Source organism: Artemia franciscana, unplaced genomic scaffold (genome assembly GCF_032884065.1).
Source record: "Artemia franciscana unplaced genomic scaffold, ASM3288406v1 Scaffold_592, whole genome shotgun sequence".
Lineage (NCBI taxonomy): Eukaryota > Metazoa > Arthropoda > Branchiopoda > Anostraca > Artemiidae > Artemia > Artemia franciscana.
In genome coordinates, this window is record NW_027066231.1 from 255,860 (window position 1) to 327,948 (window position 72,089).

Consider the following 72,089-nt stretch of genomic DNA (forward strand, 5'->3'; position numbering starts at 1 on the left):
AGAGTTGCTACCAGTTGTCTTTGAGCCCTGAAAAGGATTTATCTCTGGAACTTCGTGACTCTCTCAAGAGGGCCGAACGTCCTCTTCTGGAATATTACACTTCAGTTCAATTTGTAATGAATTAGCCACGTGAACCTAGAGTTGAAGGGGGGGGGGCAGAGATGAGCTATAAAGATGATGCCAAACCAGGATACGATGTTGAACCATATGAGCCTAGAGTTGAAAGATTACTAAATAGGGCTACAACTATGATGTCACACTAGAACACATATGAACCTAGAGTTCATCGAACGTTTTTCTTGAATTAAAATATCCTTATATATTTTATATATTATTTTGTATTTCTTTTCTTTTCTTTTATATTTCTTCTGTAAATACTCTTTGACATCTATTATTAAAATATTCTTAAAGTAAAGTATTGCCAGCCTTACCGTATAATACTGTTTAGATTAAACGACAGAAGCTCATATCTGATAAACTATAGTTGTTTATCTGTTTATAAATTTCTTTCTTTTGTCTCTTTATCATGTTAGCGTTTTTTCCATCTTTTAATGTTATTTTCACATGTACCTTTTATCTATTTTTCCCCCTTTTCTCTTTTTTCCGTTAATACAGGTTTCCTGGTATGAAGGCGAAATATTTGGACTTTTTTAGTATATGTGTAATTTTTATTTTCTTTCAAATTATTTTTTTCCAGCTTTCATTATATTCATTAAAAATTTTATCTGTTATAATATTTCCATTCCATTTCTGTCGTAAATGGAAAAGAAATATGACTTAAGAATTATTATTTTCCGTATCTCCTTCCCCTCCCTTCTTCTTAAAAATACGCCCTTGAGTAGTTGAAGATCTTAAGTACATGGAATGTGTTTTGGTTGCGACTCCAATGATATTTTTTATGAAACATGACTTGTGAATTTAAAATTATAGATAATGGTTAAGTTGACATTTTTATTTTCCAGATGATTGGGATTCAATATTTGGGGATCCAACTAAATTTGGTCTCGGAGCAGTGTCAGTACTGTTTGATATACTTTTTATACTCCAGCATTACGTTTGGTATAGGTTAGTATTTTACAATTTTCTTTGTTTTTAGCATAAATGATTCTTTTTGTTTTAACGGGTACCTGTACGTAGGGACGATTTGATTAATTTTGGAGCATTTAAGGTTTTTAGTGTTTTTGTGGTTTCCCTTCTGAAAAATATTTCATAATTCTCTTCTCTTCTAAATATACTTCTATGGTTTTTAAAGGGTGATATGAGAGTTGATCAACCATGTAACCGTTTCTCCATTTTAAGATATATATAGCTTAGTATGCAATGTTTCAATAGTATGAGAGAGAGACATATTTAGTGATAAAACACAATAGTCAAAAAATTATTGCTACCTCTACTGAAAAGTGAAGCTTGTCTATTGGTTTTGGTAGAGAAAACAAAAAAATCCTTAAAGTAAAAGGAACCGACGCCATTAATGCCAGATTTGGTTCTCACTCAATTGGACTATCTGTCTTGGCTTTCCCTACAATTAGCCATGGCTTGATGCCCACAACTATTCGATTTTAATTCAAATTTTACTCAACTTTAAGCATTAAAAATCATTACTTTACTTTTCTTCCAGGTCAGGGGCAGATCTAGAACAAATTCTTAGGGAAGGGGGGTAATGTGACAAGGGCGCTAATCAGGAAAATCTTGGGGGGAGGGTTGATGTGACAAGGGCGCCAGTAATTAACCAAATTAATTTATTTAAGAGTTAAAAACATAAAAAAATAAAAAAAGGAATGAGGGTGCCAGAAAAAATATTGGAGGGCCCCCCCTGGATCCACCTGTAACCTAGATACATCATTTATGCATTTTATGCTTGTATTTTTTCCTTCAATTGTTTTGTGTGCTGGAAACTTTTTTATTTATATTTCTCCTTTATATTCTAACAACGTTTTGACAGAAATTATCTTAGCCTGTACGAAGTTGTAAACCTCGCTTGTTCTTCTTTTCAGTTTAAAGGGATTTCTGACGACTATTTTTAATTTACCTTGCTCATTGGACCTCTAGTTTCTCATGATTTTCTTTGATTTTTTTTTTTTGCATTACTTTTGCCTGCGTCCTTAAGGAAGAGATGTGAATTTGTCAAACTTTGGCAACATTACGGGGTAAAATTTTTCAAACATCAGAAAAATTACTACTGCTACTATTAGCAACTCATCGCAGCACAAAGCCGCCTGAGGCCAACACAGTTACGCGCGTTCCTCATCCATCCCAATCTATTCAGAGCCTCCCTCTTTACACCCTCCCAAGAAGTTCCTATTTCCTTTAAATCTTTCTTTAAGACATCCTCCTACCTCAGACGAGGACGACCTGCTTTCCGTTTAGCCCTAGACGTTTGGCCGAAAAGGATAATCTTCAGCAATATGTCATTCATCATCCGCAGAACGTGCCCTAGCCATCTCAACCTTTCTTTTATTATAGCCCTAGAAAGCGGGATTGAACCTCACATTTCGTACAACCTACTGTTTGAAATACGATCAGTCAGCAGAGTACCCAGAATAATCCGTAGGCAATTTGGAACAATCCTGGTAAAATTACGAGGCAGAATCTGTCAAACTCTGACAAAACTATGTGGCAATATTTTTCAAACGCTGGCAAAATTACGAGGCAAATTTTTTCAAACTCTGAGCTCTGCTGAGTATTACCCGATCGTGGAGCCTAAAGTGATTCTAGAAGTTAGGGTAAAAAGCATAGATACAGAGCTTTAAGAGCTACTCGATCGCAGCCAAATTTGATGCTCCTATTTATGAGACCTGGTCAGAGTGTGTGGCTTATTTAAGCAATCAGATTCCACTGCCGTCGCCACAGAGGAGACGACGCTCCACAGTGTTATGGAGACTCCATAACACTGTGGTGGTATGTATAACACTACCTTGAGGTGGTATGTAGAGTTAAATCCATGTGTCATTGATGACAAACATTCTCAAGTTACCAGAGCACAGTGTTGTCGATGAGACTCCCCTTAAATAATAGATAATCTTAAGTCAAACTAGGAGCGGCCTGCAAGGAGAGTTTTCTGAGGGGAATACTTTCCATGGAGAGAAAAGTTTTCAGGGAAAATTCCCCAAGGAAAGTTACGGTGGTTGGGGGGGGGGGGGCTTTCTTGCATGACTTGAAAAACAGTCAAAAATTATCTAAAAAATAAGTTTTTCAACTGAAAGTAAATCAGAACTATTTTAAAGAACTTCAAGACTATTTCCAGATACAACCGGCGTATAAATTGCACATAAATTTGAACTATAAATCTGAGATAATGCAGGTATGTCATTTTGATAATTTGACCTTGAATATATTTTTCAAATCGATCTTCGAACTATTACAGAGATATTCTGTGAGGTATATTTTCTTAACTTGGCTACATAAAATCTCTGTCGATTTACGTCGTTACTTCACGGTAAATAATCTCACAAAGACTGAAATCCCCAAAATTTAAGACAGCTTTCCGCTTATTAAACGTGGGAAGCGATTGCTTTCTTGGCGCTTTGTAGTACAGATCAGATTGGACTTACGGTTGCATCGGTAAATGACGTTGTCTTATTTCGCAAAAAGTTAGAAACGACTATCAAGGGTAATAAAACCTGGGGGAACATTAAAAAGAAACCTTTGAATATTCAAATTTGTTTATCGTGCATGGAAAAGTTGAACGACGAAAATTAATCTTAAGTTTTGACGTAATTTCATTGAGCTTGTAAGGTTCCACTCAAGATTTTTCCTTTTCCGTTCGATAAAGGTTCTGGGAGTGCGCACGCGCCACGATTTATTAGTCTCGAGAGTTTTTCATCTTGTTTGTTTTGTTCCATAATTCAGACTAGTCATTAAATTGTTTGTCAAGAATTGTTGAATTGGAAAGTCGTTTTACTGTTAAAGCGTTGGAGCTGAGAATTATGCTATAATAATGGGTATTAGAAGGGAAAGTACTGAGGTTTACGTAAATCTTTTTCCCATCCTTTTCTGTGGCTTGCTTTACGAGTTTTAGTAAATATCAAAGAAAATGGGGCTTGAAAGGGATTATTTGCCCTTTGTCCAGTAATATTGATTTCAACTTGCATTAGTTCTCAAATTGATTTCAGTTAGTTTCAATTTATTAGTTTTCGCAGTTTTCCTTGATTAGTTGTTTAAAAATCACTAGTTAATTAGAATTTTCATGATTAGAATCAATTGTTAATGATAAGTTTTCAATTTCAATTTTTTTTACAGCTGATTGATTGATTGCAATGACCATTGAAATTTACGAAAACACATCTTCAGTAACAATAAATGAATGAGATACACACTGTGATAAAGATAGTGATTTCTATGTGAATGGGCAGTTGCTACGGTGGGGTATTTTATAGAAAAGAAATCTAAGTTCAAGTTACTCTGGAATAATTGACAAGAATTTTAATATTAAATAAAAATAAAGAGATGTATCTGTTGACAATGAAAAGAAATAAAATGGGAAAGAATGGTTGTTTGACATACTGCTTTGAAGAAATTTCAATTTAAAATATTGGGTATATTTTTGCAGTTTTTTGTCCTTCTTTTGTGCTTTTTTGTCATAAAGTGGTATTTTTTTTCTCTAATCTAGCCAAACTTTTTAAGTTTTTTTTCAATACTCTGTTTTGCCACCCCTACCAGTAACTCGGAGACTAACTCAGCCAGCTAGTCTTCGTGACTGGCGGAAAAAATTCAGCCTGTCACTTCCTGAACACATATTACTAATCATTATCCAAATTAGTTATTTGTCAAGAATAAAAGCTATTAAACGTTCCTGATTGAATGAAGACTTCTCATGAACAGCTTAAGAGTTTTGGACAAAAAAATCCAGCTTCTATCTGCATACCAAAATTTCAGTTCTGCAAAAAGATCAAGCAACAAGGAATTCACTTTAATAGAGGGAGCCTAAACTATTTTTTTGCACTATAATTTTGTTGTTATTCTTTAATGATTGTCAACTTTTTGAGACTTTATGCTTTTCATCTAGCGTTTTTCCCTTTTTCATATTTTGCTTTATCTGTGTTCAAAGTAATTTTTCTAGTTTAATGATATTTTAGTGACTAAAATAATCTAGATTGTGTCCTAAAATTAGAACTGAAAATCTGACTTGCATCAGTTAGAACTAGAAGAATAGTTACAAAGTAGTAAATTGTAAACACAGAACTAATTATTTAAAAAATTATTTAGCTCCCATCAGCTATACTTGGACTGGTGACCCTGTGTGATGGATCTGGGAGTTGTGGGTTCTGGAATTTACCAACTCTAGAAAGGCTGGTGCGCAAGTTTTTTTGTGAGGCGATGTCCATTGTAGAAACAAAACTGGGGAATTATAGTAAAATATACCGATGAAGATCTAGGGAGTGGTTGTAGAGGTACGTACATCCCCCAGATAGTTGAAACTTGCATTGATTAAAGGGGTTGAGGGGATGAAATAACAATGGGGAGCCCAAGCTTATTTGGTACCCCTTTTAGAATTGAATCTAAGTCTGCCCTTGAAAATAAAGGAAATTATCTGAAAAAGTAAGATCTGAAGATATCGGAGGGCTCGGGTCCGAATTCCTCCTCATCCTCTGCGTGAATATCTTACCGTATACTTCTTTTAGGGTACCATTAGCTTTGCTTGGGATAAGCTAAGAGTGGTCGACCGTTCCTTGTCTATTAAAATGATGTCGCTTGTGGAGAATAGATCGAACAATTGATAATAGTATAATAAAAGAATCAAAATCAGAGTTGCCAATGACTACCCGTTTCTTTTTTAAGTTATAATCTTGGAGAATAATTTCAGGAGGGACAATGACTATGAGCCAGTAGGACAACCTGTTCAAGAAGATGAAGAAGAAGAATCGAATGAAATAGAAACATAGATGGCATTGAAAATTGGTGTGCATTGATTGCAGTGGTAATATTGTATTTGTAGTTCCTGTGCCCGTATTTAGATAGGACATTTTAATGTTTTAATCCTTAGTGGGGTTGGAACTTCCATAAAAAGCATACGTATCTCCTTCTGAACAAGACGTTGATTAAACTCAACGCTCGAATCGTTCATAACCACTTGATGTAAAGACCCTCGCGTCGCTCTTGTTGTTTGCCGGGTAAATTGCGGCTCTCATATTATTCCAGGTCATTTACGTATCTCATTATGTCCATTTAACTTTAATGCCATTCAGTAAGTTGAATTAAGCACAAGGTACAGTAGAAATCACGTTTTCATTGGGTGTCATTCAATAAGATAACGTAAAATCTACCCGTTCGTAACGTTGCCATACAAATTCCTGTTTGTAACTTATTACCTGCGTGAACGGCGCTGTTGATATTTACCTAGGCTTTATGAAGTTTTCCTGTTTGAGATGAAAATATAACAAGTTATAAATTTTTCCTATTCTAAAAAGCACTGCTCATATTTTCACATATGAAAAAAAGAAATTCTGTATCTTATCTTTTTTTGCATTTAAGCCAAATGTTTAAATCCGAAGAGTATGGGAAGTGTGTTGAATCTTGAGAACCCCCTGGCTGATCGTGAGTTGAAAGAGGTACAATTTGTCTATACGTACGTATTTCAGGAGAAAAAAAGAGCCTAGGGGCCCAGTTCTGACCCAACTTTGGATATTACAGATCTTGCGAGACTGTAATTTAAATTAGTGTCATATGTCCTTTTATCTATAAGAATGTTCCTGTTTTGAATTAAGCTATTTGTATTGGTGCTCTTGCCAATGGTACCGCCGCCATGTCGTCCCTGGAGGTATATCTTTTGGGTTGGACTATTCACGGAGTATAGATTTTGTTTAGAAATTCAATTTTAGCTCTCTTTTTCAATAATGAGCATATTTATTTGAGCATATCAGCGCTGATTACATTCCTTCCTGGAAGAAAACTTCTACATGATTCTATAAAGCATTAGAATGCAGCCTTGAAATTTCTAAATAGAAAATTCTTTTATTTTGATCTATTTTCCTATTGATTTGCTTAGGCTATTTATTTTAGAATGCATGACAGGGCTAGTATCCAGGGTATTGGCTAATCAATCATCCTTTTGGCAAGTCATTCTTTATCTTACGCCCAATAGAAAACAAAAAAAAAAGTATTAAAAGACAGATGTGTGGATACTTTATAGGATACTATAAAAATGTACCTTTATAGTATAGTTTGCCATTTAACGGGGTAAAACCAGATGGGACTAGCTTTTTCTCTCTGGATATGCAAATTTCATCTCGTATTAGTTGCCCATACACGTTGGTTTGAACTCCTTTGTCCCACCAAAGACTTCGACTTCTTTAAGAGTTGAAAAGGAGTTCAAATGCGTTTGAACTTCTTTTCAGACCACACAGGGCCGGATTTAAATCTTTGGTGCCCCTAGGCCCAAGCCTTTTTGCGGCTCCGTATTCATACCATAAGAAGGTGAGTTAATATTCTTTAAGAAAATAATCTTTGTGATGACGATTTTTATTTTATAGCAAAATAACGTCTCTATGATAATAATTTTAAAATCAAATATTTGCATCATAGAGGTATTAAGTAAATTAAATAAACCAACAATTATACACTATTTTTTAAGTAGAACTGTTTATCCTCAAAACCAATTGACAAATTCCTCCTTCCTCCTTGCTTCTCCAGAATCAGCCTCCCCTCAGTAATGAGCTTTAATAATGATGTCAACCTTTCGTTGCTGATTGAAGACCTTAATTAGTTCTTCGCCCGATGAAGTATGGAGAAGGATCTTTCTCTTGTGCAGGTAGTTTAGGGCAGAAACACTAAGAATCGTTCTTAAGGGAATGTTAATGGTTGGATAGATGTCAACAGCATGAAAATGACCCAAACCTTGCTAAAGTCAATTATAGTCATGCTGGTTTTTTTTCATCTTTTTGTACCCAGAAGGGTACATCTGGGTTTTGTACCCAGAAGGATTTCAAATGTAAGTATTCATCAACAATCATAGCTTATAGATCGTCGGGATAATCTCAATAGCTCATTTTTATGATTTGTGATTTCTGCTACTTCCAGTACTTTAATCATAGGCAGCACAATAGCGCTGCCTAAGTAAAGCCCGATATGGGCACAATGTATTATTTATTTATTTTTTTTGTTTGTCTCAAACCAGGGCAATTCGTATCGAAGAAGTTGTCGTAGACACTTTGAAAAGGACTCATTCGATTAGAAATTGAAAGGTTTGGAGCATTTTTAATAGTCGAAAGTGCTTGGAGGGCAACCTCCCACGCCCACTGTTTCCCCAAACGCATCCATTCAAAATTTTGAAACAGCCATTTTGTTCAGCGTAGTTAAAAGGCCTGGAAATTATTTCTTTGAGGATGACAACCCCCACAGCCCTTAGATTATGCCCAGTGGGCATATAAGGTTGTTATAGAAAGGGTGGTCGTAAGAACTTCAGAGGGGGCTCATTGGACTGCAATTCAGAAGATTTAGTACCCCTTTTAAGATACAAAGTGTCCGGAGGGCAGATGACTTCCCTCCCCACACACGCACACACTTCGTATCCCGAAATGTATCTGATACAAATTTTGTGATGACCATTTTTTGTCGTAGAAACTTCGAATAGAGCTCATTCGACTGAAAATTAAAAGAATTAGTGCCCTTTTTAATAGTCGAATGTGATTGGAGGGCAACCAGCCCCCCTCCTACGTCCACCATTTCCCCAAACACATCAAATCAAGATTTTTATATAGCTTTTTTCAGCATATTTATAAGGTCCAAAAATTATATCTTTGAGGATGACAGCCCCCCCCCCATAGTCCTTAGGGCAAGGGTTGTAAGTTATGCCCTCGAGGTATGTCAGGTTTTATAGAAAGGGTGGTCGTCTGAACTTCGGAGGGGGTTCATTGGATTTATTATCAGAAGTTCTAGTACCTGTTTTAAGATTCAAAGTGATCAGAGGGTGGATACTCCCCCCCCCTCACTTACACCTTGTATTTTCCCAAAATGCAGCTGATAGAAATTGCTATTTGTTGTCGTAGAAAGTTCGAAAAGGACTCATTCGAATGGAAAGGGAAAGGGCAAGTGTCCTTTTGAATAGTCAAGAGCGATTGGAGAAAACAAGCCCCCCCCTTTCCCTCTCGCCCGTCAATTCCCAGAACACATCCAATCGAAATTCTGAGATGGTCATTTTGTTCAGCGTAGTTGAAAGGTCTGGAAATTTTGTCTCTGAGGATGCTAACCCCCCCCCCCCCTTCAGACACCGTCCTCAGCGCAAGGGTTATAAGTTATGCCCAAAGGGCATATAAAGTTTGTATGGAAAGGATAGTCGTCTAAACTCCGGATTGGGCTCGTTGGGCTAGAGATCAGATGTTCTAGGGCCCAATTTTAAGCATCAAAGTGATTGGGTGGCAAATACCCCCCCTGTCGCATTTTCCCCTAAATGCCTCCGATAGGAATTTTGGAATAGGAATGTGTTCAAAAATACTCCAAAGATCACACAACAGGGTCTTTGGGGCTGACAGAATCCCCCAGAGGCTGGGGGTAAGGGTTGTAATTTATGCCCCAGGGGGTATATAAGGTTTTTATGGTAGGGGTGGTCTTGTAACTTACAAAGAGACTCATTTGATTGGAAATACATAGTTCTAGTTCCATTTTGAGAGTCAAATATTATTAAGAGCAACTAGCCCCCCCCCCCGCTCTGCAGTTTTCTTACCAGTATTCCAAAAATCATATAACAATGTCTTTAGGGTGCAAACAATCCCCCAGATCCCATGGGCAAGGGTTGTAAGCTATACCCCCGGGCATAAAAATTTTTTATAGAACGGGTGTTGTATAAACTTTGAATCGAATCGAGCTCATTTGATTGGAAGTCGGAAGTTTTAGTATCATTTTTAAGAGTCAAAAATGGATGGAGGGCAATCAGCTCCCCTAAGCCTGTCATTCCAAGAAGCACATACAATCAAAATATTAAGAGAGCTTTTTTGCTCAGCATGGTTGAAAGATCAAGTAACTATGTCTTTCGGGATATCAAGCTCCCCACAATCCTCAGGATAAGGGCATAAAGTTGTGCAGTTCGTTCATTGTTTATACGTAGTACTTGTTATTGAGAAAGTTATGCATGTTTGAGTTTTATTTTACAAAAAGAAGAAAGGCATTAAGTTGAGCCTCTCAGAGAATGTTGAGGAGAGTGTTGAGCTAAACCAGAACATGTTATGTGTATACGGCCTGTCAAAAGGGTGTAACACAGGAATAACTGAGTATATTAATTTGGAAAATTCAGGAAATGATGAGGGAAATCGTCAAAGAGGCAGTATATGTGTGCTACCAATACTACTAGAGCTACCACCACTACTATTACTACACTACTTAATTTACAGTATTGAGGGGAAATTTGAACAACGATTTATGTGCATGCACATTGTCAAAATAGCATCTCTTAAGAATTGACTTGGGTATTAAGTCGGAAATTTCAGAGAATGTGTAAAGGTAATATGATTTCAACAAAAGTTGAAATCAAAAGCTTTCATCTGTTGAGATGATTGATTATCTCAACAAAAAGTAATATGTGTAAATATTGTGACTTATTGTGATATACTATGACCGCTATTACAACTATGCCTAAGGGTATGAAGGTGAAATTGTCAAGGAATTTTAAAGGGGAAAGTGAACTGAATCACCAGTTGCCGAGCTTATTAAGGTTGTCAAAAGGGTGTAAAAGCAATATTTTAGGAACAGTTTGGTGTGTGAATTTTGACCTAACATGACTTGTTTAGAGCGATGTTTAACTAACCAAAAGAAAATATTTGCATCCTAATGCTACTCCGTCTACTCATATTACTACTGCTGTTACTATCCTTACTACTTCTAGTGCTCCTACTGCACCTAAAGCTTAGGCTACTACTATTGATTCGACTGCTACAACTACTACTACTACTGCTATTAAAATTAAGGGTATTCAGGCGAAAAATTTTGGATATATAGAAAGTGTATGGAACTATTTCGCAGCACAGTATGCCCACACATGTTTTCAAGCAGGCGTATCAGAAATGCTTCAGCAACGGTTGATGGTATTAAGCTGAAACTTTTAGTATTTGTTGAAGGGGGTGTCGAAGAAACCAAAAGTGCTATGCCCATACTGCTATTTATGCTAATGCAACTATTGCTCCTGCGCAAGGTAAGGGTATCAAGTTGAAGCTTTTAAGGGATATTTAGGTGGATGTTGAACTAGATAAAAATAAACTATGAGCAGGTGGGCTTTGAAAAAGGTGACAAAGCCATATGTGAAGGACAACTTATATTATTAAGTTAAACCTTTAAGTGTAAGCTGTGGTGGACTTATGACTAGCAAGAAGGCAATGTGTGTATACTTTTAATACTACTACTGCAGTTACTAAGACTAATGACGCTATGGGTAATAAGGTGAAACTTTTAAGGAACGTTTAGGAGGAGTTTCAATTAAACGAAAAAACTGTGTGCATGCAGGTTTTCAAACGGGCATATAAGCAACATCATAGGCAACGCCACTCTATAATTGCCATAAAAATCTTGTTGAAACTTTTAATGGAGCTAATTCGATTCAAAATAAAATGTCTGGTGCCCTTTTAAAGAGTAAAAAGAGATTAAAGGGCAAGCAGCCCTTCTCTCAACTCCAATAATTTTCTAAACGCATCCAGTGAAAATGTTGATTCAACTATTTTGTTAAACATAGTAGAACGGTCCAGCAACTATGTCTTTATGAATATTGGGTATGTCTGCCCTCCACAATTATGCAATTAGATCATTATGTTTTGAAGCTAGATGTCGCTTTAAACAAAATCAAGAGGTATTGTGTTAATGTTTTCCAATAAAACAAAGCAATATATCGAGAACTACTGGGGGTATTAAGTTGAAACTTTTGGAGGTACTGCTATTACTACTTCTACTCTTACAATTTAAATAAATAAAAATAGTGTAAGTGTATCTAGGATGTCAAAGAGCATAGATTGATACTTTTAGGAACGATACCAAGTTTTATTTTTCCGGTCAATTTCTGGAATTGTAAAATTAAACTAAAAACAATACTGTCTGTGTCAGGATTAAAAAATGTTGAAAAAGTTTCCCCTACATACAATTAGTAACCCAAGCTATGGATTCTTATAGAACAATATCAAAAATATATAGAAATTAAAATGTGCATGGAGCTCTTTACCTTTCTTTGAAAAACTTTTTTTGTGGAAAAAGTTTTAGTCTTTTTCATAATTTAAATTTCTTATATATTTTAATAGTCATTATATGTCTTTATATATATATATCATTTATATCTTTTAATGAATTTTTGTGATCCAGTGGTATAATTATGGGGGGGGGTCGACATGCCCAATATCCCTTAAGACATAGTTGCCGGACCGTTATTCTATCCTGAACAAAATGTCTGTATCAAAATTTTGACTGGATGGGTTCGGAAAATGAATGGGCTTGAGAGAAGGGCTGCTTGCCCTCTAATATCTTTTTTTACTCTTCAAAAGGGCACCAGAACTTTTATTTGAATCGAATTAGCTCCATTAAAAGTTTCAAGAGATTTTTATGGCTATTATAGAGTGATGTTGCCTATGATATTGCTTATATCCTTTTGAAAACTTGCATGCATACAGTTTTTTCGTTTAACTTAAACTACTCTTAAGCGTTCCTTAGAAGTTTCACCTTATTACCCATAGCGTCATTAGTCGTAGTAGCTGCAGTGGCAGCATTAAAAGTATACACATAGTACTTTTTAACTTCGTACAAAAATACGTCTTAAATGTTTTCACTGTTTTTACTTTCAAACAAAAATTTATCAAAACTTTAAGGAATAAATATCAGTATATGTCAATTAAACTGAAATTCTACTATCGCTTGTGTTTTTTTTTTTTTTTTTTTTTTTTTTTTTTTTTTTTTTTTTTTTTTTTTTTTTTTTTTTTTTTTTTTTTTTTTTTTTTCTCAGTAAAGCGCAAATTATGTTCTGGTTTTGAGAAGGCATGGGGGTTATCAGTCCAATCGTTAATTTTTGCTCGTTTGGAGTTTGACTTGAATATTTATTGTAAATTCTGTTCGTTTTCAGTTTCATTTACTTATTGATTTGTGATAGTTTTGCGCTTGGAAGATTATTTGACTCTATTTCTGCTCATTTTTGGCTTAATGGAGCTCTTTACTTTTCTTTGAAATACTTGTTTCCTGCAAAAAGTTTTTTTTTAAATTAATAACCTTGAAAAATCCAAACCTGTAGCTGAGTAACCTTCCTCTCTATACCGTGTTACATAAAAAAAAACTAGTTTTTTTAACTGAAAGTAAGGAGCGACATTAAAACTTAAAACGAACAGAAATTACTCCGTATATGCAATAGATTGTTCCCTCCGCAGTCCCTCGCTCTTTACGCTAAAGCTTCTAATTGTTTTAAAAAGCAGAATTGTGGCAAAGAGTCAAACTTTAGCGTAAAGAGCGAGGGATTGCGGAGGGAACAATCTATTTCATATACGGAGTAATTTCTGTTCGTTTTAAGTTTTAATGTCGCTCCTTACTTTCAGTTAAAAAAACTAGTTTTTTTTAATGTAATTTCTGAACGTTTTTGAATTAATGCATGTTTGATTTTGACTCTCCACACGTAAACTATTCAAATAAAATTTGCATATTAATTCCTTTTTTGGCTAAATGGCTTTCTCTTAGTTTTGATCATGCGATTTTGAGAAATATGGGATGGGGAAGGAGGCCTAGTTGCCATGCAATTTTTCCGTTACATAAAAAGGCAACTATTAATTTTAGTTTTAACGAATTTTTTTATTAGCAAAAAATATACGTAACTTTAGAATTAACTTACGTAACAAACTTTTATATTCTTTAATTATTATTATGTATATGAGGGGGTTTGTACCCTCGTTAATACCTCGTTCTTTACACTAAATCGTAAGTTTTTTCCCAATTCTTTAAGAATGACCCCTGAATCAGAAAGGCCGTAGAATAAATAGTTGAAATTACTAAAAATACTTTAGCATAAAGAGCGAGGTATTTATCTCCTCCTAAATACCTCGCTCTTTATGCTAAAGTATTTTTAGAACCCCTCATATGCGTAATAATCTCTGTTCGTTTTAAGTTTCAATGCTGCTTCTTCCTTTCATTTGAAAAAACGTTTGCATGTTTATTTTTCATTGTTTTCTTATAGTAATGCTAGAGAATCCTGCGCCCTTTTCATTGAATTTTTCTTCTCCCATGACAGATTCCTCCAAGGAAAGATCCTCCAACATAGCCCCCTCTCTTCAGCCCCACCCCCAGACAAAATAAAATCCCCCTGAAAACGTCTGTACACTTCCCAATAACCATTACTATATGTAAACACTGGTCAAAGTTTGTAACTTACAGCCCCTCCCCCAGGGATTGCTGGGGAGTAAGTCATCCCCAAAGACATAGTTATTATGGTTTTCAACTATGCTGAACAAAATGGCTATCTCAAAATTTTGATCCGTTGACTTTGGGAAAAAAATGAGCGTGGGAGGGGGCCTAGATGCCCTCCAATTTTTTCGGTCACTTAAAAAGGGCACTAGAACTTTTCATTTCCGTTAGAATGAGCCCTCTTGCGACATTCTAGGACCACTTGGTCGATACGATGACCCCTGGGAAAAAAAAAAAAAAAAAAAAAAAAAAAAAAAAAAAAAAAAAAAAAAAAAAAAAAAACAAATAAACACGCACCCGTGATTTGTCTTCTGGCAAAAAATACAAAATTCCACATTTTTGTAGATAGGAGCTTGAAACTTCTACAGTAGGGTTCTCTGATGCGCTGTATCTGATGGTGTCATTTTCGCTAAGATCCTACGACTTTTAGGGGGTGTTTCCCCCTATTTTCCTAAATAGGGCAAATTTTCTCAAGCTCGTAACTTTTGATGGGTAAGACTAAACTTGATGAAACTTATATATTTAAAATCAGCATTAAAATGCGATTCTTTTGATGTAGCTATTGATATCAAAATTCAATTTTTTAGAGTTTTGGTTACTATTGAGCCGGGTCGCTCCTTACTACAGTTCGTTACCACGAACTGTCTGACTCTGTACGCTAAAGTCTTGAGTATTTTAAAAAAGCTTCTGATTCTTATTAAACGGTCATTGCGTTTCAGGAGTTACTCTTAAAGAATTGTGAGAGAAGGTTTAACATTAGTGTTAAGAGCGGGGTATTCAGGGGACAACTCTTCTTTATTTCATTTCTGAATGCTGGGAAATCCAGCTCCTCCTCCATAGAAAGTTCTTTCCCCCACAAACAGTTGCTCTATGGGACGATCCTCCGATGTACCTCCCCTCCCCCCAAATAAGTATCTGTATACCTTCCAATAGCAAATGCTATATGTAAACAATGGACAAAGTTCAAAGCTTGTGCCGCTTCCGCCAGGAGCTGTGGGGGGTCAAATCATCCTTAAAGACATATTTTTTAAGATTCTTTGACTATGCTAAACAAAATGGCTATCTAAAAATTTTGATCAAACGACTTCAGAAAAAAAATGAGAGTGAGTGAGGCGCTAGCTGCCTTCCAATATTTTTGGGCACTTAAAAAGGGCACTATAACCTTTAATTTCTTATCAAATGAACCCCCTCCCATTCTTTTAGGGTAATTGATTCGATACGATTACCCCAAGGGAAAAACTAATCAAAAATAACAAAAAACCAGGAATCCGTGATCTTGCTTCTGGCAAAAAATGCAAAATTCCTCTTTTTTGTATATAGGATTTTGAAACATCTACAGTATGGTTCTCTGATACGCTGAATCTGATGGTGTGCTTTTCAATTAAGATGACTGACATGTTTGGGATTTTTACCCCTTTTTCAAAAATTAGGCAAATTTTCTCAGGCTCGTAACTTTTGACGGGAAACATTAAACTTGATGAAATTCATATTTTGAATAAGCATCAAAATTTGATTCTTTTGATGTAACCATTGTTACTAAGACTCTTTTTTCACAGTTTTGGTTATTATTGAGCCGAATCGCTCCTTACTTACAGTTAGTTGCCACGAACTGTTTGATTCTGCTGCACAAGACCTTATTAAATTCAGAGAATGTGCTTCATGTAATAAAGACGATACTTTTATCAACATATGAAGAAAGGTCTATATTCTAATTGTATCTGTCTGATTTTTATGCGTAGTGACACACGAGACGAAAACTAACAAACAAGAGAGCAGTGACAAAACTATGGCAAGTAAAATAATAATAATTCCTAGGGATGGATAGTCATTATTGATAAATCATTAAAGGTTGCAACGTGATTAGGTGATTTTGGGGGAAATTTCTGGGATTCGGGGAACCAAATTTTTGGGGGAGACACACAGATTTACAAGAAAATTCGGGGATAGTGGATGCCCTGAACAGAAGGCAACTAACGAGTGTGAGCTAAAAGTAATAAGGAGAGAGGCGACACCGAGCTCTCTGCTGCCATTCTTAGGAGACACCAGACAGTTTATGAGTGGCTGCAGAATTCCTGTGTTGTTTAAAAATCACTTTTCTGTGAATAGGCAGCGCAACGGGAGAGTACACTTAGCATTTTGACGATAAATCCACTTCTTCCAGTTTTTGTTTAAAAAATCGCTCAGTGATAATATTTTGTGCCCTCTGGCAGTGTGCAACCCTAAGCCTGGGCCTAGTGGGCCTATTGGTAAATCCAGGTATGAGTCTGCAGAGTAAACACAGATTAAGGTTCAGTTTGAAGTGAATTTAGTAATTAATTTATGTGTTTTGATAAACGAGATATAAATAGACAGTATATTATAGTAATGGAGTATGTTACTATGACAAGTATAACATTGTATAGATTAAGCTATTCTACTATAGCAAATTGTTTTCATTCATATTTTTTTGTTATAATAATATTTGACAACAATAAGGCAAGGTAAATAGTAATAAAGCTGGGAAATGGAGGAACCCGTCTCCGATCACGCACAGAATTGAAACTCATTTAGTAGCTTTCAAATGAAAGTAAGGAGTAACATTGAAAAATTTAAATAAGCATGAGTTACAATAAGTATAATAAGGACTTCCAGTCCCCCTCCCTAAAAAAATACCCAATGAGCTTAATTGACTTTAAAAATACATTGTTTTAAAAAGAAAAAACAAATTCTAAGTAAAGAGCCAAATTAAGATGATAGGTGAGCAGTCATACAATTAACTATATAACTTTATGTCATAATACTTATATGTCAATGTCTTAATAATAATAATTTATGTCATAATAACTATACGATATAATTAATCATATGCCTATTTATCATATAATTAAGTTCAAACTTAAAATGAAGCATCAATGAATAAATGAAATCCAAAGCAGAAACGAATTAAAATAGATAACCACATCAAGCCCAGAAATAGAAGATAATGCTGTGAATGGATAAATGGATCTGAAAATGAACAGAATTTAAAATATGTTATCAGTTCAAATGTATAACGCCAGAATTAACTTCTGATAGGAGTAGGGCCGACGCACTCTAAAATTCTAAACTCCAAAGCGTCATATACGCTTTACTGAAGGTAATCAAGATGATTTTATGAAAAGTAGGCGGATTGTTTAATATGTAATATTGTCAATTCCTGGAAGTTTCAAATTTTTATTTATTAATTTTATAAATTCTAAAAAATGTTTAAAGTAAGTTTTGCTTTCGGTAAAACAGAAGAGCTAGATTAGAGGGCAACCAACCTCCCTCCTGTGCCCTATGTTGCTGTCCAGCCCTTTTTATCCCCCAAAAAACACAGTCAAAATTCTGATATTGTATGTGATTCAAAATAGCAAAGGTCAGTAAATATGGCTCTGGGGATAGCATGAACCCTGCAGCTCCTGGGGCAAGTGCCATGAATAACACAAATTACCAATTGTTTGCAGATTGATTTTGCAATGACATAAGGGGGTCTTGTTTGATTTCGGGTGTGTGCTTGGCTCGGAACTTTTAGATACATGTCCTTAGATTAAAAGGGTCAAACTTTTTTATCTTGGGGGAAGGACAGGGGTGTGGAAATAAGTAATTTTTTCCATTATGTTTGAAACGTGAGCTGTAAACCTTTGTGTCATGAAAAACTTACTGCTTAAAAACGTTCAGGAGCAGAGTGGTTTGGCATAGTATACTGACGTGAAGTATGTAGCGTAATTGCAAGATGATGATTCTGGTAATGTGAGATGATGACATTGAGAAAATCACCACCACCCTTCCCGGTATAAAAAGGACAAAGGGATACGAAACTTGATTTTATCCTGTGAAGTTTGTCGTAAAGCCCCAAACTTCTGTGGAAATTCTCTTAAAATGAGTAAGCATTTCAATATTTGGTACCTAAAACTAAGCTTTTCTTAGACTTAAGAAATGAAGGGAAATGTTTGATCCCCCTAAGCTTTATCTCTGTCGACATGTTCCAACGAATGTTATCCGTGATAGAATTAAATCGGAAAACCAGCAAAATAGTTGAATTATATGAAAAATAAGAAATTGTTGGCATATACTAAATTTTCGACATATTCCCAAAACCAGTGGCCCAAAGCCCTCGATTCTACTTTGTACATACTGTATACTAAATTGGACATATAATTTAACAACAGAAATGTAAATAGATTGATTTTAGGTCGAAATGATGGAAGATAATAAATATTAAAGCCGGAATAATAAATAGCAGGTAAAACATGTAACAAAAAGAAGAAAAAAAATGGGTTGTCTTATTACGGAATTTAGTAATTCTTATTTATGAATTTTATCTCCTAGCCATGAAAAACTTTATGTTTAGGTTTATTAGTTTGTGTCCAGTTTATATGGTGAAAATAATACCTCGTTGTAATATTCATATTTTCATGCTTTATTCACTTTCCTTACATTCATCTTATAACTTATGCATCTCCTGAACAAGCCCTTCCTCATCTCTACTAAATTTGGAGCATTTTTTACTTATATTCCTAGCTAATACCTAAAATAATATTCTAAATTTCCTCTCAGAGACACCGTCTGTGACTTCACAAATATTTTCAAAATGGTTGAATTATATGGAAAAAAAGAAGAAAGAAACCATGCATATCCTAATATCTCGGGATTTTCGAGGGAACAGTGGCCAATAGCCTCCCTTATCCCTTTTTACATGCTATATGCTAATTAAGCAAATAAAGTAACAAAAGAAATGTAAATAGATTGTTTTAAAATAGAAGCTCTTAAAAAGTAAAGCTAGTAAGTAAAACATAATTATCAAGTAAAACACGTAATGAAAATTGAAAAAAATATATGGTTCTCGTATTATGAAATGTAGTATTTCTTATGAGTTAAATTGTCTCCTTTAAGCTTGTTAGTGTGTCCATTTTATGCAGTCCAAGTATTATTTCGTATGTAAAGAATTGCTATTTTGAGACTGATTCTGTGTTAATGATCTCTTTACTGAAATAAAGGCTCTTTTATGTGAATTTCTTGTTTTGTCTTATTTTGTTTCTCGGTTAGCCTCCTGTCCTATAGATTAGGTCAAAGAGTATGGGTAACCTACAATAGTGGGAATTGGCTCTAGCGTCGACAAAAAAAACTCGCGACGCCATCTAGAATTTAGCGATACTTGGCGTTTTCAGTGTGATAAAAAGAGTAATTAATTTTAACCCGTGCCCTAGGTAAAATTTGGATAGTGGTAAGTGTCTGATCTCAGTCTGTGACAAAAGAACGATTATATAGTTTGAAAAATGGTAAGTTTTTCAAGAAGCTAGATGGGGTTGATAGCTGTTTTTTTTTCGACACTAGCACCAGTTTCCACTCTTATACATTACCTACACTGTTTTGGTTAGTTATAATCAACAAGTATTACGACAAAAATTCCCATGTCCAAACTGTCACGAACTTCCAAGAAAAAGCGAAGCTGGGTTATAAAACCAGCTAGATATCCCCAAAATATTCCTAGCATATACTGTAAAACCAAGTTAATTGCAGGTCGGCCAAGCTTCAGTTGCCCTAATCAGCTCATTTCAATCAACTGGCATAAAAATAACCTTCAAAATTGCAGTAAATGTCCGGCCCTTTGCTAATGCCACCACTTATATTAATACTCCTTCCGCGACTACTACTGCTGCTATTACCACCAAGGCTCCTATCGTGACGATCATACCACAACTAGTTCTACTATTCTGAATGGTAATTATAGTTATTGGCCATAACTATAATTATGGTTGAAACCTTTTAACCAGTCATTCCAATAATTACACACATCTAACTAAAAAATTAACGAAAAGTTGCATTAAAAACAAAGTTTTTACATAACAAGATTGAGTAGAGATTACACAAAAAGATTAAGTGAAACTTATAAAGAAACAAAATGATGTAGAAAGTACAGCATAAAACGAATGAAACTAATATGCATATAGAAATAAAACCAGAATCGAAAAGAGATAACATCAAAGACGAAGTCAAAATTAAAATGAACAGAAATTACCACAAGTAAGTGTATTGTTGCAGACCCCCTTCCTCCCCCCTCCACGAAAGTTTGAGTGTTACTTCCGCTTTATTCAGACATTCTTATATTTTCTAAGAATTCAATTTTTTTATTTTGACGAGTGAAAAAATACTACTCACATTGTCAGAAACTAATTCCTTGTGGGTATGATGTTTGTGGATTAGTTTAAACTCAACTTGCCGATGATGGCACCAATTTCGCTAAAAATTTCAGGCAATCATAAGTAACCCTTAGACAAAAGCTCATATATAAGTTATACTTCGGTTATAAAACTTTTAGCGAGATAATCTAAAAACATTCATAAAAAGTTCTTACGATGTTGTTTCGTTATTGAAGGCCGTCCAGCGGTTTTCTCCGCTTTTAAACTTTTAAATAACAGTTTTTGTTAGCATGAAGGAAATTTGTAATTTATGGCCTTTTCTGCTGTCCAACAGTTAAATAATAGTTGTTTTTTTTTTAGGATGGTAGAGATAAAGTTGCTAGGTAACAGTTTACAGAAACGTAATAGTTGGGTGGGAAATTAAAAATATAAGCTCAAAAATAATGATTGAAAATTTGAGGGATTGCTTGTGGGGCCAAAAGAACCTCAAGGGAGTAAAAAATAGCGAATTCTTTGGCCAAGAAAAATACTTGCAAAATTGTTTGTCTCCAATTTGCTGAATAAGCCTGGTCTCAAAGTTCTCCAAAGGTTTTTTTTTTAAAGAAATATTAGCAGTAATGAATTCTTTCACGGTGTTTTAGGCATAGAAACTAGCCACCCTGTTTCACTGTATTATCACTAATTGCTTACTGAAGTGCCTTCCCTGGGAGAAAAAAACCAGGAGGCCAGATCAAGTCAAGGCAGAATGTCCTGAAGAAAAATATTGAACCAGTAGGTGACTTCCGGGAATCTTCCTACAAGTGGGACAAGTCGTAGGTTTAACTCACCCGACCGCAGATAAAGGACAGAAGACTTTGACAGAACCTGATCCAAAAGCTTCCTTGGTCTGAGTTGGGCTGAATGTATCAACTATTATCTGGCTTGTGAATGAACGTTTTGGTTCAAATTTTTTTTAACAGCCTATTCCCTTATTTTATTCATTTGCTTTTTGCCCTCTAAATTAGGATTGTTCCTAGATGTCGTTTATTTTGGCTATACTTTAAATAATTGAAATATGATGCTGGTGATTTTACTGTAAAACGACACAATGATACTTATACCTAGTTTACAAAGGCAGTCACGGGCTTTGATTAAGAAATACGTAAAAAGAAAGTTTTCTGCATCATTAGGTAAGTAGGCCTACCAAGAAGGATGTTACCACTGTGTATAATTTAGGCCTATATTGCAAACTATAATGGCTCATGAAAAATTCAAATACCTCGCATTACTTCAGGGATAAGTTATCATTTTAACAAAATATCAAACCTGTCTCATATTGCAAACATAAAGTATAGAATTTTTACCCTTAGTATAAGCTCTGTGCTGTGTTCTTAATATTTTCAAGACAAGTTATGCAAGCATTAGGCTAACAAATTTAGGTGATAAGTTAATCTTGATAGTCATTGCTTTTTTGATACTACTAATTTCCAAAAGCCAGCATTATAACTTTTTGACACTGCTAAATCTGATTTTGCAGTGACATTAGGGTAAAATCCTAGACCATAGTTATTTTCCTGTCTTAGAATTAGCATAGGCTATAATTGATATTAGGCTCTTTTGATGAAAATTGTACTAATAGATTTATAGCCCAAATTTTGGTTCTTATTTAGTTTTTTGTTTCTTCACAATAAAGCAGTAAAATTCTGAAAACCACTTTAGAAAATTGTAAAATAATTGTTAGCTCATAAAGTTAATAAAATCACTTTAACCTCCCCCTTCCTTATGACTAAGGTAAATTTATAGCAAACAGTATTACTGGCTTTTGTATAAAGTGAATATGCCACTTGATGCCTTTTTTTATGCTCTTCACCAATATAATAATAGCTTCTACCAGAAATTCAGATTTAAGCACATTTTGACCTCTTAAAAATGACCTAAATATGGGGTATAAAAAAGGATAAGAAAATTTGTCTCAACCCTTAAATACCTTATAAAATTGATCTTAAACTTACTGTTTTATTATAAATCTATTTTTTTTAATGTTATATAATCCACAAGCACTGATTTTCCAATATTAATTTGGATAAATTAATTTTTCCAATGCTATGACATTTTCTTCTTCATTGACATCAAATTTTAAATAAAAGCATGCGTTTTTGGTCAAAAATATGAAAGCCAGCTATTACAAATGTCAGTTATACTGTCTGCTCTAAATTTACCTATATTAAATACAGCAATGGTTAGTTTACATATTTACTATATGCTATGCTTTACCTCCACCCCCCTGATGTGCAAATATATAGCCCAAATTTTTTTCTAAACTATTACAGATTTGCAATTTCAAATATCCTATTATTTTGTAAAAACGACTGAAAACACATGCTTTAATTGAAATTTTGGTGACAAGGAAGAAGAAAACACCATAACATTGATAAAATTTATTTATACAATTTAATTGTAGAAAATCAGTGCTTGTGGATAATGTAACATTAAAAAAATGGATTTATAATGATATAGTAAGTTTGAGTCCATTGTTTTAAAGTCTGAGACCAATGTTTTAATCCTTTTTTATACCCCATAATTAGATGATTTTTAAGAGGTCAAAAAGTACTTAAATCTGAATTTCCAGTAGAAGCAATTATTATATTTATAAAGAACATAAAAATAGGCATCAAGTGGTATATTCACTTTATACAAAAGCCAGTAATACTGTTTGCTATAAATTTACCATGAGCAAACATGTACCCTGAGTTTTTGGGTAAAATTCTAGTTGATAGACTTCTTGCTATCTTAGAAAGGGTTTAGGTTAGGAAAATGAAACTTTCAGGGATGGGTCTACAGGCTAAAGTATGTCCCAGAAGGTATTTTAAAGTACCCATCTCCACTCCTCCCTCTAGAGGGCCCTGAAAATTGCCTACATGACCTATTGAAATTTTGACAAATCAACATTTTACCTTAATTTTCAGTTACTAGTTGCTTTTTCTCTGCCTTTAGTTCTGAAAATGCAATTCCTGTTATTTGAGTAGAATCTTGAGCCATATCAATGTTTTTTTTTTTCAAAATTTAGGAAATGTCTTTGCATATCTTTAAAACTTTATAAAATGGAATTGAGCAAAGTTATGAAAATGAAAACAATTTTGTTGTACTTCAATTAAGCAGAAGATCTATTTTGCAAGGTTTCACTTTTATAACACAAATATTTTTAAAGGTTATCAAGGGTCAGGGCCCTCTAGAGGGAGAAGGATTGGAGGTAGTTGCTTCAAAATACCTTCCTAGGACACACCTTAGCCTGTAGATTCATCCCTGAAAGTTTCATTTTCCTAACCTAAACTCTTTCTGAGATAGCAAGAAGTCAATTAGCTAGAATTTTACCAGTTTTTATATGTAATAAATTAGAAAATATTTATATTAACAGGCAATTCAGGTATCTAAGGAACAAACTTAGCCCTAGCATAAAAATTTCATCCTGAATCCAAATATGAAATTTTTGTCTGTTTCAAACTCTTTTCAGAAATACTTTCACTTTTGTTTCATTATTTTTTACAGAAACAATAAAAGGAGGGGACTTCAACACCCCACTCTTTATGCTAAAGTTTTTATTGTTTTAAAAAGTAGAGTTGTGAGGAATAGACAAGCTTTAGCATAAAGAGTGGTGTTGAGGAGGGGACAGCCCCTTTCATATACAGAATAATTTCTGTTTGTCTTAAGTTTTAATGTTGCTCCTTATTTTCAGTCCAAAAACTTGTTTATTTTTTATTTAATCTACTTGTAGATCTCAATAAAATGACAAAACAAAACATGAAAATTAAAAGTATTTCGATAGAAAAGTATTTTCGATTTTTTGCAATAGAAACAAACGTCATATTTTGATTCAGGGTGTAATTCTGATTGTAAAGGTAAGTTTGTTTCTTAGGTGTTGCAATTGTTTGCTAATACAAATATATACTAATGGAGTTTTCACATGATCTTTTGTATGTGACTCTTGTTGTCAAAACAGCAAACAAGCAACATCAGTGGCAACAAGCAACAAGATAATTCATGGAGAATATATAATTCGGGCTTTAGCCCATATTTAACCGTTAGGAGAGATGGGGTCCCAATAAAGTGATGTGTTTCTAGGATATGTAATATATCCTTATATCATTAAATATAATGATATAAGTAAGTGTTTTCAAAATTGTTTTATGAATTATAGTATTTAATTCTGGCAGAACCAAGTAATAAATTTATACCCTTGGCTATATTATCATTTTCAAACTCTTACCTTGGCAAAACTGAACAGCATTTTGTAATTAGTTTAAATAGGGAGGGTTATACATAGTTTTATTGACTCAAGAAGTTTTGATTGTGCACAATCATGAGAATCAACAAAACTGTTTTTTCTTAAAGATTAATTAAAAAAAAAAAAAATTCCACAAAATAAGTTTTCCAAAGAAAAGTAAAGAACTCCATTAAACCAAAAATGAGCAAAAATAAAATCAAATAATCGACCAAGCATAAAACTACCTATAAGTATCAATAAATAAATGGAACCCAAAACAAACAGAAATTACAATAAATAACCAAGTCAGACTCAAAATTTGCAGAAATTAACATGAGCAGGGCTCAAAACCCTATGCCTTCCCAAGGCCATGATGTAGTTTGCACTTCAATGAAAAAATACAAATGAGTGTGCATTGTCAATTTAATACACATGTGCTGATATTTTTCCCTTAAAATGCTAATAATTTTTGATTTATTAAAGTTATAAAAGTGAAAACATTTGAAATTTATTTTTTTCAGTAAAGTGCAAATTATGTTTGGCTTTAGGATGGCATAGGGATTTTGAGCCCTAATACACACAGGGCTTTTTTATTTGATCATAAGGCAACATTTAGTTTTTAAACATAATGGGCAAATTGCATAACTGTCAGGAATTGATGTACTCTAGTAAATATGGGAACTAGTAAATGTTGCAGTTGCAGTAGTATTAGTAGTAGTGTGCACATATTGTCTTTTGGTCAATTGATCTTCCCTTTTAAATATTCTCTTAGATTTCCAACTTAATACAAGATCAATTCTGAACATATGCTATTTTGACAATCTGAATGCACATAGTGTCTTTTGTTAGTTTGAATTTGCCATTAATATTCTCTTAAATTTCACCTTCATAGTCTTAGCCTTAATAGTACTATTATGACAGTAGTTCAGTGTTAGTAGAAATAGATGGAGTGTTGTGTTAGTAGTAGTAGCAGCAGTATTAATAGCACTAGTAGCATCTGCAAGTTGCCTTTTGGTCAGTTGAGCATTGCTTTCATGATGTTCTGGAAGTTTCCCCTTGACATGTTAAGCTGTTCCAAAAATATTGTTGATGTGTGCTTCTGATGCCCTTTTGACACCCTTTTCACCTTAATACTCTAAGCCTTACAAGTTGTTGTAATTGAGGTAGTAGTTGGAGTAGTTTAGTAGTAGTAGTAGCATAAGTAAAAGTAGCAGTGGTATTAGTGTTAGTAGTGATATACATATATTACCTTTTTGTCAATTGATCTTCCCTTTTAAGTATACTCCAAAAGTTTCAACTTAATACCCAAATCAATTCTTAAGATATGCCCTTTGGACAATCTGCATATAATTACTGTGTTTTGACTTAGTTCAGATCCCCCCCAATATTTTGTCAACTTTTCACCTTCATACATGTAGTTTTAATTCAACTATTATTTTAGTAGTAATAGTTTCTCTTGTATACTCCCATAATAATACTCCCAAAAAGAGTTGTGAAATCTGAAACCCTAAATAGTTTCAAAAATGGTCTGGATTGATTTTGGAGCAAACATTTTTACACACATGACTTGTAGATTAGGGTAAGGGAGACCCTTACCCTCAGTGTAAATTGCAAAATCCAGATAGCCATTGACTCAGAGGAACACAACTTTGATGGACCAACTGACAGCCATCTAGAGAGTGCTGATACAGGCACTTGCCCCTAATGGCACTGAGGATCCTGTAAGTTAATCCTGTAAGTAAGTTAAAACAGTAGTAGCAGTAATAATATATGATTATTAGTAGTAATGGTAGTAGTAGCTGCATTAATAACAGTAGTAGCAGGTATGTTTGACCTTTTGGTCAGCTGAACATCCCACCCATGATGTCCCTGAAGTTTCCTCTTAATATGATAAGCCATTCCAAAAATATTGCTGATATGCCCATATCAGCAATCTGTATACACATATTATGTATTGATTTAGTTCAACTTTCCTCTCAACATTTCCTTATATATTTTTTCAGTATTCTCAGCCTTATTAGTTCTTGCTACAGAAGTAGTAGTTGTGTTGACAGTAGTGGTAGTAGTGATAGTACTTATGGTAGCAGTATTTGTAGTAGTAGTAGCATGCAAATATTGCGTTTTTGGTCAATTGATCATCTCTCTTATCATTTCCAGAAAGTTCCAAATTAATATACTCATTCATTCCTGAGTTACACCCTTTTGACAACTCATATGCACATAGCATGTTATGATTTTGTTCAAGACTTTCCTCAGCATTCCCTAACAGACTCATCTTAATGCCATTTGTATTTTGGGAAAGTAGAAGTCAAACATGGTTTTCGTAAAAATCTTATATGCCTCCCCATTGCCCTTAACTCAGTGCTCTGGGAGTTTTTTGTTGTAAAATTGCTGTTGCATAATTTCAATCAGATACGTTTGATGAAAAGAGTGGTAGCTGGGGGGGGGGGGGCTAGTTGATATCCATCACTATTAACTCTTAAAAGGGCCCTAGAATTTCAATTTCAACCAAATGAGCCAACCACCTCTAAAGCTTATACAACCATCCCTTCCGTAAGAACCTTAAATTCCTCAGGGAAATAATTTAGAACCCTCACCCTCAGGCTCTTGTGGTTTGTATCAACCCCAAAATCCTTGTTGTGATCATTGGACTATTTTGAATAAAAAAACTGTCTCAAAATTTCTATTGGATGCATCTCAGGAAAACATGACGCGTTTGTGTGCGTGTGTGTGTGTGTGGGGGGGGGGAGAGGGGGCTTGCTCTAATCTCTGACTTTTAAAAAAAGACACTAAAAGTTCTAATTACCAATCCATTGAGTCCCCTCCAAAGCATATTCAACCACCCTGTCTACAAAAACCTTATATGCCCCAAGGCCATAACTTACAACCCTTGCCCTCAGAGCTATAGGGAGGTCGTCTTCCTCAAAGACATAATTTCCGGAACCTTCAACTACAATGCGCAAAATTGTTATCTCCAAATTTTGATAGGAGGTGTTAAGGAAAATGATGATTATGAAGAGGGGGGGGCTGATTGCTCTCAAATCACCTTGACTCTTACAAAGGGCACTATAAATTCCAATTTCAAATCAAATGGGCCCCATCTGCAATTTTTATGACCACAAATTCATTAAAACCTTATATGCCCCCAGGGCATGACCTACAACCCTATTCCCAGGGCACTGGTGGGTGTGTCAATGTTAGAGGCATTGTTATATCCTCTTTTGACTAATTTGAGCAAAATCGCCATCTCACAATTTTAATCAGATTTGTTTGATGAAGTGGGGCAGTTGGGGTGGGGGGGGGTGGTTTCTAGCTGCCCTCCATCACTTTCAACTCTTAAAAGGGAACTAGAAATTCCAATTTTCAACCAAATGAGCCTCCTCTAAAGTTCATGCTACCATCCCTTCCATAGAAACCTTAAATGCCCCTAGGGCATAGTTTACAACCCTTGCCCCCAGTCTCCGGGTGTTTGTTTCAACCCCAAAAACCTTGTTATATGATATTTGGACTAATTTGAATAGAATTGCTATCTCAAAATTTCTATTAGATACCTTTCAGGACAATACGACGTGTGTTGGTGCAAGGGGGGGGGGTAGCTGTCCACTGATTGCTTTGACTCTTAAAGGGGGCACTAGAGCTTCTGATTACCAATCTAATGAGCCCCCTCTGAAGTTTGTACAAACGCTCTCTATAGAAACCTTATATGCCCCCAAGGCAAAACTTGCAACCCTTGCCCTGAGGGTTCGGGAGGGGGGGGGTTGTCATCCCCAAAGATATCATTTCTAGACCTTTTAACTACGTTAAACAAAATGTAAATCTAAAATTTTTGATTTGGAGGTGTTTGGGGAAATAATGGGCATGGCAGGCATTTGCCCTCCAATCACTTGTGACTAATAAAAATAGCCTTAGTTCTCTCAATTTCCAATCGAATGAGCCCCTTTTGAAGTTTCTATGACAACGTTTTAAAAAAAGACTTAAATGCCCCAAAGGCATAAATAACAACCTTTGTCCTGAGGTCTGTGGGGGTGGTCATCCTCAAAGTGATCTGAACTTAATGGCTACCTCAAAATTGTGATTGAATGTTTGTGAAAAAGGTGGGCATGGGAGGAGGTTAGTTGCCTTCCAATCACTTTTGACTATTGAAAAGGGCACTATTCCTTTCAATTTCTAATCGAATGAGCCCTTTTCAAAGTTTCTGCGACAACTCCTTCGATACGAAGTGCCCTGGTCTAAAATGAACAAAAAAATAAATAATATATTGTGCCAACATTATTGTTTGCTTAGGCAGCGCTATTGTGCTGTCTATGACTTTAATACATCTGATTTTGAATGGGTCACAGCACCCTCCCGAAAGTAGCCTGTCATGTGACACTACAAACTTCCTTGCCAACAACCTAATAAGACAGATTTTAAGTCAACCAACACAATCTAGTTACTACCACAATTGTACTTACTTGACTGAGATGTGACAATTGACTTTGAAAAAATCTTTTTACTTCTTACAATCCTGATCTTGGAAGCAGTGTCCCTGTATTTTCTGAGATGCAGACATACAGCAAAAAAGGAAATAAAGTAAAGAAATCTTTCATAAAATATTTGTATGTAAGGCAGAACCTATCAAAGGTTAAATGGAAAGACTCAGTTGTAACGTAGTTGACAGTTGGAAAATGTTTCAAGCAACTGTCTTAAGTGCAGAAAGAATAACACATGAGGATTGTTGGTCTGTATAACCAAAAGCACGCCCATACCTATCATAACAAGAACATAGAATTATGAGGTGGAAAAAAGGGTCAATCTTCTCATTACCTGAACAATGGTTTAGGGTCATGAAACTATTGTTAATAGGCATTTTGACTTTTTGAGCATCTTTTCTCTCTTGCAAAATTACCACAAACTCTGGAGTTATTATAATAACTATGGAGTTATTACATATTTGCACATTTAGGGTGGGGGGTTAAGCATAGCATATATTAAATACAGCAATGGTTAGTTTACGTATTTAATATATGCTATGCTTTACCCCCACCCCCCTGATGCACAAATATATAGCCCAAATTTGTTTTAAACTATTACAGATTCGCGATTTCAAATATTTGATCAACGAAAACGGAAATGATTGCAATTCTATATGTGTATATACAGGATATTTGAGCCGGAATAACTCCATAATGGTGAGTTTGCGGTAGTTTTGCAAGAGAGAAAAGATGTTCCAAAAGTCAAAATGCATCTATTAACAATAGCTATGTTCAGGTAATAGGAACATTGACCGAAAAAAGAGCATGTAATGAATGGTATGTTAGGTATAAATGCAATTACTACCATAATAGGTTAAAAAATATTACAGAAGTAAGTTAATAAATTTGACTTGGAAGATTGTGAGGTACCATAAAGGGGCAATCGTGGCCCCTGAACAGTTAGCTGACATAAACTGAACTGAAACAGCTAGTGGCAACATATCTCTTCAGCCAGCCAATCCAGACATGGTATTCAAAATCTAAGGGGAGCTGATAGTACAAAAACCTCAGATGCAAAGGAAAAAGTAGACTTGCTGAACTCCAGATTTGGTATTAATTTTTCTGCATTACCCACAGCTAAAAGATAAAAAGGTAAGGTAAAGGTAAAGGATACGGCATTAGACTTTACAGTCCGTACCGGCGGTGCTGATCTCCGTTTCCTGGCCCTTCAGCCAGGAAGTGCAATGGGGAGTTGGGGGCCAGCCATCCTGTGCTTTCACACACCCTTCCTGTTTACCTTCCCCAGATTTCTCCAGGTACCCATTTAGAGCTGGGTCGACTCCGGCTAAGCTTACAGAGTCACGCCACTGACCCCCGTCCCAAACTGAAGAATTAGGTACACTGGGATTCGAACCCGCGTCCTCTCAGACAAGGGATCCCGAAACCAGCGCACCAACCCACTCGGCCAGGACGGCTAAAAGATAATCTTCTCTGCAAGTGCAACCAATACACTTGCCAGCAATCTATGAAGAAGACATCAAGAAATGGGTAAAAAGACTTGATGCTAATAAAGATGCCAAACCTATTTCTTATCGCAACTATTTCTTAGATAGCTCTCACTTAACGAGGTATAGTAAGTGACTTTCACTTAAAAAGGTCTAGTAAATGACTGGAACTTGGCCAACATACAAGACAGGGAGAAGCAACAATGCTAGTAACTATTGACCCATAAGTTTCACATTGCCTCTGGCTGTTTTAATAAATGTACAAAAAAAGGCACTTTCAATGAACATACTTCCAAAAAAGGTATTCTACAAAATCTAGGAGGTAGACATGTCAATTCATGAAATGTAAGAAGGAGGCAAAATGTATTTTTCAAAATCTTGGAGATCTTTTTTTTTTATGGAAATACCAAAAAAAGGCAAATTTAAATAAAAGTCCCTTATAAAAAGTTTTTTTTTCAGAATTTAGAGGGTGGAGTGGACAAGCACCCCCTCCCCCTATTCGATATCCCTTATTGCATACATATTGCTCTATACACGCTTAACCATTCAGTCTTAGAGTGTTCAACTAATAAATTAATTGAATAAAAACTCATGTTTTGTGTTAAAATGGCTGAATGACCCAGTAGTATTGTTTCAGGAAAAGCAAAATTTATATAATTCCAATTTTTCGGAATTTTTCAGTTCATTGTTCCATTTCTAATGTAAACATCTAAACACTAACCCCAATATCAATCAAATCTTGTACTTGATTTCACTGTATCTTTATCAAATATTGCAAATCTATTTACAGGGCTCAGTAAATTCTTTAGCTGTTGAAAACACAGTTTAGTTATACTTGTCCCTCTAATACAACTTTTCCCTGTGTTTGTTCTACTGTACCTTCTCCTGTCATTTTAAATCTTCAGGAAAGCTTTGTGTAAAATTGGTTGGGAAATAAAATGGTGCTTACTTGGTGTCATTTTACCACTCATTATCTTTTACACTTTTTAAACACCATCTTAAGCACACTGTCCACAGTTACATGTTACCTTATAAATCCTACCCTGACGCCCCAGTGGTGTAATACTTTTTTAGGAATTAAAACTGAAGAAACGTAAATTGTATTGAAAATCAGGGTCAAAATATTATCTTTCGAAAGTTCCTCTCTATCAGCATAAAAAAAAAAAAAAAAAAAAACAACGGTAAAACCCTTAATCACTGGTTAAACACTTGTTTGTTTTTTTTTTTTTTTTGGTTTCAGTCTATAGCCAAAATCTTCAGTTTTCTATTTGGGTTGGCTATTTTGATTTTTCATTGCAATTGTCTAATTTAGTAATTGTCTAAGCAAAGTCTCGGTTGACATCTGAAACCCTTTAACTTAGCTGATCATATCCCTTCGCTACTGAACAATGTTTGAATAGACCACTCTTTAGCAAGAATTGTTGTAATCTTCCTCTAATATCCTTCAGTAATTCTTCTAGTTCTGGTTAGTGACCTAGAATTTGAGATCCCTTGCAGATTGAAGTTTTTAGGTGGCTTATCAACTCTTGAATTTTGGAATACATACATTAAAAGCAACCCTCTTGGAATCCTTATTCATGTTGCTGACAAAGCCATTGCCTTAAATATTGAAGTGAATAATTCAAATCCTTATTCTCAACTTCCTGAACCCCTTTCCTCACCTCACTTCCTGTGACTGTAACTCATGCTATACCATCGATTCCTTGATGGTATTTTACTAAAGATCTTGATTGGTATAAGCATATTACAAATATTGCTATTTATGCTAATACTTTAAAAGAAACTTGATGCTAAATCCTGTGATGACAGTGACCCTGTGTATTAATTGCATTCCTAACCATATGCTATGACCTGTTATAACCCTCTTAGTCAACATATGACTTGAATACTTGAATGATTCAGCATCAGGGATCAGATATGTACGTATTCTTGCTCGAGAACGACGCCATTATTTTTAAATTTTATAACTAGAATTAATCTCCTGAAATTTTCTGGCCTAAAAAACGGTTTATGTAGGTCACTAGTTTGAGAAAATTTGTTTAGAGTCCTAATTTTGGAAGAAAAATCCTGTGAGTAATGTCATTTTTTGAGTACATGTCAAGAGCATTCGTAGCTCATATTTAGCTCAGTAATGTCTGTATTGTTTTTAGTTTTCTATGATACAGGTAAAGTTACACAAGAAACATGAAACAAGCATAAATTACCAAGTGTAATGAGTCTTTTTGCAAAAGGCGTGTTTAGCAGTTTCATAATACCTAGAGGACAAATGAATAAGTTAGATCATGAAGGCCAATTAAATATCCAGTTAGATTACTTGTGACAATTACAATGAGTCAAAATTGAAAGTGAAGAATAAAGAAATATCCAGTTAGAAGAAATATGTTATCTCTTCAACCAAGCAATTATAGTAAATTTATATGTTACCATGAATGTCCGAAATTGGTGAGTCAACATTCTCTGGTGAATGCACTAAATACCTTTTTTTTTCTCCTTGGATTTAGTCAGTGTTGCCAGTAAACTTTTTCTATTTAACTTAACTTTTACCGTCAAAGCTTGGATAAGACTGAAAAAGATGATTTGCAAAGCTAATTGAATCCAAGCAGAGAAAATTTATTTTGACAATCACTAGTGAATGTCAACATTAACCAGAAATAGGGCATTCACAGTAACAATATATATGTATATATTTTTGTATTTTTCCTTAAAATGGTTCCGTATTTCCGTCTTATTAATGAGCACATTTCAAGAAAATAAATTACATCATTTCCCCCTCCTCCCCCCAGGAGTGATCGTATGATTTTATATTTATGACGCATGCAACATTACAAAAGAGATAAATGTGACAAGATCAATCTAAGCAGCTAAGCCAAAGGGTATCAGAAATTGTCTAAGGTAATGATAAACAAAAATGAAGAACAGAAAATAAAAAATATAAAGAAAATAAACAAAAATGAAGAACAGAAAATATACAATTATAATACTTGTGTCAGCAACAACTGCGACAAGCCAAAAACAAAAGTGAAGATCAAAGAAATAATTGGTTTGAAGATAAGCAGTAGCAAGAATTAAAATTAGTCAGAAACAAAAGTGAAGAACAAAGAAATATACGGTTACAAGACATGCGAAAACGAGGAGAGTTACAAATTAAAAGTGAAAATGAAGAACAAAGAAATATGCAGTTAAAAAATATGTCACAGCAAGAACAACGAAATATGAGGTTTGAAGATAAGCGACAATAAAAAACGCAAGTGATAGCAAGAAAGCAAGGATCAGAACGCATCAGAAATGAAACAGAAGATCAAAGAAGGTGTTTTAAGCAGTTTCAGAATACCTAGAGGACAAAAGCGTAAATTAGTGATTGCTCAAAATGAACAAAAAGGACCATCAAATTAGACAAGATCAAGAGGACTACCTGAAAAATGTAAATTCACAGGTGAAAACGAACATAAGGAGAAAGTGAGTATCAGAACATGTCAAAAATGAAGTGAAGAACAAAGAATTGTGCTGCTAGAAAAAAGCAAGAGCAAAAATCCAGAAGAGTCTAAAACGAAAGTGAAGAAGAAAGAAATATTACGTTAGAAGAACAACGCCATCACAATCTTTGTCAACAACAAGAGCCGGGTCCGGGGTCTGGCCTCGAAATTGGCTAGATAAGTTTTTTTCCTTAAAGCTGTCATATTGACATTTCTGGCCACAAGTGATCCAAACAGGTCAAAACTTTAAGGAAGAATTTGTGTTTCCCCATGGTGGTGGTATTGAACCTATGGTGACGCCATGACATTAAGAAGAGGCTCACATTGTTTCTGGTTAGAACACAAGCGTCAATGAAAATCAATGTATACAAGCCTGCCGTTTAGATCTGCCAGGGCCCAACCTCGAAACCAGCTATTTTTTTCTTAAAACTTTAATATTGAGATTTCCGGCCACAAAAACGATCTAAATAGGCCACAATTTTAAGGAAGAATTTGATTTTTTTCCCCAGGGTGGTTGAGTTGAACCTATAGGGACGCAATGACATCTTTAAGAGGCTGCGGTTAGAAGACAAGCAACAATGAGAATCAATATCTACAAGCGTGACTCTGTAAGCTCATCTAGAGTTGACCTAGCTCTAAATAGGTACGTGGAGTAATCTGGGTAAGGTAAACAGTAAAAGTGTGCAAAAGCACAGGATAGCTGGCCCCCAGCCCCCATTGCGTTTCATGGGTGAAGGGTTATAAAATGAAGATCAACACTGCCAGTAAGGAGTACAGGAAAGGTAATGGGAGACCACGGAATTAAATGGGGAGGAAAAACTATTGCTATTTTAAATATTGGGTAAAAAAGATATATCTCTATTTTATTTTGTCCAAATATACCTTAAATTTGTCAGAACATAGAAGCGTTTTGACTCCACCTATTGACTCAAATGTGTGAAATATACAGGATTGATTATTTAAAGTTGCTCTGAGTATATTTGAGGCTGATTTGGGCATTCAAGTCGAAAGAAATCAGCCCAAAAATTTGTTTTTAATGCTTTCTTTATTGCTTGCTCAATTTTTTAAATTTAATTTTATGACGATGACGGAAGAATAAATGCTAATCACCCAATGAAGGAAGTTTGCAAAGTTTTTGTATGTTGGGGGTGTAGGGAATAAAATTCAAGAAAATGTATAGTCACAAAATAGAGACAGAAGGAATTAATACAGCAGCTGTTTGATAACAGGGTTGCCACTTGTAGCGCGAAAGTGCTATTTGAGCGCTATTTGATAATGTGTAACATTGTAGCATGTGGTCAGGGTTGCCACCTGTAGCACGAAAGTACTATTTTAGCACTATTATAGTAAATTCTTTGAATGTAGCACCAAAAGTCTCTGTGTGGCGTGCAAATTTGGGAATTGTAGCTCTATAGGAACTGACTGGGGTGGTAACGCTTGTTTCAATGTTCCACACTTTTAAAATAGTCAATACATCAATACAATGCATCAATATCAATAATCAATAGTCGATGTTGATACATTGTTACTGCATCGATATCAACTAACAGTCACTATTTAGAATAGTCTTTCTAACAACAGAAACTTAAATAATACAAGGATTTTTCTACATAGAGAAGTCAATAACTCGTTTGGCCAGTCGTCGTCAAAACGGTACTTTTGTATTATCCCGAACAGACTCGAGAAGTAAAGTTAGGTTAATCATAAAGGAATATACCAAAATACACTTATGGAAACTACAACAAAGAATTATAGAATGCAAGCCACCTGGGACAAATTATATTAAATACCTAACTAACCCATAAACACCTCTATATATTCAATATTTAATTAAAACATTCCTGCATTTTAGTTTTTCTCACTCAGACTAAGCTAATTATAAAATACAATAGAATATGCTTTATTCACTGCAATAGCTGGATCTAAAATGAGCATCTCGTGACACCAAAAAAGACCTAAAACAAATTAAACGACAACAACAACAAAATTAAGGCGCTGTTTCAAGGTCAATAAATTAAAATATGCCATAAAAAATCAATATAGATTAAGAATCTAATGTCACGATAAAAATAGCGACCGTTTATACAGAATATTTCAAAATAATTAAATATATAAATGGTTGTTATATTCAAAAACACTCACAGGCAAATACCTGAAATAAACTGAATCGAAAATTAAATATTTGTCAAGGTAATATCATTAAAACAACAAATAAAATAAGGGACAAATGATTTGCAATATCTCTTGGTAGTAGGAGCTGGGAAAGTCATTAACTTTGGACAATTATTTTTTATTTGTCGGAGTCTAGTGACTGGTCCTTCAGTGGGGTGGCTTTCAAGGTCGGGCAGTAGACCGCGATGAGCTGGGGAATACACAAAAATTAGTCCAAATCGATATGTCAATTCATGTCGAAGACTGTCAAGTGAATTCAAGTTCAGTTGTTTTAGTGCATCATCATATGTTGAGTAGTTATATCCAAGTATAATTTTTACAGCTCTTTTATATCATTTCAAGTTTATCAGATTGATCTTTCGGCAAACCCGGATGCCAAGCTTGACACGCATACTCAAGAGAAGATCTAACATAGCTGCAGTATACTGATTTCAAAACCTTAGTTGGCATACCAAATCTCTTCAGGTTGGTAAAAGAAGTTAAAACTGAGGTGCCTTTTTTAGTCAAGTAGTCAACGCGCGAGCTCCATCTTAAATCTACGTCCAAAAGTACTCCAAGTATTTTAATAGTTTTCTTTATCAGCAGTAGGGAAATAGAAGAGTGGTTGTCAATCTTTATAAAGGAAAAAGTCATATAAGAGCTCTTAGTTTTGCTGATCGTCAGTTTCACCCTTCCTAATTCAGCTCTTAGGTCAGTAAAAATTCTCGTCAAGTCAGACTCTTCGGTAGTCGGAGGGCTTAGTTGCATTGATAAAACAGTCAAATCATCGGCAAACTTAAAATACTCTCGAACTTTTGCTAAAATACGATTAAAAATAATTAGAAAAGGAAGTGGGCCTAATTTAGTCCCTTGTGGCGAACTGCAAAAATACCTAAAAATCCAGATGGCTCATGATAAGGGACACACTGATATTTTTAAAAAGAAAACTAGCAAGCATACGTGCTAGAAATGTACGGGCACCCTTAACCTTAGCTTTTTCCACTACCACATTATGGTTAAGACTATCCAAAGCCTTTACTATATCAGCAAATAATGCAACAACACAAGCCCCATTTTTTTCTAAGTCTTTAAGGATGGTATCCAACAAAGCAACCAAATAATAAACAGTACTATACCCGGGTCTAAATCTAAATTGCTGGTAATCTATGTTATCTTTTATGTCTTCAAATAAACAATCAAAAATAAAACTTTCAAACACTTGTGAAAGAGCCAGTGTGTTTGAAATTGGCTTCATATCAGTAATATCCTTAGGGGCCTTACATTTGGGGATATGAGTAACATTTTCCTGTTTGACAAATACTAGGGAAAGCACCATCAATAAAACATTGGTTAAAAATTGTCGTTAATGGAGTAGATAAAAGATTAGCACACTCAACAATCATTTTAATTGGTATCTCACTTGGGTAACTAGATATACGAGGATCAAGTGCCTTCAACGTCTTTACAACTGAACTAATCTCTAGGATAGGGATATTTGAAACTGAGCCATTAAGTCATAATACTGTTAGTCGTGGATGGATTTTACTGATTGAGGCAAAAAATTCATTAATCTCATTAGTTTGCTGGGGTTTACCAACATTATCTCTAACTTCAACTTTGGTCACTTTTTTGCCAATAATATTTTGAACTGTATAATGGAACTTCCTTGGATGGGATTGATATATTTTGCTGATTATTTTTGAACCATATTGCTTACGGAAACATCTTATTTTATACATTATTATTTTTATACAATTGTATTTCTTAACCTTTTGAAATCTTCCTCAGGTCCAGATAAATGCAATTCATTCCTCAGTTTTATCAGATCACGAATATCTTGAGTAATCCATGGTTTTTCGTTATATTTCACATATTTTCTTTTTTGTGGGAAAATTTCAGAGTGTTTTTTGAACAGTTTGATACAAAAATAAACGTGCCATTTTGTCACCATCAGACAATAAGAGGATATCAAGCCATTCGTGATTTTTGAGCCAATTCTTGTAGAGATTTACTAGCTCAGGTTTGTAGGGCCTGTGCACCACACTATTTTCTGTCTATTTTGGATAAAATTAGTACGTACCCAAACAAAACACAGGTGGTCACTCATACCTAGTTGGGGCAATGTAACTGGGGTATTGTAATATTCAGTATAGTTGCTAAAGATGAGATCTAACATACGGTTACCTCCTGTTGGCATATTAACAATATGCTTAAGTGACAGTGAATTGCTTATCCATTTGGGATCCAAATCATTAAAGTCGCCAGTCATTATAATGCCTGCTTTATGATACAAGGATCGTACATTGTAAGTGCAATTCAGTAAATAATTCACAAGGTCTTTACGGTAAGGGGCATGGGGCGAAAAAGAAATAACAGATATCACCGGTGATGCCACTTCCTTTGACAGTGTCTTAGGTCTGCACCACAACCATAAGACTTTGAAACCGTGTTTATTTGGTATATTATTGAAATTGAAAACTCTATTTGTTATAGATGATTGAAAAGTAATACCAACACCACCACCATGTGTTACTGTAATTTCATCGGATGTCATTCTTGGTTTAAAATAGGTATCATATCCATCAGATTCAACCTACTCTTCAGTCTTGGACCACGACTCAAAGACAAAAGCAATGTCAGTAAGTTAATTTTTCAAGCAAAGTTCGATCTCTTCCATTTTGTTCATAAGTGACTGGACATTTGACGTTAGTATTGTTGGAAATGAATAGAGATGAATTAAGGGCTTTACACTGTGGTCTCGAATTTGCTTGCCAGCACACTGAATCGGTTCCAAATTGGGAAACTCGGAAAACATGGTTTGAATGGTGGGTGAATCTTTGATTTCTTTAAAATTCCAACTCTCTTGGTTGTTAGGACCGGACGGTCCTAACAATTAACGGAGCTGGCTAATGTTGGTTCTTGCCAGTTCTTTCACGGTTTCAAGAGGGGACTAGCGTGATGGAGGACGGTTGTGCATTGGCTGATTCGAGACAGGCGGCATGTGATTCAAACTCATAAGAGGGATCGAATATGGTTGTCTTTGGCAGCCCTGCATCAACAGGGGTGCATTTTTTCGCTCCCTGTTTTTTGACTTCGTAATTCAGTCCTAAAACGTAGCTTTGTCATTCTGTGGAAAGTGAGATGCACATCAGGACAACAATTCATGAAACAAAATACGTGAGAGAACTTTTTACCCAGGTATTTGTGTGGCAGAAGACAACACTAGTCATGGCAGCTACATTTAAAAAAAATTCACGCCAATATGAAGAAACGTGCGATTCTCTGCCTTTCTGCAGCCTCTACTTATATGAAATCTGCAAACACGTCGCTCGGGGGTATGATCAGTTTTATGAGTCTCTTCATCTGTATGAATGGACTGAGGATACTCTTGTTGAGTCTGCGTGACTTGGCTGGTAACAGTGCTACTGCGTTGAACAGATACATCAGTACTGGGACATTTCGACACACTCTTATTACGCTGGTTTAAGCACTTTTCACATATCAAACAGTTCGTGGTAACGAACTGTAGTAAGGAGCGACCCGGCTCAATAGTAACCAAAACTCTAAAAAATTGAATTTTGATATCAATAGCTACATCAAAAGAATCGCATTTTAATGCTGATTTTAAATATATAAGTTTAATCAAGTTTAATCTTACCCATCAAAAGTTACGAGCCTGAGAAAATTTGCCTTATTTAAGAAAATAGGGAGAAACACCCCCTAAAAGTCGTAGGATCTTAACGAAAATGACACCATCAGATTCAGCGTATCAGAGAACCCTACTATAGAAGTTTCAAGCTCCTATCTACAAAAATGTGGAATTTTGTATTTTTTGCCAGAAGACAAATCACGGGTGCGTGTTTATTTGTTTGTTTTTTTTTTTTTTTTTTTTTTTTTTCTTTTCCCCAGGGGTCATCGTATCGACCAAGTGGTCCTAGAATGTCGCAAGAGGGCTCATTCTAACGGAAATGAAAAGTTCTAGTGCCCTTTTTAAGTGACCAAAAAAATTGGAGGGCATCTAGGCCCCCTCCCACGCTCATTTTTTTCCCAAAGTCAACGGATCAAAATTTTGAGATAGCCATTTTGTTCAGCATAGTCGAAAACCATAATAACTATGTCTTTGGGGATGACTTACTCCCCCACAATCCCTGGGGGAGGGGCTGCAAGTTACAAACTTTGACCAGTGTTTACATATAGTAATGGTTATTGGGAAGTGTACAGACGTTTTCAGGGGGATTTTATTTTGTTTGGGGGTGGGGCTGAGGAGAGGGGGCTATGTTGGAGGATCTTTCCTTGGAGGAATCTGTCATGAGGGAAGAAAAATTCAATGAAAAGGGCGCAGGGTTCTCTAGCACTACTATAAGAAAACAATGAAAAATAAACATGAAAACGTTTTTTCAAATGAGAGGAAGAAGTATCATTGAAACCTAAAACGAACAGAGATAATTACGCATATGAGGGGTTCTAAAAATACTTTAGTATAAAGAGCGAGGTATTTAGGAGGAGATAAATACCTTGCTCTTTATGCTAAAGTATTTTTAGTAATTTCAACTATTTATTCTACGGCCTTTCTGATTCAGGGGTCATTCTTAAAGAATTGGGACAAAACTTACGATTTAGTGTAAAGAGCGAGGTATTAACGAGGGTAAAAACCCCCTCGTATACATAATAAAAATATAAGGTTATGAAAGTTTGTTATGTAAGTTAATTCTTAAGCTACGTGTATTTCTTACTAATAAAAACGTTCATTAAAAATTAAAAGTTCTAGTTGCCATTTTAAGTGACCGAAAAATTGGAGGGCAACTAGGCCTCCTTCTCCACCCCTTGTTTCTCAAAATCGTCTGATCAAAACTAAGAGAAAGCCATTTAGCCAAAAAAAGAATTAATATACAAGTTTCATTTTAATAATTTATGTGCGGAGAGCCAAAACCAAACATGCATTAATTCAAAAACGTTCAGAAATTAAATAAAAAAAACTAATTTTTTTAGCTGAAAGTAAGGAGCGACATTAAAACTTAAAACGAACAGAAATTACTCCGTATATGAAATGGGTTGTCCCCTCCGCAATCCCTCGCTCTTTACGCTGAAGTTTGACTCTTTGCCACAATTCTACTTTTTAAAACAATTAAAAGCTTTAGCGTAAAGAGCGAGGGACTGCGGAGGGGACAACCCATTTCATATACGGAGTAATTTCTGTTCGTTTTAAGTTTTAATGTCGCTCCTTACTTTCAGCTAAAAAAATTAGTTATTTTTATTTAATAAAAAAAGGAATCGTCCCGAGGGTTTCTGCAGAGCAAGAACTATGTCTGCAGCAATTGCGGCGCAGGCCTTATGCGTGCGATGCAAGCATTGATGACAATCAAACGAGGGGCTGTCTTTAGTCATTTCGTCACATATGAGACAACTCAGGTCATAACCTGGACAATCTTTTCTTTCCACCGTTATATTATCTAAAGCAGCCATAAGTCTTGGTTCTATGTAAGGAGCCGCTGGTGATTTTGGCAGTATGTTTTCACTCGGGAAAACAATATTCGTTTTAAGTTGATTATGGTTCTTCTCATTGCTATTTGGCTGTCTTGGACTGTTATATTTCGACTTCAATTTAGTCAGGATACAGTTTTTCGGAGAATCTTTTTGCGCAAAAATTACGATTACAAAGGTTTCATCAAGTCATAGTTTTTCTACAGCTAAAATGAGAAATTTTTTTGCATTTAATACACTGCACGCCACCTGTTTTGCCGGTTATTCTTTTTCAGCAGATTCCGCAATGCTATAGATACTAATGCTATGCACAAAGAGTTAAGTCGAGTTCAATCCTCTAAATTAATTAAATCTCTTAGTCCAAATCTTCGCGGTTAATAAAACATTAATTCTGAGGTAATTATAATAAGTCACAAAAATGTCAATAGTAAGTAAATAAAATATTCTGATCATAAATGTCTCTGGGGAAATCACACAGGATTAACCTTACTTTATTAAAAGGTTAATATCCAAAAATAAGGTCTTCATGCAACGAACTCTTAATCAATTGCAGACTGACAAACCGGTTTGTCTCAGATAAAACAGCGCAAACTTCTCGATTGTGTTCTTGCTAATACGCAAGTACTGTCAAAACAAATCAGGTGACGAAAAATCTGCGCCAGTGAATTGTTACTAATTTTTAGCAAAATGGTGAAATTATCCGTGGAAGTAAGACGTGTTTTTCAGATGTTTTTGTCAGTATTGGAATCAGAAATTGAACTTGCGCAATTTTACAAGAATTGAAATATTGTCACATGGTTATCACAAACCATAAAAACTATATTTTAGTTAGACATTTAAGTAATGAGACGATGCTTTTTTATTCCTTTTAACTTAGTATGATTTAAATTTGATTCAGTTCGATTATGCAAATTTTATATAGACAGAACAATCGATAATGTATAGGCACATACAGGATTCAGACAAAAAAGGAAGGAAAATGAGAAAAATAGTTTTTAAACGATAACGGAATTGAAAATCCCCAGGTTTGTGCAAGTCTCCCCTTAATTTTCTGAATATGTATCATATATTTACCAGCTACATACGTTTTTTTTTAATAAATAGAGAGAGTAATATTAAAACGTATAATAAATGATTGATAAATCAACAATTAAATTGATCAGCTTTGACCTTAATTGACAATCTTTTGCTTTACATTGTCCACTAGACACTAGGAAGAGCTTAAGGATTGAAAAAATACTTAGAAAAAATATTAGTTGATTAGCAACTATGTATTTTGGCTTTTGTCCCTTGTTCCAATTAAAAAGCACAGGGTGCAACAACAAATAAAAACATGTTAGTAAACCAGAAAAGCCAAAAGAGAAATGAGTGAACATGTACGTAAATAAATGAAAATAAGAAATACTTCCAATGGTAAGAGGGGGTGGTCGAAAAGATAGTGTTTTTATTGAGGAATTCAGGAACAAATAGAGCTCCTCTGGTATCATGCAGACGCGGATTGATAAATAACTGGGAATTTGAAGGGGCTTTGAGGAGAAAGTCTGTTTCCATGGAATTGTTGATCGTTAGGAAAAATATACTCATAATGGACATGAGTTGAGATAGAATTGACCAAACAACGGCAAGTACTGTCTTCTGTCTTTAAGGAAGGTAGGTTATGCAGCTGTAAAGAGGAAGGAATAATGAATGTGTCTTTGTAGCTAATTCTGAGAGTGAGAATTGCCCTCTTTGTATCTAATTCTATGTTTTTTAACTAAATTTTTCAAAAGATGGGTAGGCGAGAGCATATAGCTCTTGCTTTGGGGAGGCAGGCTGCTTGCTGTGGCATTTAATGCTCAATTTTGTCACTAAATCTTTCAGAAGATGGGTGGCAAGAGCAGACAGGTCTTGCTTTGGGGATGCAAGCTGCTTGCTGCAGCTCTTGCTGTGGCATTTAATTCTCGATTATGTCACTAAATGTTTCAGAAGATGGGTGGCTAGAGCAGACAGCTCTTGCTTTGGGGATGCAAGCTGCTTGCTGCAGCTCTTGCTGTGGCACTTCTCGATTATGTCACTAAATCTTTCAGAAGATGGGTGGCAAGAGCAGACAGCTCTTGCTTTGGGGATGCAAGCTGCTTGCTGCAGCTCTTGCTGTGGCATTTAATGCTCGATTATGTCACTAAATCTTTCAGAAGGTGGGTGGCAACAGCAGACAGCCTTGTTTTAATGGCAGCCTGATGAAGGACAGGTATATGCAAATAAAATTTGTCCTAAGGCACTTAAGTCTATTCAATTCTTGAGGACAATTTGCAATTTATTGAAAATTGATTTTTTATGAGAACTTGATTTACACATTAGCAGGAGCGCATGTTCACGAAAATATAGGGGAGGGCATATATGTTTTTTTTTTTCACTTTGTTCCAATGACTATTCACAAAAAAAGCATTTTCTGAAATCTATGGGGGGAATTTCTTTCGATTTTCTCAATGAAATTACTAAGAAAGGTATTTTGAAAATCAGGGCGTGAAGTAGTTGCCCCCCCCCATTAGCGCTCCAGTTCACTGATCTCCTACGCATTTCTGAAAAAAAAGAAATTTTATTATGCAACAAACAGAAGAAACATCAATATGATAAAGACTTCATGCAAGACTACAAAAACATAAATTTGTCTTCAAATGACAATATCGGTATTAAATGCTATAAAAAATGAACAAAGTTAAAAGTGTGTTATATTTTTATGAACATATATATTATTCCAAAGCTAATGTGGGAATTCAGGCCTTTGAGGTGAGTTTCAGCCCCTCTTATTGAGAGTAATTTTGGTTTTCTTAGGATTAATCAAATTATCCTAGTTACATTTTTAATAATAATAATAAAAAAAATGGATGGTAAGTTGTAGATTGTGGGAATTGATTTGCCTTGCTCTTTGAATTGTTTTTTTTTTGTGTTTTTCAGCTTTACAAGGAGGAGAATATGAAATGAAAAATCCAGAATCTGAAGAAGACAAGTGAGTCTATTTTATAAATAAATGTACGTCATGTTTGTATGTTTTTTTAAATAACAATAATAAAAAAATATCAATTAATAATTTGTAATTCTTTGCTTAAAAGAAATTAAATGGGCTTGGTACGGGAAAATTGTACACAAGATGGTAATTTTTCAAATTTAAAAATATGCTCAGGTGTTGTATTTGAGGATTTAAGACAAATGTTCAGTGCTGCAAGTAAAACCCTGGCTATATCTTTACTAATTTTTAGTTAACTTTGGGACAGTAAAAAAAACAAACAATAATTTTCTTTTATGACACTTGGCCACGGTTGAGCGGATTTGACACTCTCCTTGGGATCTTAACGAAATTTGATGTTTGGAAGGATATCATGTCTCGAACCCTTATTTTAAATCCCGACCAAATCCGGTGACATCGGAGGGAGTTGGAGGGGTGGAACCTAAAATCTTGAAAAATGCTTAGAGTGGAGGGATCGGGATGAAACTTGGTGGTATAAATAAGAAGAAGTCCTAGATACGTGATTGATATAACTGGAATGGATCTGCTTTGTTTGGGGGAGCTGGGAGGGGGAGGGTTATTTCTGAAAAATTAGAAGAATGAGATATTTTTAACTTACGAAGGAGTGATCGGATCTTAATGAAATTTCATATTTAGAAAGACCTCGTAACTCAGATCTCTTACTTTAAATCCCGAAGTCATTAAGGGGGGAGCGGAGTTGGGGGGGGGAACCGGAAATCTTGGAAAACACTTAAAGTGGAGAAATCAGGATGCAACTTGGTGGGAAGAATAAAAACAAGTCCAAGATAAGTGACTGACATAACCGGAACGGATCTGCTCTGGATATGATGACATATGGGGGAGTTGGGGGGGGGAACCTAAAATCTTGGAAAACGCTTAGAATGGAGGGATCGGGATGAAACTTGGTGGGAAAAATAAGCAGAAGTCCTAGATACGTGGTTGACATAACTGGAACGGATCCGCTCTATTTGGGGGAGTTGGGGGGGAGGGTTAATTTTCAAAAATTAGAAAAAATGAGGTATTTTTAACTTACGAAGGAGTGAGTATCTTAATGAAATTTCATATTTAGAAGGACCTCGTAACTCAGATCTCTCATTTTAAATCCCGACCGGATCCAGCGTCATTGGGGGGGGGGGCGGAAATCTTGGAAAACACTTAAAGCGGAGAGATTAGGATGAAACTTGGTGAGAGGAATAAAAATATTTCGAAGTTACATGACTGAAATAACCGGACTGGTTCCGCCCTCTTTGGTGGAATTGGGGGCGGAGAGGGAGTAATTTGGAAAAAATGAGGAATTTTTAACTTACGAGCTGGTGATCGGATCTTAATGAAATTTTATATTTAGAAGGATCTTGTGCTTTAGAGCTCTTATTTTAAATCCTGACCAGATCCGGTGACATTGGGGGGAGTTGGAGGGTAAGTTGGAATTCTTGGAAAACGTGAAAATTGAGGTTACATAGTTGTGCATATGTACATGAACACATGTTTCAAACTTCTTTTCCTAGGGAAAATCTTTTACCAACCCTCATTGTTTTCAGTTTTTTCTTCTCAAAACTATAATTGCAACTCTTTATTCACATAGAACCAATACTTTGAATAATTCAGAACTAATAATAATGAAAATGAATAATTTAGAAAACTAGGAGGGTGCTTTTGCCTTTAGTGGGTGCTGTAAAACTTTAGAAGTCTTCTTCAACACGCCAGCTGTTTCTCTTCTCATTGACAGTAATAATGACAAAACTAATTATAATAACAATAATACATTGACAAAACTAATAATAATGAAAATGAACAATTTAGAAAACTAGGAGGGTGCTTTTGCCTTTAGTGGGTGCTGTAAAACTGTAGAAGTCTTCTTCAACACGCCAGCTGTTTCCCTTCTCATTGACAAGTTGATTACATCAATAAGTGTAACTGTAATTAGTTTTTAGTTATAATTGTTATTTTTCCCTTCCTTTTTTTCTTTTGTTTTGTCTACCAGAGTGAACGTGAAACATCAACGTTGCCAACACATGTTTTAAAATTTTAAAAATGGGTGCAAATATTACAAGTACATGTACCAAAAGAAGAAGAAAACGAAAAAAAAAGGGCTGTTTTATCCAGATAGTATTCCATTATTTTTCGTTGTATCAGAACACAGTATCATTTTCTGCTGTTACATCCTTTCTTGTGGTCACAAAGTTAGTATTTTCGCTGGATTTGAATTTGTGTTCAATTTGTATTGTAAATTCATTAAAATACAACAGGTATTTTATAACACAGGATTAATACAACAGGTATTAATCTTTGCTTAAAATAAGAGGTGGTGAGTGTCACCTCTACATTTGATGTGTTTATATTGTCCAAATCCCTATTAAGTTAGAATTTGAGAGGGCAAATTGGTCACAGCAATGAATTTTTTACAAGTTTTGTTCAAATTACGAAGTGGTAGATTTTGCCATTTCATTGATTTCAAACACAGTCTATACGTATCTGGACTTAAGATCTAGAATTTTTAGAGCCATTTGTCATTTAAGGAGTGGCCAGAACCCGATTATACTTGCCTAAACTTTATTTAAAAACGAAGATTTTTGGTATTTTGACTTCCCGCAAATAATTATCGTTTAGGTGATCTTTTTTTCCGGCGAAAATATGTATGAAGTCAAAATTCAAAAATTTAATCCTTCTTTTTTGTCCACTGCTCACAGTTGTACTTAAGTTTTTCTTTCTTTGAATTTTTTGTCGATGTAATGGTGTTATGTGCTAGGAAAAATTTCAATTTTTTAAAATTTAATATACAGAGTTGTGCTAATGAATTTTTCTAATTCATTTTCTCTATCGAAATATAAATATTGTGATAATTTCTTGAGCCAGTACGTATACTCTTCAACAGATCGTGCCTATTTATAGGGTGGGGTGACACTTCCCCAAAAATGATATAAGACACTCTACCTCCTAGTAAAACCTCGTCATTTTTTGTTATTTTGAGCCCCCCCCCTTTCAGGAGAAATATCATTCTCCCACCTCAAATTTTGGTTATGAGTACCTATGTCACTGTTTGCCTACTATATCCATTCCTCTTGTGAAGTCCTAGTTTCAGTTATATTATCCATAAGCTTTATATATGTATATTGTTTTGTTATCCATATATCTATATATATATAAAAATAAGTTGTCTGTCTGTGGATGGATGGATGGATCAGGTGACGTCACCTGAAAAAACTGGATTAGGTGACGTCAAAACTGAAAAAACTAAAAAAAGGCAAAAACTACAAAAAAAACTAAAAACTAATAAAAAAAATAAAAAAGCTAAAAAACTAAAAAAAAACTATAAAGGTAAAAACCAATAAAAAACTAAAAAAAAAACTGAAAAAACTAAAAAAAGGCAAAAACTACAAAAAAAAACTAAAAACTAATAAAAAAAGTAAAAAAGCTAAAAAACTAAAAAAACTAAAAAAAGGTAAAAAACTAAAAAAAATAAAAAATAAAAAAAACTAAAAAAAGGAAAAAACTGAAAAATAAGCTAAAATAAAGGTAAAAACCAATAAAAAACTAAAAAAAAAGGAAAAAACTAATAAATGACGACACTCAAAGAGAAAGCGACCAGGACAAAAGGAATGTTCGATTAGCAATCAACAAAGCACCGGGACACAGGGAGTATAAATGACGACCAGGACATAAGTAAAAAAAAAAAAAAACTATCTATATATATAAAAATAAGTTGTCTGTGGATCTGTGGATCGTGGATCAGGTGACGTCACCTGAAAAAACTGGATCAGGTGACGTCAAAACTGAAAAAACTAAAAAAAGGCAAAAACTACAAAAAAAAACTAAAAACTAATAAAAAAAATAAAAAAGCTAAAAAACTAAAAAAACTAAAAAAAGGCAAAAACTACAAAAAAAACTAAAAACTAATAAAAAAGCTAAAAAACTAAAAAAACTAAAAAAAAGGCAAAAACTACAAAAAAACTAAAAACTAATAAAAAAAATAAAAAAGCTAAAAAACTAAAAAAACTAAAAAAACTAAAAAAAGGTAAAAAACTAAAAAAACTAAAAACTAAAAAAAAACTAAAAAAGGTAAAAACTAAAAGAACTAAAAAAGAAAAAAATAAATGACGACACTCAAAGAGAAAGCGACCAGGACAAAAGGAATGTTCGATTAGCAATCAACAAAGCACCGGGACACAGGGAGTATAAATGACGACCAGGACACAAGTAAAAAAAAAATTAACAAAACTAAAAAGAAGGTAAAAACTACAAAAAAACTAAAAAGAAAAAAAAAACTAAAAACTAATAAAAAAACTAAAAAATCTAAATAAACTAAAAAAGAAAAAAAAAGGAAAAAAATAAAGGAGAAAAACAAAACTAAAAAACGAATGTATATACAGACCGGTACACCGGGATACAAATGACGACCGGGACACAGGGAATATAAATAACGACTGGGACACAGGGACACAACTACAACGGGGACACCGGGGGAAACAGGGGGATATAAATGACGACCGGGACAAAAAAACTAAAAAGAAAAAAAAAACTAAAAACTAATAAAAAAAACTAAAAAATCTAAAAATCTAAATAAGCTAAAAAAGAAAAAAAAGGAAAAAAATAAAGGAGAAAAACAAAACTAAAAAACGAATGTATATACAGACCGGGACACCGGGATACAAATGACGACCGGGACCCGGGACACAGGGAATATAAATGACGACCGGGACACAGGGACACAACTACAACGGGGACACCGGGGGAAACAGGGGGATGTAAATGACGACCGGGACACCGGGACAGGGAATGGTCGATTAGCAATCACCATCAACAAAGCTCAAGGGCAATCATTAGAATCATGAGGTATAGATCTGAATACAGATTGTTTTCCCATGGACCATTATATGTTGCATGTTCAAGAGTCGGTAAACCTGACAATCTATTTATATGCAAAGACAATGGGACAGCAAAGAATGTTGTATATTCGCAAGTTTTACGTAGTTAAAACCATATATATATATCTATCTATATTCACAGGTGGGACATAGGGACACAACTACAATGGCGCGTAACTATTATGGCGCGTAACGACTTACGCGCGCGGGGGGGCTTGGGGGGGGCGCGAAGCGCCCCCACCAACTAGGTGTTGGGGTGGCGCGAAGCGCCACCCCAACAGCTAGTTATATTATATTATTCATTCAGATTTTATTGTATTGTATTATGAATTTCTAGAGTGAATGTAACATACATCGACCGATCTGGGAAGCGAATTCCAATTTGTGGCAAAGTTGGTGATAATGCAATGTACCTGGCGCATCGATATGGCATAGAAATAGAGGGCGCATGTGAGGCGTCACTGGCTTGCTGTACTTGCCATGTGTACGTCGATGAAGAATCGTATGACAAGATACCTCCCCCAACCGATAAAGAAGAAGATATGTTAGACATGGCACCTTTATTAAAGCCCAATTCAAGGCTAAGTAGGTAGATCTATTAGTAAAACTGTATAGTAGGCTTATTAAAATTAAATTTACATATTGCCATTACCAGCTTTTTCTTTTAGCGATAGCTGAGAATCAATTCTGTCTTTTCGTTTATTGAAGAATTTGACGACCTATAAAAATAATTGTTTCTAGATTAGTTAGTATTAATCGCCGAAATCCTTTGATGTCAGAAAAGATTAGATCATGTCCCATAACTCGCGTATTATTTTATCTATGTAAAGAGCAAAGTATAGAGTACAGGACACCTTAACCTAGTTCAGTACCGCATATAAACGTTAGTTCGTATAAGCGCCCTCCACTTTCCCCACCACCATCACTGTTTTTACACTTTTCTTTGTAAAATAGGTTACCAAAGGCTGATTTTATGTGTCAAATTTTAAACTAAATCTTTATTAGATGAAGATGAGCTATTTTCTTGTATTGGAGATAATGCGTAAATCTTATTTACAAATCGCTGTCGTAAAAATTAGGGACTAATCTAAATTCATCTGTGAATGGTGCATATCTTGTCTGTGTTATTTGGATAGAGGATTTGTGCTAGTTAAGCATTCAGATGGCTCTGTGAGCAAAATAAATATCTAATATATAAAAATTGAGCCCCATTTCAGGTTATACCCTGAAATACCATTTCAGGGTATTATTACCATAGTTCATCCGGAGAACTGGACAATCCTTATTGCAGGGTGCTACGATTGCTTCTGCTGCAGAAATGCTAGCACCTTCAAGTTGAAAAACTCTTGATTTTACAGGATAGCAAAAAAAAGCTGACTTTTCTATGACGTTACAACAAAGTTATGACGTCAGCTTATAATACTATGAAGCCAGAAAGTGTTCTAGAAACTAGCCGGCTGTAGTAATTCAAAATGTAATTTGAAAATTACAGATAAATAATTAAAAACTCACTAAGCCTGGATGATATTTCTTGCACATTCTTCTATTTCTCATACGTCTAGAAAAATCTTCGAATCACCAACTCTTCACTTCTTTTTTCCAAACTGGGATTAGGGTATTAACAAAAAGCCACTAAAAATAGCTTTTAGGCTGTTTTCCCAGATAATAAAGATTGTGTAGGGCTTTAGCTATGTAGCCTAGTTTTTTTTTCTATTGATAAAGGTTTCAAGACGTGAAGACAAAGCGTTATGGCTTCTATTGGTTTCTATATTTATTTTTTTAGTGTCTTTAGTTAGGTCTTGCTCATTATTTATGTGTTGTTTTTTATTGCGGTCTAAGAAATTATTCTAAGAATTCCGGTGTTTTTAAAATGAAGGTTCTTTTAGCCCCTCGCTGTACTTTCAGCCCTTTCAAAAAGGCTGTCATCCTTGAGTACATTTGTGATAACGAAAAAAAGGAGACAAAACATGTTAAAACAAATTTGAAAAACCTAAAACGTCGAAGTGCGAGTGTTTTAAGAACCAAATAAGATATATTGAATTAATTTAAACTTAAACTAGCTGAGAAAACTTGCAGTGGCTAGGGAGGCAGGAAAAATGAAAAAAAGTGTAAAATAATCCCTGTAAAATATCGGAATTTTGTGACCTCTTTTCCTCATTTCCTGAAAGTTTTGGAAAAAAATCCTTTTTTGCTGTTTTTAAGAATTTACTGCGTCTTTTCCTGAAGTATGAGCCCCAAATTTCACAATGTAGAAAAATTGGACACATGAATAGGGTCGCGATTACGGAGAAAATGGAGAATTTGACCCCAAGGATCACCCCGTAAGGACCTGAGTATTGAGGCATACTTCTAACTTTAATAAGACAAAGATCGCGTAAAACTTTCTGATTTACCGTCCATAACCTATTAAATACACTCTTCTTTCTTTAAAACCATCAATCTCCTTCAGAATCTTAAATTTCTGTTGCAAATCATGATATGTACTTTGGCTTCCGTAGTTGTGTGAGATTGAGAGACATTTTCTTAAAGTGATACAACTTTTAAAAGTGCTTCTCTGTGCAAACTAACGATCATAATATTATCTATACTCAATGGAATTTTTCTATTATTTCAAATTTACCTCCAACTTCCCCTCCCCTTGTGAATTGTTCAGAAGACCCCCCTGCAAAATTCTGGCTTAAAAATAATTTTTTCATGCTTTAGCTCACTCCCCCTATCTCCTAGAGTAAATTCTCTAGTCCCCCCTTCCCCGTGAGTTGAGCCTGTATGCCAGGATACTAGTTTGGAAATATGGCTATTTTTATTGTTTAGTAGTGCATCCATAAGTTGACTCTAGATACTCAAAATATTTATACGATAGATTTTTTTAATAATATACCTTGCCTCAGACTCTCCGACGTCCAATTTGGATCAACTTGTATTAATTTTAGGACGATCCACCATCCAAAATAAACACAAATTGTGAACGGCTAGGCACCTCTTGTCCAAATTAGAAATTTTTTATTATTCCTCCCCCCTCGCCTTTTTATTATTGGTGCCGCTAAAAAAAAATATCAAGAATACGTGCCTGTCATCAGGGTTTGTTGAAAGAATCTTTTAGCCGTAAGAGGGAGGTCTACCTTTTTTGCATTTTTCTATTCACTAGCTTGTTTTCCTTTCAGGTTGTCAAATAATATTGAACAAAGATTTGGAAGGCATAGAAATGGTGGTGCCTAAAGTTACACGAAATTTCTATGTTGATGGACATGTTCCAAAGCCTCATTAGTGAATTCTGATCAAGTATTTTCCTTTTTAATTAGACACAATTAAATTGTTCTGTTTTTATTTCTTTTGATGTTTTCGTTATCACAATTACTGATTTAGGCGTTTGCTTAATACTGTGTTTCCCCTCGTAATACACGTACGAGGGCTAGCCCCCCCCAGTAATTCAATGACTTTTGCGACTACTATTAATTTTTTATATTCCTCCCTTTTCTGATTCGTGTTCTCCTCTCACACTCCGTAAAATCTATGCACATGTTGCTACCTTTGTGTGTCTTCCCTGGAACCTAACAAAATTATGATATTCTGCTGGACTAATTTCATTTTATTGCTTTTGCTTGGACTTGAACATAAATTGGAAATTGCTTCAGAACCACAGTAACTAATCAACGGTTACTAATTATGCCCCCCAAACATTTAATAGAGATACTATTTAGGCCTACAATTCCTCTCAGGATTTACCGAAAAATCCTGGGTTGAACTTCCATACCAGCAGTGATTCGTTAAGGCAATTATTTTTATTTGTTTTTTTCTTTAGGGAGAAAATTTGGCTCGAAAATTTTGTAGTAGTTCTTAAAGAACTTAGAAGAAAATTGAAGCCATAGCGTGTTGAGGGAGGGGCCCAAGTGTTTGGGCTGTAGTTCTTAAAAAATTGAGAAAAATTCAAGCTATTGCGTGTCGTGGGTTAAAACCCATACTATTCAAACCCATGTGTTTGAACAGTAGCTCTTAAAGAACTTAGAAGAAAATTGAAGCTATATCATGTAGAGGGAGGGGCCCATGTGTTTGGACAGTAGTTCTTAAAGAACTTAGAAGAAAATTGAAGCTATAGCGTGCTGAGGGAGGGACGCATTTGTTTGAGCAGTAGTTCTTAAGGAACTTAGAAGAAAATTGAAGCTATAGCGTGTTGAGGGAAGGACCCATGTGTTTGAGCAGAAGTTCTCAAAGAATTTAGAAGAAAATTGAAGCTATGGCGCGTTGAGGGAGGGATCCATGTGTCTGAGCTGTAGTTCTTAAAGAACTTCGAAGAAAATTGAAGCTATAGCGTGCTGAGGGAGGGATGCATTTGTTTGAGCAGTAGTTCTTAAGGAACTTAGAAGAAAATTGAAGCTATAGCGTGTTGAGGGAAGGACCCATGTGTTTGAGCAGAAGTTCTCAAAGAATTTAGAAGAAAATTGAAGCTATAGCGTGTTGAGGGAGGGATCCATGTGTCTGAGTTGTAGTTCTTAAAGAACTTTGAAGAAAATTGAAGCTATAGCGTGCTGAGGGAGGGATGCATTTGTTTGAGCAGTAGTTCTTAAGGAACTTAGAAGAAAATTGAAGCTATAGCGTGTTGAGGGAAGGACCCATGTGTTTGAGCAGAAGTTCTCAAAGAATTTAGAAGAAAATTGAAGCTATGGCGCGTTGAGGGAGGGATCCATGTGTCTGAGTTGTAGTTCTTAAAGAACTTCGAAGAAAATTGAAGCTATAGCGTGCTGAGGGAGGGATGCATTTGTTTGAGCAGTAGTTCTTAAGGAACTTAGAAGAAAATTGAAGCTATAGCGTGTTGAGGGAAGGACCCATGTGTTTGAGCAGAAGTTCTCAAAGAATTTAGAAGAAAATTGAAGCTATGGCGCGTTGAGGGAGGGATCCATGTGTCTGAGTTGTAGTTCTTAAAGAACTTCGAAGAAAATTGAAGCTATAGCGTGCTGAGGGAGGGATGCATTTGTTTGAGCAGTAGTTCTTAAGGAACTTAGAAGAAAATTGAAGCTATAGCGTGTTGAGGGAAGGACCCATGTGTTTGAGCAGAAGTTCTCAAAGAATTTAGAAGAAAATTGAAGCTATGGCGCGTTGAGGGAGGGATCCATGTGTCTGAGTTGTAGTTCTTAAAGAACTTCGAAGAAAATTGAAGCTATAGCGTGCTGAGGGAGGGATGCATTTGTTTGAGCAGTAGTTCTTAAGGAACTTAGAAGAAAATTGAAGCTATAGCGTGTGGAGGGAAGGACCCATGTGTTTGAGCAGAAGTTCTCAAAGAATTTAGAAGAAAATTGAAGCTATAGCGTGTTGAGGGAGGGGCTCATGTGTTTGAGCAGTAGTTATTAAAGAACTTCGAAGAAATTTGTAGTTATAGGATTTTGAGGGAGGGGCCCATGTGTTTGGGCAGTAGTTCTTAAAAATTTGAGAAAAATTCAAGCTATAGCTTGTTAAGGGAGGGACCCATGTGTTTGAACAGTGGCTCTTAAAGAACTTAGAAGAAAATTGTAGCTCTAGCGTGTTGAGGGAAGGACCCATGTGTTTGAGCAGAAGTTCTCAAAGAATTTAGAAGAAAATTGAAGCTATGGCGCGTTGAGGGAGGGATCCATGTGTCTGAGTTGTAGTTCTTAAAGAACTTCGAAGAAAATTGAAGCTATAGCGTGCTGAGGGAGGGATGCATTTGTTTGAGCAGTAGTTCTTAAGGAACTTAGAAGAAAATTGAAGCTATAGCGTGTTGAGGGAAGGACCCATGTGTTTGAGCAGAAGTTCTCAAAGAATTTAGAAGAAAATTGAAGCTATGGCGCGTTGAGGGAGGGATCCATGTGTCTGAGTTGTAGTTCTTAAAGAACTTCGAAGAAAATTGAAGCTATAGCGTGCTGAGGGAGGGATGCATTTGTTTGAGCAGTAGTTCTTAAGGAACTTAGAAGAAAATTGAAGCTATAGCGTGTTGAGGGAAGGACCCATGTGTTTGAGCAGAAGTTCTCAAAGAATTTAGAAGAAAATTGAAGCTATGGCGCGTTGAGGGAGGGATCCATGTGTCTGAGTTGTAGTTCTTAAAGAACTTCGAAGAAAATTGAAGCTATAGCGTGCTGAGGGAGGGATGCATTTGTTTGAGCAGTAGTTCTTAAGGAACTTAGAAGAAAATTGAAGCTATAGCGTGTGGAGGGAAGGACCCATGTGTTTGAGCAGAAGTTCTCAAAGAATTTAGAAGAAAATTGAAGCTATAGCGTGTTGAGGGAGGGGCTCATGTGTTTGAGCAGTAGTTATTAAAGAACTTCGAAGAAATTTGTAGTTATAGGATTTTGAGGGAGGGGCCCATGTGTTTGGGCAGTAGTTCTTAAAAATTTGAGAAAAATTCAAGCTATAGCTTGTTAAGGGAGGGACCCATGTGTTTGAACAGTGGCTCTTAAAGAACTTAGAAGAAAATTGTAGCTCTAGCGTGTTGAGGGAGGGACCCATGTGTTTGAGCAGTAGTCAATTTATTGAGAAATACTACCCAAACACATGTGCCCCTCCCTCAACACGCTATAACTGCAATTTCCTTCTAAGTTCTTTAAGAACTACTGCCCAAACACATGGGCCCCTCCCTCAAAACGCTATAACTACAATTTTCTTCTAAGTTCCTTAAGAACTACTGCCCAAACACATGGGCCCCTCCCTCAACACGCTATAACTAAAATTCCCTTCTAAGTTCTTTAGTTATTTGATTTTTGAACTATTTGAACTAAGTGGTTATCTCAAAACTTTGATCCAATACATTTGGGGAAAAAGGGAGTTGGAGAGGGGAATGGTTGCCCTTTGATCACTTTTGACTCTTAACCAGGGTCCTAAAGCTTTCAACTTCCAATCAAAGTTTATGCGACCAAACTTTCCATAAAAATCTTATATGTTGAGAAATAGCAGCTTGCATAAATTACACGCCTCGGGGTCAATCCCAGAAGGATAGTTATTTGACCTTTGGACTGATTTCCTAAATTTCAGTATGAAGGGGTTATAAGGCTTTACAAACTTTGGAAGGGCTATTTAGATTTCCAATCGAATGAACCCCCTCCAAAGTTAATACGCATAACGCTTCCATAAAAAATATTTTATATTAACAAAGGACACCTACCCGAACTTGTAGCCCTTGCCCCGGGGTCTGGGAGAAGTTGTAAGCCCTAGAATCCCGGTTATTTTGCCTTTAAACTATTTTGACAAAATGGCTATCTTAATATTTTGATCGGGTCTATTTTAGAGAGAACGTTGGAGAAGGGGGGGGGGCTAGTACCCTTCGATCCCTTTTGACTCTTAAAAGGGGACTAGAGCTTTAATTTCCAATCAAATGAGCTTCCTTCTAAGTTCACACGACCATTCTTTCCATAAAATCTTATATGCCCCTATGGCATAACATACAACCCTAGCCCCTGGCTCTCGGTGATAACCTTGGGAAACCCTCGGGGAATTCCAACCCCACTCCCGGACAATTCCCCAAGAGCATATCCGCTCCTAAAATGGAGTCACCAGAGAGAAAGTAATACAATTATGACGAGCTTTGCATATGAATTCTGGCAAATTTTTCTCCTTCCCTTGTTTAAAGTTTCTTTTGGAAAGTTCAACCCCCAAAAACTTCCCTCCCCACAGAAAATCCCCCCCGAAAAATATTATTATACTTCCCAGTAACCAATACGATATGTAAGCAACAGGCAAGCTTTATAGCTTGTAGCCCTTTCCCCGGGGGTTTAGTGGCTAAGTCATCATCAAAGACATAAGTTTTAGATCTTTTAGATCTCTGCTCAACAAAATTTTATCGGACGACTGTGGGGAAAGAAAAGATGTAGAATGGTGGCTAGCTGCTCTCCAATATTTTTGGTCACATAAGAGGGGCATTATAACTTTTTAATTCCAATCAAATGAGCCCTCTCCCAATCTTCTATGATCTCTGGTTCAAAACTGTCACCGCTAAAAAAAAAGAAGAAAAGAAACCAATAAGCACACATCCCTAATCTTTCTTCTGGTAAAAAAAAAAAGAAAAAAAATCCCCATTTTTGTACATAGGAGCTTGAAGCTTCTACAGTAGGCTGATTCCTTTACGCTGAATCTGGTGGTGGTATTAAGGTTTTAAGATTCACAAGTCATTAAGATTCCTTAACTTTTAGAAGGTGTCTCCTCCCTTTTCAGGTAAATTTTCTCAAGCTCTTAGCTTTTGATGAGTATCAGAAAACTTGATACATCTCATATATAAGGAATAAGCATAACAAGCCAATTACTTTGATGTATCTATTGATGTTAAAATTCCGTTTTTAGAGTTTCGGTTATCATAGAGCCGTGTCGCTCCTTACTTACATTTTGTTACCACGAACTGTTTGAAAAAAAAATCTGAGTTAGTCTCTGATTCCAGTTATGCATTAAATTTTTCTGGTTAAATCTTTTAATAAAAATATTTGTGTAATTTCAGGAAGTGCGTTAAAAAAAACAACAACAACATAAAATGGAATTTTATCGTGCTTATCTTCAGATCTACGAAAAATCTTATTCTTCTCGAGAGAAAAGTGAAAAAAAGCGACACATACCGTCGGATTTGCAAAACTGACCCTTCCCTAGAGAAAAGCAAAATTTATTTTTTCCAAAATAGGTTTTTGCATCAAACCGCCGGTTTTAAAGGCTCTGAGCCTTGTGTAAGTAAAAGTTAAGATTACGCTACAGAAAATTAATTTCTGGCAGTGTCATGTATGCCTCCAGGTAATAATTTTGGGGAACGAGAGGACATTTAAAAATGTATCAAATAGAGCTCCCACTTAAATCCTGCTATAAATAAAACTTCTCGTATCACCTCGGCTTTGATAATTTTGGTCTAAATTGAGTAGTGTATGTGTCCATTTTATTTTCGAAATGAGTTATATCCATTCTGGTCGAAAATAAGTTATTTATGTGTCGTGGGTAAACTCAGCATAAGGAATCGAGTGGTCCAGTCAGAGTTGCCTTATCTCGTACCGAACGAAAAAAAAAGACATACACCACTTTCATCCTACCTCCAAACAAACGGTTGTGGTAAGAAAAAGGGCGAAATATGCTATTTTGGTTATGTATGTATCGTCGTTACGAGGCTAAAAATGAGAATTACACCATTTTTGGACGTGGACGAGTTTTGAAGAGGAAAAAGAGATATACGCCTTGGACAAACTTTTTCCGTTTTTGGCTCTCTTGAAAAGCTGCAAAAATGGTGTCTACTGCCCTTTTAATTATCATGGCTGACTTGTGCACCCAGAAAAGCGTTCTGGCAGTAGTCTACTCTTTTCCGTCACTAAAACGAAAACAACTTGGGGATAGGAAGGACAAAAATGTTGTCAAGTGATAAAGATGACTTGTCATTGTCCCTGAACTGCCGAACTAAACCAAAGACGCTCTTCAGAAAACTAGGAGGATGTGAATTTATCCCCTGACCCTCCGTCATTTTTCTGAATATATTTGAACTATGTGTATGTTCACGGGGGGAGGGGGTTAAGAGAAGCCCTCTTATTATGACAGTGATAGTTTTAATTAGAAACGTCAGTTTCCAAAAGCCAAAGCTATATATTAAAAGCTTACAGCTAAGAGTAAAGAGAGCTGGTTTGAATGAGTTGACAGCCTCTCCCTTACTTCTGAAAGTTATATTTCATTCTGAAAAGCAATTACGCTAAACTGAGCCTTTTTACGAAGTTAAAGGGCGAAGTTAATACGTAAGTTAAACTATAATTTGAAGGCGGAGGGGGATTAGCTCCTCACATTTAAGATAGTCCTGAAAATGATGATCAAGAACGGATTGTATCAGAGCTTGAAAGTTAAGTATGTTCATGGATTTGTTAAGTGGGGGGTAACGCCTTCTCTACTTAAATCTTTACGCTAAAGTCTGATTGTTTACCCATTAAGTTCAAGACTAAAGCATGAACAAAAGATCAATATATATTTTTTTTAACTGTGCCTTTTGAATTGAATGCTTTTTTACTTGCATACGCTTTAAACGAAAATGTATATGGCCCAGATGCTTTTGAAAAGTTTTATTTACTGTTAAATGTCGAGTGTATTATTCACCATGTGTAAAAACCAAACATTTGGGATAACCGATTGACCTTTTATCACTGTAAAAGATTTTTAGTTAATCACTTGTTAAAGTTTGACGGTAAAAACTGAGATTTAATGGGGGATTACTACCTTTCTCATTTAAGCGTTTACTTTTACTCATTTCAATATTTGTGTTACTTTTGGCTGTTTTTTCAAGTTTTAAGTTTTGATGTAGGTATATAAATTTTGTGTATTATGCCCGACATGTGTTAATTTGACAAAAATGGTGCAAAAAATCCTCTACAACATGCAATTTTTTTGGTTTGAAATACTACTTCAAGTTTTTGAGGTAGTGTAAAATACTTTGTGTAGTAATTTGAATAGACATTTAGGGATTTTAGTAACTAAGGATCTTTAATTACAAAAAGATAAAACCGAAGTTATAAGAATCATCAACAGAGTTTTACTTGAACACATTAAAATTCAAAATAATAGTTGTCTTATCGAAAGAACCAATTTTGATAAAATATCCACACAGAAGGTATGTATAAAGACTATTGCATTGGTAAAAAGGAATCAAACAGTTACACTAACAACAAAACCACTGTCATATACCCCCAGAATTTGTTGCCATTTTTCTGTAGCCAAGAATTGGAAACCTTGTAAAGCAAAGCACAGGTCTATGTTGACTGTATTGCAACAAACAAATTGCAAGTAAAAACATCATTTATAAAACATAATTTGTCCAAACCAATAAACGTTACGGAACACCGCTTGCCACTTGCTCTGACTCATAATTAAACTTTTCGAAAGCTTATTTGTTTAAAGTAACTCAGGTCAAGTTCGAACTCCTACATATCCTTTGGTCACATTATGCTAGAAGATAAGCAAGATAAAATTCAACAGTCTTTTTTACAACTTCAAAGATATGTTATTTTCTTTTGATAATATAGGCACAAAACTTCACACTCGACTTTCAAGGCACCGGAAATCGTGCCCCATGGGGTCGTGTCATCCATATAATAAATGGGAATTGCTAGTTCTTGCAAAGCTTCTTGGTTGACTAAACTGCTGCCTTTACAGCGTAGATATATTAGGAGAGAAGGAGCTCAAATCTGGGGAACTCGGAGGAGGAACAAGTGTCAGATCGATATCATTGTCTACATCAAGAAGATCGTCATTAAAACCAGGGAGTGACAGGTCTGTTGATAAAGTATTTTGGTTCTGACTCGATTTACTTTTCTTGCCCTCCTCAGACAATCTTCGTTTGTACCAAAAGCGCCCAATCAAAAGACCCAAAAAGAGGACCACACCAAAAGCCACACCAAGTGACAGATATAGGACAAACTTTTCATGATTTTCTGAAATGAAAATAAATTAATTTTTGGATATATTAAAACAGAAAAAAGACTGATAAATTTAATGACAACGAAGACTTGTATTGGAACCTGAGGGTGAACTTGGGAAATTTAAGGAAATCAGAGAATTTAAAGCAGCAAGCAAGGAAAAAATTCTGCTTTAGAGATAAATGAAAAGTCAATTTTGGAAAAAATAGAGACTTTTTTACGTTGATTCAAGAACTAAATTTTGACATTTTTTTAAAGTTTTTATGCCTAGCTCAAGATGGGGAACGTAATTGACTCTCTGCTAGCAGTATCACTAAATATCATTTTTTAAAGTTGGTCTTTCTTTAATACTTAAGTTCTTTAAAATATTGAAATACAAAGAGTCTAAGAACATTCTTTAATGTAAAATTGATGGTAGATAAGATTTTTAGTGACTATAGTTTGGCATAATGATATTTAGAGTTTTTTTTTAATTGTTTGAGACACCATAACTCAACCAAAAAACCTAAAGACTAACGTAACTGATTCAACAATATCTATGAGCGCTTAAAAATAAAACGATCAAAATCTTCAATTTAGAATGTAAAACCCTATCAGAAATATTTAATAAAAACAAAATTTCTTGGATAAATACTGAGCTCAAATAACCTAAAACCGAGCCATAAAAGTATTTTTTTCGGTTGAATGTTAAAAGTTTTTTTATTTGTCGAAAAACTAGGTTGTATTGCACTAGTCCAGCATATATTTGTAGGCTAAATAAAACAACGACGTATATTAGATGACTTAATCACTAGGAAATTTCTGCGTTTGATATAAGAGAAAAAATGCAGATACATGCAGAAAAGAGCAAGTTATTGTGAACTTAGATCGAAGGTTTAACTCTAGTCCAAAAGATGCATCAGATGCACAGTCAAATTATTATAAACTCTGTGTAGCAGTTCCCTGGATAGGAATTTCAACCAGCTCAGAAGAGCCGGCTCTTGTAAATGTGACAATTAAAAAAAAAAAAAAAAAAAAAAAAAAAAAAAAAAAAAAAAAAAAAAAAAAAAAAAAAAAAACTCTAGGTATAAAATCAATATATTTGGACTATGCTTGTGTATTTTTCTCACTGTCTTTATTGAAATATTCACTTGTTTTACATATTTAATTTTAAGTCAATTTGTTTTTAATATAAGAGGCAGTAGGGCATAAGAAACTATATAATCGATATAGCTGCAGAATCTCATTTGGAGTACCAAGGGCACTGAAAATTTGATTTGATTATTTAAACTTGCGAAGTGGAAACTGACACACCCACATGTATCTACAAGATTCAGAAAATCAAAGTTTTCTTTCAATCGATTGACCTCTTTGTGAGGCTTCTGATTTTAGAAGCTAAAATCAGCTTCTTTAAAGCTGATTTTAGCTTTAAAGAAGCTAAAGTCATGCGGTACGAAACAACTTATGAAGCTGTTACTTTTCGTGGAAGGTGTATCCGTCCTTATAAAAGCCGATCTGGCCGACCTGGCCTGCCAGATAAAAAACAAAGAAATGAATATAAAGTCCACAAACGGGTCTACTGCTAGTAAATGAAAACGAAAGGGAACAGAACCTTTCTCCCTTAAACAACAAGGTGCCGGAAAAAAAAAGCATAGAAAAAAAACAACTAGAAACTAAAATTAAAAAATATGTATAAAACTAAATTATACTAACATAAAATATATAATATGCAATGACTTACATATACAAATTGACAGCTATTTTGCTGAAACCATAAAAGTAACTATCCTTAGGATCTGTCCTCAAGAACAAACAGATGTTTGATGGTTGTATTTTTACAAACAAAAACTCTTATAAGACTTAATTAATTATTTTTGATTGTTTACGTTCTTTATTTAACGTGACAACAGTGAAACTCTAGAAATTTGGCAATTTCGAAACAACCGAAATGAATATCTTCAAGATATTCACGGTTTTAAGTAGTAACATACTTAAGATGGATGGAGGAGGCCAAAAATACCTTTATTTTGACGTCTTTTGTTCTAGAAATACAGTATCTCCTTTACACCAGTCTTGAGTTAAAAATACAATTTTTATTCTGTGTATCAAAATTTTATGCAAATTTCATAAAGAGAATAGAAATTTTGTAAAAAAAACTGTTTTGTTTTTCACTAGCTTAGAAAGTTGCTATTCTGGATGAATAAGACTTTCAACAGCATTTCTACAGCGAAAATCAGGCTTTATAAAGGTATACCCTTGACTAGGGTAAATTATTTCCTCTTACACAAAAAGCTCTCTGAATTTAAATCGACATAAATTTCATTTAACTTTTTCTTTCTATTGACATTTTTGAAAGAAAAATCCACTTCCTCTTCATAATTTGCCTAACCTTATTGCTCAGTTCAAAACAAATCAAATGGTCAAAATGATCATAGCCAAACTATGGAAAGCTATGATTTTTTATTAGTTATTGAAAATAAATGTCTTGTTTTGGACCAGAAGCTTTCTTTTCTGTCTCTAGGATTTGTAGGAAAGCTGCTATAATGGAGATGGACTCTTGAGGGGGTGGAGAAAAATTGGCAGGGAAGGCGGTATGTAAAGACACATGCAGGTATATTCAAGGCTTAATAATGCACGAATAGCTAAACTCGAAGTAAAAATGAGTACATCTGGCAAGGCGGCGTGACCCCTCTTCAGGAGAGAGGGGTTACGGGGTTTGAATCCTACTCCCTGAAATGTTTCTCTCACTCGTAAAGATGTAACAAAAATAAATATAGAAAATTTCTTATTCGTTTTTTAGTTTTTTTTGTGTAACCCCCCCCCCCCAAAAAAAAAAAAATCCTAGATACGGCCTTGATATCTGGTAAAAGACATGCTATCATTCTATCTGGAACCTGATACAAATTGAAAACTATAAAGTAATCGAGGATGAAATATTTTTTCACCTTCTATATAAATTTCCCTGTTCATTCTTGGACCTTCATGACAGAGAAAGGCCTTAGCATATAGTCAAAATTTGTATATCTATAAAAAGCCAATATTAAAATCGATCTAATATCTAAAAGCCCATTTAAAACTATGAAGAACTTGAAGAGAAAAGTATGAAAAATTATGTTCACAGAAAATATTAGAATTCCATGGGACCGTTGGCTCTAAGTTCGGAACGTTAGGTATAGTTTCTAAAATATTCACAGCACACAAACGCACTGTTCAAAGCTATCTAGACCGAATCTTTTCATTATGAAAATGAACGCTCGCTATTCACCACGCCACGTTCGATCACCTTCGCCACCGTGAACTCGTACCAAAAATTTATAGTGCCTATACAATATAGTTCATTTGCTTCAAATCCATCAACATCAACTCACCGGGCCATTATTACTTTACATAGAGTTTTTCGCTACAGAATGATCTTAACTTGATTTAAAAAAAAAAATAAAAAAAAAACCGTTTCAACCCTTTTGAACGTATTTTTCCAACCTAGAAAATTTCATCTTTCTATATTATATTCAATATTTTTGAATTTAATTCAAAAATATTATTCAGTAAATGGATGAAGTCGAATCTCAGGTAATGAATCATTACAAAACTGTCATTCCAAATTGGAATCTAAAATCGCAAGAATATGGACTCAGAAATGGGGCAAAATCCTAACCTAACCTAGTCCAACCTAACCTTTAACCATCAAAGCTTGCATAAACCGAAAATGTTTATTGGCAACGCTGACTAAATTCAAGAAGAAAAAAAGGCATTTCAGACATTCACCGGTAAATGTTCTCATTTACCAATTATATATGTAATGTGCATTATTTAAGCATATATATTATATATGTTTAAAGCTGAATGCACCACTTCAAGACATTTTGTTGTCGGACACTGGGAGGTTTTTACCTACACTATTTGACACACCAGAATTGCTCGATAGTATTTTGGTCCTATTCATGCCAAAATTATTACTTTTAGCACAAAATAGCCGAAAACGACAATCTGTTGTAGGACTGTCTTGTGTGGTAATAAAAAAGATACTTATAACATAAATTATCCATTTGAATCACCCCCCTCCAGATATTCTACAACCACGCATTAACCTCTGTAAAAAAAAAACACAACAAATATGTAAATGAACACGTTTCCGTGACTGTCGTTTTCTAGAAAAAAAAAAAACAAACCATTAATTCTATGTCTTGGTTTGCAGAGGCTGAAACAATGAGCCTTTTTAATTTGAAGGTCTAAGTTTCATCAAGGCCATACGTCGTTTTACTCTGTTTTTGGTGCATATATTATTAATTTCTGAAGAGTAAGGTTAAATTTAATAAGTAGCACATCTATAGTAAAAAGAAGAATCTTTCCATGAATACGTTGTTTTTAATCTTGCTTTTTTTAAGCTTTAGATACTGCTGACGAAGATTGAATTCTGTATATAATTCATTGACTTGAAAAGTTTCATTGCTCTTTATTAGGTTGGCTGCAATCAGTGGTTGTATTAGATCTTTCTAGGCCCTGTGCAATATCACTTTGCACGGCCCACCCAATGACTAGTGCAACAGGCCGGGGAAAATTACATTTATGTCATCCATTTGAATAAATCTTTTTGTGTAGGCGTTTTTTATGGTCTCCGATGAAATTTCAGGGTAAGTTTTGCCCAGAGCAAGTAGGGCAACTAAGCCTCCTCCCCCACTCTTTTTTATCAAAATCGCCCGATCAAAACTAAGAAAAACCCATTTAGCCAAAAAAAAAGAAAAAAAAATGCAAATTTCGCTCCAAGTATTCATGTGCGGAGAGCCAAAATCAAAACATGCATTACTTAAAAAACGTTCAGAAATTAAATAAAAAAAGCAAGTTTTTTTTAACTGAAAGTAAGGAGCGACATTAAAACTTAAAACGAACAGAAATTACTCCGTATATGAAAGGTACTGTTCCCTCATCAACGCCCCGCTCTTTACGCTAAAGCTTGACTCTCTCAAATCTACTTTTTAAAACAAAAAAACTTGTTTTTTTTTTATTTAGTTTCTGAACGTTTTTGAAGTAATGCATGGTTTGATTTTGGCTCTCTGCAAATGAATACTTAGAACGATTTTTTTTTTTTTGGCTAATTGGCTTTTTCTTAGTTTTGATCGGACGATTATGAGAAAAAAGGAGTGGGGGAGGAGGCTTAGTTGCCCTTCAGTCTTTTGGCTACTTAAAAAGGCAACTAGAGCTTTTAATTTCTTAAGAGCGTTTTTATTAATAAAAAATATACGTAACGTCCGAATTAACTTTTGTAACAAACTTCTATAGTCGTATATTTTTATTATGTATATGAGGGGGTTTCCCCCCTCTTTAATACCTTGCTCTTTACAGTAAAGCTTAAATTTTATCCCAATTCTTTAAGAATGACCTCTAAGCCACAAAGGCTGTAGAAGAAATAATTTAAATTACCAAAAATACTTTAGCGTAAAGAGCAGGTATTTAGGAGAAGCTGAACCCCTTATATCTGTAATAATTTCCGTTCGTTTTGTTTTAATGCTGCTCTTTACTTTCAGTTGAAAAAAACTTTTCCATATTTATTTTTTCATTGTTTTTTGTTTTAAACGATATTAGAAAATCCTACACCCCCTTTATGAAAATTCTCTTCTCCCATGACAAATCCCTCCATGGAAAGATCCTCCCATGTAGCCCCCTCCTTTAAACTCCCTCCCTATTCAAGAAAAAATTCTCCTGAAAACGTCTGTACACTTCCCATTAACCATTACTATATGTAAACACTGGTCAAAGTTTGTAACTTGTAGCCCCTCCCCTGGGGACTGTTAAGGAGTAAGTCGTCCCCAAAGACATAGTTATTAGGTTTTTCGACTATGCTTAACAAAATGACTATCTCAGAATTTTGACCCCTTGACTTTGGAAAACAATTAGCGTGGGAAGGGGTAGCCTATAGGTACCCTCCACAAAGAGCACTAGAATTTTTGATTTCCGTTAGAATGAGCCTTCTTGCAACATTCTAGGACCACTGGGTCGATCCGATCACCCCTGGGAAAAGAAAAAAAAAAATAAACACGCACCCGTGATCGGTCTTCTGGCAAAAAATACGAAATTTTATAATATGGTTCTCTGATACGTTTAATGCGATGGTGTGATTTTCTTTAAGATTCTATGACTTTTAGGGGGTGTTTTCCCCCTATTTTCCAATATAAGGCAAATTTTCTCAGGCTCGTAACTTTTGATGGATACGACTAAACTTGATGAAACTTATATATTTAAAATCAGCATAAAAATCTGTTTGATTCCTGCAATGAGATAGGAAACCCTTTGTGGCGCTGGGACCAATGCTGCCACACAGGTAACACAGACCTAACGCCAACACTTGCTGTGATAATTCATAAGGTATTATGTGACATTTTCAGAAAATAAGGATTGACAGCCTAACTCTCAGATTAAAAAATTTGTATTTCAGGATACTTAATTTTTTTCAAGATGTGCCATATGCTTTTTTTTCCCTAGCAGAAGTAAGCCAAGAAACAGAGCTGTTAATACCAACGATAAGTTATCGTTGTCCAATTGCAGATGTAACAAAACAATGCAAAGGGATAGTACTGAAAAGAAAGAAAGAAAAAAAAAACGATAATGCTTTTTTTCTGTGTCTTCACTCTAGCGCAAAATTTTGTTTTGTGACATGTCTGTTTTGAGTTCATCGGTTAAGATGTTTAACAGCCTAAGGACCCTGATCATTGAGTAAATTACTAAATGTTTTCTTTTGTTTTCAGAACAAGGCATAATGCCAAACACTGTGTGCTTATTATGTTTCTAAACTATTTTATATCTTAGTTTTGTTTCATTTGAGCAAGCAGGCTGTCAAAGGTCGGATTCATACTTAAACTTTTAGCTTAATATATTTCACCAGAGATAAATTGAGTGTTCTGAATTGACAATGACATTATTAAGTTTATTCTTAGTAAATTAATGGATCGCCGATGTGGACATGTTTTAGTAGCCAAATTTTATTGTCCCTTGAACGTTTTGCTGAAGATTATGATTCACGTATTGCTCCATTTTGAAGCTAAATATATTATGGTTCAGAATTCATGAGAAAGGATCGATTGGCTCAATTGCGAGTGGTGTGGGGGGCGTGGGGCTTCTATCTGCTATTTGTTGAAAAATACATTTAGCCCCTTCCCCACACCCCATAAATTCTCTTCAATTGACGCCAAGGGAATGGTTCTTCAGAAAAACCAAAGGTAATATGGAAAATCGTAGGTAGTTTGGGATGATTCCTAGTATTTCTCGAATTACCATGCATTTCACCAAGTTTTAGCGTCCTTTTGGCTATTTTTCGGTCCATTTAGCTATTCAATAGCCAAAAAACTTTATCCAACTTATAAGACATGGAAAAAAAACTTAGAGCAATTATTTAAGTTTATCTTCGGTAAATACAAAGATGGGTGGACTTCTTAAGTAGCCAGACTCCAGTGTCACATGTGTTGTTTGAGATTGTGATTGACTTCTATGTGTTTTGCAACGTCACTAATTATCTATTTGCTAAAGATATAGATGCTTAAACGACATTAAAATTTTGTATTTGTGCCTTGCAACTTACTTCCGATATACTTTGTCTTCTAAATTAAATCAAATAAAAAATAATTTTTTTTTCATCGGAGACTAAGGAGCAACATTAAAATTTAAGATTGCGTTCATGAGGGGGTTCGCCCCCTCGTCAATATCTCACTCTTTGCACTAAAGTTCGAATTTTGTTCCAGTTCTTTAAGAATGACCCCTGTTTCACAAGGGGTTTAATTAGAATAAATAACTCTTTTTAAAGTACTAAGAAATATTTAGCGTAAAGAGCGAGGTATTGAAGAGGGGGTTAATCCCTCATATACGTAATAATTTCAGTTTATTTCAAATTTTAATGTTCATCCTTACTTTCAGTTGAAAAAAACCGTTTTTTTTTTATTTCTGATCCTTTTATAAATAATCCTGTGAAATCCGGCGCCCTCTTCATGGAAAATTCCCTTCCCCCATGAAAAATTCCTTCATGGAAAGATCATCCCTCGTAAACTTCTCCCCTGAGGCCCGCCCCACTAGAGAAAATCCCCCTGAAACCTCTGTATACTTCCCAATAACCAATTTTATATTTAAACAATGGGCAAAGTTCACAGCTTGCAGCCCTTATCCCAGGGACTATGGGGGATTAAGTCATCCTGAAAGACATAGCTATAAGATTGTTTCACGATGCTGAAAAAATGGCTATCTCAAAATTTTTATCTGGTGACTTTGGTAAAAAAAAAAATGAGCGTGACAAGGGGCCTAGTAGCCCTCCAAGCTATTTGGCCACTTAAAAAGGGCACTAGAAAAAGATTTGAAAAAGTTTAGAAAAGGTTTGAATGAGGCCTCTCATGATATTCCAGGATCACTGAGTCGATACGACCACCCCTGAAGCATAAAAACAACAAAAAACAAACAAACATGCATCCATTTGAAATCAGCATAAAAATATAATTCTTTTCATGTATATACTGGTACTAAATTTTGGTTTTTTAGAGTTTCAGTTACTATTGAGGCAGCTCGCTCCTTACTCACAGTTCAATTATGTATATTCTTAAATTTGAAATATCCCATAGACCGAGATTTTTGTAAGGTAGAAGGGGTTTGGAGTGTTGTTGATTATGTGCGAGTTTTTTTCTGTGTTTGTTGTTTTTCTTTTTGTAGCAATTGCCTATGCGATTTTTGAAACTTTAAATATTTATTTATTATTACTATTATTATATGTGTGAGTATTAAATGTTATTTTAATCTGTTGTCATTATGATATTGTGTGGCTTATAATGTGTTTTTGATTTCGCTATTACTATTGCTGTTTTATTATTATGCTATGGTATTGTTATTGTTAGGTACATTATAAAGCGCTCGTGATTTTTTGTGTGTGCCATGGTCCTAAGGGGCTTTTACAGTAACAAATATCTATTTGGCTATCTATCTGTCGAACAGTTCATGGTATCAAACTATAAGTAAGGAGCAACCTGGCTCAATAGTAACCAAAACTCTAAAAACGAAAATTCGATTTTCATTCTGGCTTCAAATATATAAGTTTCATCAAAGGCTACGAGCCTGAGAAATTTGCCTTATTTTCAAAAAAGGAGGAAACATCCCTTAAAAGTAACATAATCTTAATAAAAATCACAACATCAGATTCAGCGTATCAGAGAACACTATTATAGAGGTTTCAAGCTTCCATCCACAAAAATGTAAAATTTTGTATTTTTCACCAGAAAAAAGATTGCGGATGCGTGTTTATTATTTTCTTTTGGGGGTGATTGTATCGACCCAGTGGTCCTGGAACATCATGAGAGGGTTTATTTGAACGGAAATCAAAGGTTATGGCACCCTTTTTAAGTAATCCAATAGATCGAAGGGCAACTAGGCCCCCTCCCCACCCCCCTTTTGCCCAAAATCGTCCTATCAAAATTTTGGGATAGCCATTTTTTCATCATAGATGAAAGGCCCAAGAACTACGCCTTTGGATAAAACATCATCCCCCCCCTCAGAGTCCCAGGAGAAGGTCTTTAAGTTATAAAAATCGCCCAGTGTTATTGGGGATGGGAAGACGAATTTTCTGCTTTTTTTCATGGGGGAACCTTCAATAGGGAGGGAAGCTTCTTGGGGGGTGAACTTGTCGGATTAAATTATGCACTGGGGTAATTCGGCCTAATCTCTATATATTTTTTTTTTTATATTTATTGCTTTCTCCTTTCCATCTCAATTTTACGCATGAAGCTGTTAAGGTTAATTGTCCCGGTTAAATTTTCACCGGGATTGAATTGTCTAGAGGATATATCTGTGGGGAGGGTATTTCTCCGTAGAGATGGGGCCAGATTTCCTAGGATTATTTAAACACAATCAGAAATATAATGAGAATATAATGCAAAATAATCAGAATATAATGCAGTCGAATTCATTGCCCTCATTCAATACGTATTCTAGCAAAATCACAAAAAGCACATTTTATATATTGTAGAAGATATTGGGTATTATGGGTTCATGCACGTAGGGAAAATGGCCTTTAAACTGTGGCCTTCCCCTAATAGTCTCTATATGTCTTCAAGGTTACTTAAAATTTTTTGCTCGTGATTTGTCCCGTTTTCCAGCTACCTTCAAATACAGATAGATAGCCATCGATAGATAAGTGTATTTTATAGCCAAATATACAGCCACGAACACAGTAAAATAACATAAACGAAAGGCACAAATAATATTTCTTCAACTATATTTCTTCAAGGTTACTTATAATTTTTTCTCTTGTTTTGTCCAGCTTTACACCTATCTGCATTTATGTGCTCTATTCGAAGTAAATGAACATGTCTGATTGGTCCCTTAGACCAAAGTCTATGAATAGTTGCAACTGTTTCTATGGTTCAGATAACTCCGAATCTAATTTCTAGTTACCTTGGTTGCTTTGCCGAATTCAAATTCCCCCCCCCATCCCCTTCAAAGGTAAAATCTACAAAATAAATACTTATGAGTATGCCTGTAATCAGTTAGCTAACAGCCTATTTTGCTGCTGTTTTTTTCCGTCAATGGTTAACTGATTTTATTTGAAGTGGTAATGAGAACAATGAAAGACAAACAAGCTTTTTCAACTGAAAGTAAGGAGGAACGTTAAAGATTAAAACGAACAGAAATTATTACATATATGAAGGAGTTTTCTCCTCCTCAACACCACACTCTTTACGCTAAAGTCTTTAAGAACTATTCCTGAAACACAAGGGTTGTTTAATTAGAACAATAAGAATCGTTTTTTTTTAAAGTACTTAAAAACTTTAGCATAAAGAGCGATGTGTTGAGGAGGAGGCAACCTCCTTCATATATGTAATAATTTCTGTTTGTTTCAAGTTTTAATATTGCTCCTTACTTTCAGTTGAAAAAAACTTTTACCATTAACATTTTTTCACCATTCTCATTACCACTGCTCGAGCTTATGAAATTCACAATGTGCGTTGACGTTCGCGATCTTTTTCCGCGAAAAGTCAGATCTTTTTCCAGTGTAGGTTAAACTAAGCCTTATAACGGGAATCGTTGGAATACAAATGCAGTGAATAAGAGTAATGATAATTTTGGAAAAAAAATGAT

The 72,089-nt window shown here is 35.0% G+C and overlaps 2 protein-coding genes across 4 annotated transcripts in view; both read left to right on the top strand.

Annotated features, from left to right (window-relative positions):
* LOC136043428 (cystinosin homolog) overlaps positions 1-6,960 on the top strand; it is a 52,539-nt gene extending 45,579 nt beyond the window's left edge. The window contains exons 8-9 of the mRNA XM_065728339.1: positions 963-1,065; positions 5,804-6,960. Of these exons, the coding sequence (XP_065584411.1) occupies positions 963-1,065; positions 5,804-5,882 (182 nt within the window). The 3' untranslated portion in view covers positions 5,883-6,960. The remainder of the gene's footprint in view (positions 1-962; positions 1,066-5,803) is intronic.
* A 14,561-nt stretch (positions 6,961-21,521) lies between these two features.
* LOC136043430 (ferredoxin-2, mitochondrial-like) lies at positions 21,522-52,977 on the top strand. 3 transcript variants are annotated; one of them, XM_065728342.1, is made up of 5 exons: positions 21,525-21,652; positions 38,800-38,945; positions 44,722-44,773; positions 49,991-50,242; positions 52,815-52,977. In XM_065728342.1, the coding sequence occupies exons 2-5, from the start codon at positions 38,831-38,833 to the stop codon at positions 52,867-52,869; spliced, it is 474 nt and encodes a 157-aa protein (XP_065584414.1). In that variant the 5' UTR covers positions 21,525-21,652; positions 38,800-38,830; the 3' UTR covers positions 52,870-52,977. The 3 variants fall into 3 exon arrangements, with proteins under 3 accessions (XP_065584413.1, XP_065584414.1, XP_065584412.1); XM_065728340.1 differs by having other exon boundaries at positions 49,991-50,238; XM_065728341.1 differs by lacking the exon at positions 38,800-38,945 and having other exon boundaries at positions 21,522-21,652; positions 49,991-50,238.
* The last annotated feature ends 19,112 nt before the right edge of the window (positions 52,978-72,089 follow it).

Coding starts and splice junctions, on each gene's coding strand:
- LOC136043430 (XM_065728340.1), top strand. CDS start 38,831: ATGTGTTACTGTAATTTCATCGGATGTCATTCTTGGTTTAAAATAGGT. Junction 38,946..44,721: donor CAAAGACAAAAGCAATGTCA/GTAAGTTAATTT, acceptor TGTGTTTTTCAG/CTTTACAAGGAGGAGAATAT. Junction 50,239..52,814: donor AAAGCCCAATTCAAGGCTAA/GTAGGTAGATCT, acceptor TTTTCCTTTCAG/GTTGTCAAATAATATTGAAC.